At 42.9% G+C, this 72,089-nt stretch overlaps 1 protein-coding gene and 1 pseudogene across 2 annotated transcripts; one reads left to right on the top strand and one right to left on the bottom strand.

The window, feature by feature from the left end:
* The first annotated feature begins 11,683 nt into the window (after positions 1 to 11,683).
* On the top strand, positions 11,684 to 19,831 carry SPINK2 (serine peptidase inhibitor Kazal type 2). The gene is made up of 4 exons (XM_080797645.1): positions 11,684 to 11,799; positions 12,648 to 12,700; positions 17,043 to 17,152; positions 18,911 to 19,831. The coding sequence occupies exons 1-4, from the start codon at positions 11,745 to 11,747 to the stop codon at positions 18,954 to 18,956; spliced, it is 264 nt and encodes an 87-aa protein (XP_080653771.1). The 5' UTR covers positions 11,684 to 11,744; the 3' UTR covers positions 18,957 to 19,831.
* Positions 19,832 to 24,525: 4,694 nt separating this feature from the next.
* Positions 24,526 to 55,357, bottom strand: LOC308338365 (importin subunit alpha-1-like; annotated as a pseudogene). The gene is made up of 2 exons: positions 55,307 to 55,357; positions 24,526 to 26,104 (listed from the first exon to the last, which is right to left on the bottom strand). The product of its transcript is annotated as an importin subunit alpha-1-like (transcript).
* Positions 55,358 to 72,089: the final 16,732 nt, after the last annotated feature.

The following is a 72,089-nucleotide window of genomic DNA, read 5'->3' as shown; positions in this document are numbered from 1 at the left end:
CCTTAGCCTGTCCCCTTAAGGGAAGGGGACCCTCCTTGGGACAATCCTTTTTCCATTTTGTACAACTCCTCAGGACTTCCCTCTTCTTGCTAGATGGGATGCAGCCAGATGGTTAATTCACTTAAAAATTTGCCAATTATGGGGCGCCTGGGTGGCTCAGTGGGTTGGGCCTCTGCCTTCGGCTCGGGTCATGATCTCAGGGTCCTGGGATCGAGCCCCACATTGGGCTCTCTGCTTAGCAGGGAGCCTGCTTCCTCCTTTCTCTCTCTGCCTGCCTCTCTGCCTGCTTGTGATCTCTGTCTGTCGAATGGATAAATAAAATCTTTAAAAAAAAAAATTTGCCAATTACATCCTCAAATTTATTCCACTGTTGGTTTGTTGTTGTTGTTGTTTTGTTTTGTTTTGTTTTGTTTTGTTTTTAACAGGGAATAGGGGCTCCTGGGTGGCTCAGTCGCTTAAGCATCTGCCTTCAGCTCAGGTCATGATCCCAGGGTCCTGGGATGGAGTCCCGCAGAGGGCTCCCTGCTCAGCGGGGAGTCAGCTTCTTCCTCTGCCTCAGCCTCTCCCCCTGCATGTGCTTGTGGGCGAGCACTCTCTCCTCTCTAAAATAAACACAATCTTAAAAAAAAAAAAAAAAACATGGGAGAATAAATAAGATCACTCATGCATAGTGCTTGGCTTACAGTAAGATCAATATTAATTTAAAAAATTTAAACAAATTGGAATAACAATATCTACCTCATAGGTTATTGCGAGGATAAAGTAGGAGCGTTTTGAAAACGACTCTATGGGGCACTAGTTATGTCAACTCAAGGCCACCAGATGGCAGTAGACACCACCAAATACAGCTTAGCTCAGCTAAATCTATAGCTAAGGGAGGGCGGTTCAGAGGACAGTTTCCAGGAAATTACTTAGCAGGCTTAGTCTCGCTTCTGTGACTACGGTGGAGTTCAGTGAGTGCGTAGAGTTATTTCAAACGAGTGAACTACCTGCTTGGGCTTAGGAATTGTTTTGTTTGATGCAGATTGCAAGAAAAAAAATGATGATTTTTACTAGGGAGGCCTTGTACAGGGTCGTCTTGCCAAGTCAAAGCCACCTCCTTCCCCGTCTGCTGGGCAAACTGGCGCCTTATTTGTTCTTCCTACTAAACCCATTAGGGAAGGAACCAGCAGGACCGGACATCCGGCTCCGAGGAGAGTGGAAGACATGAGTAAGCTTACAGTCTGTGAGGAAAAGAACTTGGGGTAAGACTGCAACATCACAGGCAACCACACTGCTTTCTGTGGTCAGAGGAAGAGCGCGGTGGGCTTCGGAGTTACCTTTTCTGCCTGACAATATCATTTGCCACTGACCTCCCACAGGTTAGCATCTGACTTTACGGACTCTGGGCCCTGTCGACAGTACATTACAAGCCAAATAAGATGTCGAGTCAGATGAGCCCCCCTCGGGCTTCTGAGACAATACTCCGGGATGACTTTGAAAAGGTGCACAGCAATATTTTGCCTTATTTCCAGGTTTTCAGTAATTTTTCTTAAAAGTTTAAACTTGATGACAGAGGTGATAAGGAATATACATGTTGGGCTGTCAAACTTAATACAGTACAGTAGACTAAGTTCGTTTCATTTCAGAGGATGAAGTGAATATCTACATCACAGAGCTGAACAGAAAGAAAAACGAAATAGAATTTGGTTTCTCTCTTAAAGATTTTATTTATTTATTTGATAGAGATTACAAGTAGGCAGAGAGGCAGGCAGAGAGAGAGGAGGAAGCAGGCTTCCCGCTAAGCAGAGAGCCCGATGCGGGGCTTGATCCCAGGACGCTGGGATCATGACCTGAGCTGAAGGCAGAGGTTTAACCCACTGAGCCACCCAGGCGCCCCTGGTTTCTCTTTTAAAAGATTATCTTCCTGACCTTCCTTGGGCCCCACTACACTAACCATAAAATGGGCATAACATCTATTTCAGTTGATCTCAAATATTTTGGTCTTAGAGTTCCAGACCAAATTTTCTTTTCTTTTTCCTTTTTTTTTTTTTTTTAAGATTTTATTTATTTATTTTACAGAGAGAGGGCATGAGCACAAGCAGGGGGAGCCGCAGGCAGAGGGAGAGGGGGAAGCTGGCTCCCTGCTTCTCGATCCCAGGACCCAGGGATCATGACCTGAGCTGAAGGCAGACACTTAACCGACTGAACCACCTAGATCAAATTTTAATACTCTTAAAAATTATTGAAGATCTCAGAGTGTTTCCTGTTATGCCTATCAATATTCAATCATATTAGAAATTAGAGTGGAGAAATTTAGAAAATACTCTCATTTGAATAATAATAAGAATAAACTCATTACTTGTTAACATTAATAACAATTTTTAAGAAAAAAAATCCTGTGTTTTCAAAGCCCCACAAAGATTTGGCTTTGATTCAGAGGACCCAGTTAAAGTTTCCACAGTGCTTCAATAATTTCTTTTAAAAAAAACCTTATTTTTAGTAATCTTCAATAATTTCTTTTGGTACTTCAATAATTTCTTTTTAAAAAAACCTTATTTTTAGTAATCTCTATGCCCAACATGGGGCTTGAACTCATGACCCTGAGATCAGAGTCTCCACCAACTGAGCTGACCAGATTCTATTTAGATGAGATTTGATAATATGCTGGTCCAAGACAAGCCTAGGAGTGACAATATATTTTGGTATTTATATGGCTTGATTTACTACACTGACTAAATTTTTATAAAAACATTCTCTGATCCATAGGTCTTCTGTAATCACTTCTGTATAGTGGGCTATATATATACATTGATGGTGAACATTAATTGAACAGTTTGTAGTTTTTTGTTTTTTGTTTTTAAAGATTTTATTTATTTGTTTGACAGACAGAGACCAGAAGTGGGCAGAGAGGCAGGCGTGGGGGGTGGGTGGGAAGCATGCTCCCTGCTGAGCAGAGAGCCTGATGCCCGACTCGATCCCAGGACCCCGGGATCATGACTCGAGCCAAAGGCAGAGGCTTTAACCCACTGAGCCACCCAGGCGCCCCAGTTTGTAGTTTTTTCAAAAGGGCCTTTTATCATAGTAGTATTACTAGATACTAGAATTAATCCTGCTTCCTGAGGGCATGGATTTTTAGTAGACTTTGCTCACTGCTAATCTGGTTCCTGAGATAGTACATTTAATAGCATTTTGAAATATTTGTGGAATGGATGAATGAATAAAATGAGCGATGTTTCTAGAATCACATATCCTTCTGGATAGTAAGAATAGTTTCATTCAAAAATAATTATCTTAACAATTTTTTTTAACTTCCAAATTGTGACCCTGGGGGTTACCCACCTATATTTCAGAGGGCTCTGAAAACTTCTCTGTGGTAAGAGTCATACATACCTCTTGAGAATTCTTCTCAAATGAGTATAAATTTGCTGATTAGCTAAAATTCTGAGAGCCTTTGGTAGTGGCCTAGGTAATGAGCTAGCAAAAAATGCTTCCAGTACACTCTGTTCTGACCACTATTTTCTGTTTTTTAGCTTTTTGAGATTGGGTTTTTTTTCTTTAACTCAGCATAATGCCCTTGAGATGCACCCACATTGTTGCAGGAATTAGTTTTGGATTCACATTTACTGTTGAGTAGTATGCCAGTATGAATTACCACAGTTTAACTGCTCACTTGATAAAAGATACTTAGATTGTTTCCGGGTTTTGGTTATTATACATGAAGCTGCTATGAACATTCATGTTCAGGCTTTTGTGTAAACATAAGCTTTCATTTTTGTGGGAGAAATGCCCAAGAGTACAATTGCTGGGTTATGTGGGATTTGTATGCTTAGTATTTTTAAAGAAACCACCAAACTATATTCCAGTGTAGTTGTACTGTTTGACAATTCCTGCCAACAACGAATGATCCAGTTTCTCCACAACTTGGACAGCATATTTTTTATTTTAGCCATCCTGACAGATATGTAATGGTATCATTACATTGTGATTTGCATTTCCCTACTGGCTAATGATGTTGAACATCTTTTCATGTGTTTATTATTCACCTTCTGTATATCGTTTCTAGTGTAATGTCTGCTCATAAATTGACTACTTTCTAATCAGCTTTTTTTTTTTTCTTCTTTTTTACTCTGGATTTCTTTTTACTCTGGAGTATCTTCTAAATACAAGTCCTTTGTTGGATATGTGGTTTGCAAATATTTTCTCCCAGTCTATAGTCTCTTTTCATCCTCATTACAAGATCTATTTTTTTAAACTGATAGGAACAGATACTACACTTGATCTTAGCCAAAAGGCCGAGAAGCAATACAAGGTCTATTTTTTTATAACGATTTTATTTATTTGAGAGAGAGAGAGAATGAGCAGCGGGGGGAGGGGGCAGAGAGACAAGCAGACTCCCCGCTGAGCAGGGAGCCTGACCCACGGCTCAACCCCAGGACCCTGAAATCAAGACCTGAACGAAACAGAGACACTTAACCAACTGAGCCACCCAGGCACCCACAAGGTCTTTTACAGAGGAAAAGTTTTTAATTTTGAAGAGGACCAATTAACCAATTTTTCTTTTTATAAATCATGCTCTTTGTGTCAAGTCTAAGAACACTTTTCCTAGGTCCTCAAGGTTTTCTCCTGTGTTTTTCTCTAAAATCTCTTTTTGAAGATTTTTTTCTTTTTCAAAGAATGATTGACATACAATATTGTATTAGTTTCAGATTTACAAGGTCATTCGGTGAAACATGCAGCTCTCGATCTTAGGGTTGTGAGTTTGAGCCCAATATTGGGTGTAGAGATTATAAATAAATAAACTTAAAAAAATTTATAAAAAATGGTCACCACAGTAAGACTGGTTACCATCTGTCACCATGCGAAGTTGTTATATTATTATTGACTAAATTCCCTATATAATGTACACATTACATCTTCGTGTCTTATATATTTTATAATGGAAGATTGAACCTCTTAATCCATTTCACCTATTTCACCCATCTCCCCACCCCCCCTCCTTTGGCAACCACCATTTTTACCAGTCTGTTTCTGTTTTGTTTGTTCACTTGTTTTGTTTTTTAGATTTCACATATAAGTGAAATCATATGTATTTGTCTTTCTCTGTCTAGCTTATTTCATTTAGCATAATACCTTCTAGGTCCACCCATGTTATCAGAAATGGCAAGATTTTATTCATTTTTCTCTTCTTTCCTTTTTTAATTTTAATTTTTTTTTTTTGGAGGGGGGAAGAGCTTAAATTGGGGGAGGGGCAGAGGAAGAGGGAGAGAGAGAGAATTCTAAGCAGATTCCAGGCCCAGCAGGGAGCCTGATATGGCACTCCATCTCATGACTCTGGGATCACGACTGGAGCCGAAATCAAGAGTTGGGACACTAATCAACTGAGCCACCCAGGTGCCCCTAGATTTCATTCTTTATAGCTGAGTAATATTCTATCACATATATATATGATGGGTAATGAAGATGTAAAACATATATCTTTTTCATCCATTCGTCTATTTGTGGATATTTAGATGGCTTCCATACCTTGTCTTTTGTAAATAATGCTGGTATGAACATAGGGCTGCATATGTCCTTTCAGTTAGTGTTTTTGTTTTCTTTGGATAAATACCTAGTATGTAGATTGCTTTAGGTAGGATGGGTGTTTTAACAATATAAACTTCCAATCAGTGAGTACAGACTATTGTTAGGGCCGATTTAATGTTAAAACCTGTTTAACTATTAGGGCCTGCTTAGCCAGAGCAATTCCATATTACCTGTGTAGCCATACTGTTGTTTACATCTAAAGACTTCATTCCAGGAACAAACGCCCCAGTAGTTCCTGGTATCGGTTCCGGGAGCCGATTCTGGGAATAAACGCCTTAACAACAGAAGCCATGTAACTTGGGTCTGCGGTTATGCCCTTTAAACCAGCCTGTGAGATCGGGTCAGGGTCACCCTCTTCGGAGGCGGCCCTGGCCGGTCAGTCTGACTTCTGATGCCTGGCATAAAAATAAAGTTTTGCCTTACTTTCAATTTGTATCAGTCTCGCTCCTTTGATATTGGACCCCAACAACTATCTTTCCATTTCTTTGTATTATCTTCAATTTCTTTTATTGATGTGTTATAATTTTCAGAGTACTGGTCTTTTACCTCCTTGGTTAAATTTATTCCTACATATTTTATGCTTTGTGTGCTTTTTAAATTCTTTTTTTTTTTTTTTTTTAAAGATTTTTATTTATTTGCCAGAGAGAGAGAGAGTACACACAAGCAGGCAGAGAGGCAGGCAGAAGCAGTGAGAGAAGCAGGCTCCCTGCTGAGCAAGGAGCCCGATGCGGGACTCAATCCCAGGACCCTGGGATCATGACCTGAGCTGAAGGCAGCGGCTTAACCCACTGAGCCACCCAGGTGTCCCTTAAATTCTTTTTGATGCAATTTAAAATCTAGAAGTCTCACATTTTACATTTAAATTCCTATCTTACTGGAACACAGCCATGCCCTTTCTTTGAATTTTGGTCTATGTCTGCTTTCGTACTGTAACGGCAGCCCTGCCTAGTTGTGACGGAATGTATGATCCACAGAGTCTAAAGTCTTTATTCCCTGGCCCTTTACAAAAAGTGTTGACTCTTGTTCCTGGTGAACAAATGCTAAGACAACTATATGAAAAGCACCATGGCATAAAATATTTCTAAGTTGTAATATCAACTGTTTGGAACCAAATTACATGAAGGCAGCAGCATCCACACACATAAATTTATAACAAATCTATCTTGTGGGGGTAAATGGCTTTCTTTTTTTCTTTTTAATATTTTAAAATTTTTTTATTTATTTGTCAGAGAAAGAGAGGGAGCACAAGCAGGGGGAGCGGCAGGCAGAGAGAGAAGCGGGCTCCCTGCTGAGCAAGGAGCCTGATGAGGGACTCGATCCCAGGACCCTGGGATCATGACCTCAGTCAAAGGCGGCTGCTTAGCCCACTGAGCCACCCAGATGTCCCAGTGGCTTTCTTTTTGAAGCTGAAATTCCTACTAACACAACTCTAAGCATCATTCCTGAATCTATGCTCAGATCTCGGTTTGTATTCCTGAAGCATCCAAGATAAAGATGTTTATTAGCAGTGTTTGTTATTTGGTACTAGAAATCTAACAAAGTTGAGAGAGAGAGAGAGAGAGAGAGTGTGTGTGTGTGTGTGTGTGTGTGTGTATAACATATATACTCCTTGATGAACATCTTTGGCAGAATGAGCCATCTTAATTTTATGGCCTTTATTCCAAGAACGTACATGATGTGACTCAGAAATGTATTAACACTCATTCCAAATGTACCCTCTGGCCTCAAACTTGATGTGAGTCAGAACTCAGCCGGGCGTGGTGCCAGGTGGGAGTTTAAAACTGCATATTGTCTTCTCTTCCCAGTACTCGAGCTTGCTAAAATCAAAGGGTGGGACCCACGACTGCGCCAGTCTTTATTGTAGGTCAGCTCTGAAACCACCCTTCTGGATCCTGTGATCCCAGAATTCATTTCTGCTTTGCCAGCTGGCTTCCTGAGGTCTCCAGTAGGATGTGTTGGGAGGACCCGGCAAGGCAGGACCCAGGAGAGACTTGATCCTAGCATGCTGGCTATTTCTTTCAGCTGTGCCCTCCCTGCCCCCCACCCCTCAAATTTCCCCTCACTGGTGGTAGCAGCTGCTGCCAGCCTCTGGCTTTGTCACATGCCTCAGACTCAGCCGGCCTCACTATGCACCCTCAGACCCATCAGCACTGGGCTTGCAACGTCCCTGCTCAGAGGTCCTGGTCTCTGCTTTCCGGTGACTCTCCTCCAAATTTCTAGATAGTCTCAACCTCTTCTTTTTCCCCAGACCTAGGGGTGACACCTAAGGCTAGAAGTTACCATCTTTGTGTACTAGCTCATGGTTCCCTTTCTGCTTTTTTGAGTTTTCCGGTACTGGCCTGGTCAATCCCTTATGTTAAATTATCTTTGGGAGAGTTTCTAGTGAGGCTTTTGTTTTCTAGACTAGACCCTGACCGATACAGGGACTATTTCATAGGGTCAACACCTGACAATTAGGCATAGGAGGCAAAAAAGAAATGGATCTGCCAAGTCACTAACTTGCTGGGCCTCTTTGGCAAAATTACTTCTCTTTCTCCAAACTTCTCATTAAGATTTTCTGAATAGTTACCAAAATCTGTATTCAGAATTAGTAAATATCTCAAAGGGTGCTTGTCTAGGGAGGAAAAAAAAAATCAGTAAATCAGTATTATTCTCCAGTACTATATGAGTTATTGTTAAAGCACATTAATGCGTGTATTTCTTTCAGAATAACCATTCTTTCTAAAAATTTCTTAAAATGAAATCTTATAAGACAAAATGATATATTTGTTTGTTTGTTTATTTATTTAATCACATACATAGACTAGTTTGCTAGGGTTACCGTAACAAGGTACCACAGACTGAGTGGCTTAAATAACAGAAATGTATTTTCTTGCGGTTCTGGAAGCTGGAAGTCCAAGACCACGGTGTTGGCAGGTTTGCTTTCTTCTAGGCCATTCTCCTTGGACTGCAGACGGCCGTCTTCTGGATCCTCCCAAGGTTATCCCTCTGTTGTGTTTGTGTCCTAATCTCCTCTTCTTGTAAGGACACTAGTGGTACTAGATTAGGATCTACCATAACAACTCTCCCTCCTGGGTTTGAATTCTTGTGTCCTGGATCCTCTGTCTTCCTCTTTTTGGTCTGTTTTCTTGTTGTGATGCCAGTTTAACGTTTCAGGGATTCACTCATTCAGCAACCATAGACTGGGCTTGGGTCAGGCATAGCGTTGTGCACGAAGGATAGGCAAGTAAGAGAAACAGACAATGTCCCTGTGTCCAGGCTGCAAGGGCTCTGTGGCCTTACAGTGGCCAATGTGACCTGAAATAGGAGAAAATGCCCCGTTGCCTAGGCACAGAATAACTGCTCTCTTTACAGAGGTCACCGTGGAGAATGTAGAAAGGGACTCAGATGTACTGAGTTCTGCCCTGTCTCAGCACGTTTATGTAAGTTACCTCATTTCATACTCAGAAGATTCTATTATTACAACACCATTGTATGAGGAGAGGGCAGAAGTGGAAGCTCTGGGGTGTAGAGCTCCTTTAGTAATTTGTAGAGCCAGTCTTTTCGCGCCATGTTATGTGATGCTGCAAACATGCATACAAACCCAGGAATTAAGGTTTACCTCCTCCTTAACCCAAAGAGGCATTTTGCATATGCGCGTTGGTGATTTGTTTTATTCTGACCACCCTTTTAGGTCAGGTCCTGATTCCCTAGGAATCCCTCATTTATTTATTCAATACTTATTAAGCTTCTGGGATTCAGGTGAGGCACTCTTCTAGGTGCTGGAGATAAACTAGTAAACCAAAACAGAATTACTCCCCTCTTGGAGCTTCAAGAGGTGGAGAGTGTCACAAAGTTAAAAACAAAAAGTCAAGATAAATTCTGTGGTAAGGAGAAGAGGGAGAGGGGAGTACTAATTTTTTTTTTTAAAGATTTTATTTATTTGAGAGAGAGAGAGAGAGAGAGAGCATGAGCAGGGGAGGGCAGAGAGAGAGAGAGAGAAGCAGACTCCCCACTGAGCGGGACTCAGTCCCAGGACCCCGAGATCATGACCTGAGTTGAAGTTGGACACTTAACTGCCTGAGCCACCCAGGCGCCCCTACTAATTTTATTTATGGTCAGGGAAGGCATTTCTGGTGTGGGGCTGTTTGCTCAGAGACAGATGGAAGGGGAGGAGGAAGCTATGTTGGTGTTGAGGCAGAGGAGCAGCAAGTGTGAAGGCTCCAGGATGGGAGCAAGGAGGCCAGCGTGGCCGGGAAGAGTGAGTCACGGACGAACAGTAAGAGACCAGCAGAGGCTCTGGAGACCATAGTAAGGACTTTGGTTTTACTCCTAGCAAGGTGGGAAGACATTGGAGAGTTTCGACATGACCCTCATAAGACATTTTGGAAGTCTCATAGGCTACCTCCTGCCCATATCTGGCTTCCTTTTTATAGCAAAACTCACAAGAGTTATCTAAACTCTCTGTCTCCACTTTCTCACTTCATTCCTTTCAACCCTTGCCATGTGGGCCCTGGACCCCATCACTTCTCTGAACTAGTCTTTTTTTTTTTTTTTTAAGATTTTATTTATTTATTTGTCAGAGTGAGCGAGCACAGGCAGAGGCAGAGAGGGAACCTGCAGGCAGAGGCCGAGGGAGAACCAGGTTCCCTGCCGAGCAAGGAGCCCCAGGCAGGACTCGATCCCAGGACGCTGGGATCATGACCTGAGCCGAAGGCAGCGGCCTAACCAACTGAGCCACCCAGGCGTCCCGTGAACTAGTCCTTCTTAAGGCCATCAGTGACTGACTACATCTCGCTAAAGCCCATGACCACACTCACTCTGCCAAATTCTCAGCCTCATGGCAGCAGTGGACACGGTTTCAGCCCCTCCCCAGTGCTCTGTAACCCCAGACTCTGGCCTGGTTTTCTTCCTCCTTCACAGCTTTCCTCTCCACATGGTTCAAACCTCTGCATCCAGGGGTGCCCCCGCGCTCTGATCTGGACCCCTGCAATACTTTCTTGCTGGGCGTTGTACCCAAGGTACAACCAAAGGTACTCAAGTACCTTTGACATGCTGACGTTTTCTTCATTTGTATCTCCAGCTCCAAATCTGTAATTCCAACTGCCTTGTCCACATGTCCGCCGATCTCCCATAGGCACTGTCTTCAAATGGTCTCCATCACAGAGACCCCTCACCCTCACTCCCCGGGCTGCTCACAACAAAAGTCTAGCAGACATCCTTGGTTACTCTCTTCACTCCACTTGGCTCCACGTCCGGAGTAAATCCTCAGTCTGACTTCTCACCAGTGCATGCCACACATTAATTTAAGCCACCACCATCTCTTGCTTGGATTACCGCAAAAGCCACCTGATTTGTCTCCCAGCCTCCGCTCTTACCTATCTCTTGTCCATTCTTCATCCAATCTATCAAAGCATATGCCAGATCAGGGGCCTTCCCAAGCTTAAAATCCTCCATTAGTTTCCTGCTGCAACCAGAACAAGTCCAAATTCCTTATCGTGGCCGGCACCTCCACACCGGATGCTGGCCTTGGGGTCCATCTCCCTCCCCCCTCCCTCTAATTCACCGGCGGCGGCTCGGCTGAAACCCTGAGCTGTCTGTCTGCTCCTGCTTCTGGGTCTCCGCACGGGCTTTTCCTTGAGCCTTCCCTCTTCACCGGGCTTCCTTCTTCTCCCGTTTCAGCTTCTAGCTCAAAAGCCACCTCTGAAAGGCTTTCCCGGACCTCCCCGTGGAGTCTTCCCCTTCTCCCACCACTCTCTAGCACCTAATTCGAGAAATTTCTGCCCGGATTCACCTGGTGTTTCGTGCGTCTCCCCATCCCCAACACCTACACGAGAAAACCTCCCGAGAGCAGGGGCCTCCCCTGTTTAGCGCCACAACACTGCCTCGGACAGTGGATGCTGAAGAAATAGGGGCTGGCTGACGGAACCCCCGAAGTTGTTCCCCCAGGGGCTCTCACGAGGTTCTTGTTCGCGGCAGGGAGAGATCGTGCCCTCAAGCGCTCACTCCGATCGTGGGCCGGAGGGAAGGTCGGGGGTAACAACGGCCCCTCCCCTCGCGTCGCCCCTCCCCTCCCCCCGCCTCTCCCCCTCCCCCCAGCCTGCCCGTCGGCCGTCCCTCCCGGGCGCGCGGTGCTGGTCGGGCGTCGCGGGGGCCGGCGGCGATCAGACGGCGATCAGACGGCTGACCGCGGAGGGAGCATGGCGCTCTTGGCCCTGCGCTTGGTGCTGTTGCTCCTGGCCGCGGACTTGCCAGGTAGCGCTCACCGCTCACCCGACGGCTCGGCCAGGACGGGGTAGGGGGCGGTGCGGAGGAGTATCGGGGAGTGGGTCTGGCCCCCGGCTACCCACCCCGGGATCCCGGCCCCCCGGCGGCCCTCCGCGCACCCGTTACTGGCGGTTCCCGCGGCCTGCGGTCGTCTAGGAGCGCGAACGTGGGGGGCGTGCAGGGCTGGGGGGTGGCGGGGGAGGCAGCGGTGCTCTTTCGTTCCTGCCTGGCCTTGGCCCCCGGCTGCTTCGCAGTGACCCCCTGCCGTCTGCCCTTTCTCCCTTGAAGCCGATTTTCTGGAGCCCGAGATCAGAAGTTGGGTTTTTACGGACACAGTGACCCCACCGAAGCTCTGCGGGAGAGCAGGGATAGGGCTCTTGACCGCCGAGTGCGTCGGGCACGCCGAGGCTTAGGAGAAAGGGGCTTTAGGCCCGCCCCATTAGACGCCCGTTTGAAAACGGAGTTAAAACGGTAGCCCCTAACGTGAAGTGGTGCGTTTGTTGCCCTGAGCCCCAGAGGAGAAGAATATCGAGAATCAATAAAAGTTACTTCTCTTTTATTCCAAAGCTCCGAAGTTCTATCTCAGGCAAGCCTGTTAGGGTGGTGCGTTACAGAACTTGTGCCAAATGTTCCTTCGTTGTGCCTGCGGGAGCGCTGCCAGAAGACGGCTTAATACCCTTATTTGGGGGTGTGGGGGTGGGCGGTGGGGGCTCTTCAAAGAAGCTAGGCATCTGAGATAACGGGAGAGGGTGTGGCCACAAGCTGGATTTTAAAAGCCCCTTACGAGTAAGATTTGACCTTGACCGTATACTTTAAGGTCTGTCTTCTTCTTGCAGCCTTTTTGGGCTCTCTGAGCTCTGAGTTTGACCAGCCTTCGGAATACAGAACAGTAAGTAGGAAACCGCCTGTATTGTTTCCACTCATGTTGTGAAGACCAGACGGGTTGGGTTGGGGCTAGTTTTCAGGTCGGACCTGCCACTTTTTTTTTTTTTTTTTTTTGACCTTCCACTTCTGAAACTGTTGACTGCCTCTTCAGAATTCAGATTCTAAGGCAGACCTTTTGATGCAGATCAAAATTGTAAATTTTGGTTGAAAATAGCTCAGTCCTTGAAGGCCTCAGCACATTGTTTCCTTTAATAGTTTCTTTGATGATTCACAAGATCCTTGGTCTAATGGTTATGTCTTGTACTAGACATTTTATGAACATTATCTAAATAGTAATGTCCACAGAGTGTCCTGACTGCAGCCTGTCTTTCTTCCTGTAGTTTCCACTGCTTTCCCGTACCTTGTGCTCTTCTATCCTTATGCTATTGGCACACTGTTTTTTGTTTTATTATTATTATTATTTTAAAGATTTATTTATTAATTTTAAAGATTTTATTTACTTATTTGTCAGAGGGAGAGAATGAGAGTGAGCACACGAGCAGGGGAAGCAGAAGGCAGAGGGAGAAGTAGGTTCCCGGCTGAGCAAGGAGCTAGATGCAGGCCCAGGACCCTGGGATCATGACCTGAGTGGAAGGAAGACACTTAACTGACGGACCAAGCCACCCAGATGTGCCATTATTTATTCATTTTAGAGAGAAAGAGAGGGCATGGTGCAGGGAGGCACAGAGGAAAGAGAGAGGGGAAAGCAGACTCCCTGTGGAGTGGGGAGCCCAATTTGGGGCTCCATCTCCCCAACTCTGAGATCATGACCTGAGCCGTAACCAAGAATTGGATGCTTAATGACTGAGCCACCCAGGTGCCCCTATTTTGTTTTGTTTTTATTTTAATTCCAGAATAGTTAACATACACTGTTATATGAGTTTCAGATGTTAGTGCCACACCATTTTAATTACTGTAGCTTTGTAGGGAGTTTCAAAATGGTGGAAGTGTGAATCTTCCATTCAAGATTGTCTTGGCTTTTCATATGCCAATGAATTTTAAGATCATTTTGCCAATTTACAAAAAAGGCAGTTGGCATTTTTTTTTTTTTAAGATTTCATTTATTTGACAGGCAGAGTTCACAAGTAGGCAGAGAGGCAGTCAGAGAGAGAGGAGGAAGCAGGCTCCCCGCTAAGCAAAGAGCCCGATGCGGGGCTCAATCCCAGGACCCTGAGATCATGACCTGAGCCGAAAGCAGAGGCTTAACCCACTGATCCACCCAGGTGCCCCAGCAGTTGGCATTTTTGATAGGGATTGCGTTGAACCCGTAGAGCCATTTAGGGACTATTGCTATCTTAAGAAAGTTAAATCTTTTGATCTATGTATATGGCATGCCTTTTCACTTATTTAGGTCTTTAATTTCTTTCAACAATGTTTTGTAGTTTTTGGTGTTTAATTCTTACACTTCTTTTGTTAAGTATGTTCCTAAATATTTTATTCTTTTTTTTTTTAATTTTTATTTATTTATTTGACAGACAAAGATCACAAATAGGCAGAGAGGCAGGCAGAGAGAGAGGAAGGGAAGCAGGCTTCCCGCCGAGCAGGGAGCCCGATGCGGGGCTCGATCCCAGGACCCCGGGACCACGACCCGAGCTGAAGGCAGAGGCTTTAACCCACTGAGCCACCCAGGCGCCCCTATTTTATTCTTTTTAATGCTGTTATAAATGGGTCTTTTTTCTTAATTTCATTTTCAGATGCTTCACTGCAAGTGTGTAGAAATACAACTGATTTTTGTATATCGATCTTGTATCCTGCAGCATTGTTGGACTTGTTTTTTAGTTGTAATTGTTCCTTTTGTATTCCTCAGACCTGTCTATATAAAAAGATAAACTTTATATAAATCAGAAATAGTTTTATTTTTTCCTTCCCAATCTGATGCCTTTTATTTATTTTATTGCCTAATTGTCTTTGCTAGAATATTCTATACCATGTTGAATAGAAGAAATCAAAATGGACATCCTTGTCTTATTCCTAATCTGGGGGGAAAAGCATTCAGTCTTTCACCATTAAGTATAATGTTAGCTATGGGTGTTTTACAGATGTTCTGTATCAGGTTGAGGAAGATGTCTTTTCTGCTTAGATTGTCGAGTTTTTATTATGAGAGAGTGTTGGATGCTCCTTTAAATTAAACTGCTTTGCTCTCAGGTCAAACACTTCCCTCACCACTGTGCCTTTGGTTAGTCTGCTTTATTTCCTTGAGGTAGACATTCTCCCAAATCTCTCTGATCTAAATTCTATCTACCACCGTGTATACTTCTTTTTTTTTTAAATTATTTTATTTTATTTTCCATGCGTATTTTTGGTTTTCTTACTATACACTGAACTTCTTACAGGCAGGACTCAATTTGTCTTTTTCCTTGTCTATCATCTATCTTAAAATCTTTTTCATTTATTGAATACACAAACAAGGGAATATATCTGGTAAAGTATTTAAGAACTTTTCAGAAGAAAAGATTCAGAGTATAAAGCTCAGAGAATTATCTAGAAACATAGCATATCCTTCTACAAAAATTAAGTTGATTCTAAGGAAGAAGTAAAAATGTGATGTGGCCCTCTTCCAGAATGAGTGCTTTCGAAAGCTCTGAGGAGCAGACTACCATGGGTAAACTCTCCTCTATAGTTGGCATGTTGTGGGGTGTAATTTAGAGCCTCCCTAGATGGTGACCCTATTCTGAATTTTTATATATATACATATATATGCATATGTGCATATGCATATATATGTATATAATTTTTTTAAATTATAAAACTAAGGTTAATGGGGGCATAATATATTAATGAAATTATTTGATCTCATTGATAAGAGTGAAAAGTATTTGTTCATAAAGCCTCATGTCTCAGCTCAGAGAAAATCCAGGAAGTGAGTAACCTGAATTTAATAAAGTTAAATGGTAGATAGTCAAAGCTGGCTTTGAAATCATGAGAATTAGACTGAAAACAGCCTGGGATACCAACATTATCTTCCCGCTGGATAGATCCCTTGGGGATCTGAGAGACATCAAAGGTCTTCTGCTTAAAAAACAAAACAAAATAAACAGAACTTCCTTACCGGCCTGTTAGTCCTCCTCCAAATCCGTATATTAGTCATTCTTTGAGATGAAAGCATTTGAAAACTTCTGTTGAATATTACAAAACCCTAAGATCTGCAGGCTAAATAGATTGATTTTGATTAGTTGTTAATCTAGTCCATCAGAGAATGTCTTCACGTGATCGGTCCTCTGTTGGTGACTCTGTATTCAAATCCCCCCCCTTTTTTTTTGTTAAAAGATTTTATTTATTTATTTGACAGAGAGAGATTACAAGTAAGCAGAGAGGCAGGCAGAGAGAGGGGGAAGCAGGCTCCCTGCTGAGCAGAGAACCCGATGCCGGACTCGATCCCAGGACCCTGAGACCATGACCTGAGCTGAAGACAGAAGCTTAACCCACTGAGCCACCCAGGCGCCCTCAGATTTTCCCTTTTTAAAGGATACCAGTCATACTGGATTAGGGTCCATTCTGCTGACCTCATTTTAACTTGATTCCCTATACAAAGACCCTATGTCCAATAAGGTCACATTCTGAGGTACTGGTGGTTATGACTTTAACATCACTTTTTGAGTGGGTACAATTCAACCCATAGCAACCCCTAAGGAAGGTCCAGTTATGAACCTGCTGCTTTCTTTTGTGCTGTTACATGCTAGTACCTTAAAGGTCCAGACTAAAAGATTAGATTCTTGAGTTTGTCTTGATATTATGCCAAGGGATTAAGGTGGAACGTAACAACATTAATGTGGAGATAGTAGTAGGATGCAAATTACAAAGTTAAAGGATTGGAAAGTGAGTATGGTGTCCTGTCTTGGCCTTTCATTTAAAAATCAGCCAGACTGCGGCACCTGGGTGGCTCGGTTGGGCATCTAACTTTTGATTTTGGCTCAGGTTATGATCTCAGGGTTGTGGGATCGAGCCCCGCACTAGGATCTGTCCTGGGCATGGAATCTGCTTGAGATTTTCTCTATCTCCCTCTCCCTCTACCCTTCCTACCTCCCCTCCCTTTCTTAAAAAAAAAAAAATTTAATTTAAAAATAATAAATGAATAAAAATCAACCAGACTGAGGTCCTTTTCTTACATATTAGGTATTAAACCATTGCTTCAATGTTGCATCTGTTTTTTTTGCATTTGAAAAGTCATTTTGTGTGTGGCAAATAGAAATATTTTTGTAGGATGTTTCTAGGAAATCTGGGAGATTTGGGACTTTGTCTTCCCCTCAGCTATTTTGTGATGAGAATGTCTTAGTTCTGTAATTCCTGTCTTCTTTTCTCTTTTCTAGCCAAACTGCAATCAGTATAAATTACCAGGATGTCCCAGAGACTTTAGCCCTGTGTGTGGAAGTGACATGTCCACTTACCCCAATGAATGTACTCTGTGTATGAAAATCAGGTAACATAATTCTACAACACAGACTAGTCAAGTTTTCTTTAGTCCTTTTCTTGATTTTTGATTACTTGGGAAGTAGCAGCTCTTCTCTTGCGTGTCAAAATCAAATGTGACATAGTAGTTCTGTTTTCAGACTGACATTTAAAAAGACAGAATCTTTCAGTGCATTTTCCAGGTCAAAGTTAGAGAATGGCGTTTGTGATGAACCAACTATAGACTAGATATTCAGGTTATGTTACTGTCCATGGATGGGCAGTTTCCCCAAATTAGGAGTATATTTAATAGTTAAACTCATGAAATAGTAAGTAGTTTTTATTTATTTATTAAAAATTTTTTAAAAAAGATTTTATTTATTTGAGAGAGAGAGAGAGAGAGAGGAAGAAGGAACAGGAGCAGGGGCAGAGGGAGAGGGAGAAGCAGACTCCCCGCTGAGCAGGGAGCCTGATGCAGGCGTCCCTAAAAAAAATTTTTTAAGTAGGTTCCATACCCAATGTGGGGTTTAAACTCATGACCCTGAGATAAAGAGTTATATGTTCCACCAGTTGAGGCAGCCAGGTGCCCCTTGAATAGTCTTTTAAATTCGGAGGCATGTGCAGGTAACCTGTACCCCCTTCATTACAAGTTGGGACATAGGTCTCAACTCCCATAGGGGTAAAGCAGGGCGAATCACAGGATAAGGCACGTTTCAAATAACCACGTAGTGCCAATGTTAAATTCATGAGTTCCTCAATTTATTGCAAATTTTATCACACAACTTAGTCACACAAGAAAGTTAGTGGAGGGGAGTCGCCTGGGTGGCTCAGTCGGTTAAGCCTCTGCCTTCAGCTTCGGTCGTGATTCCAGGGTCTTGGGATGGAGTCCTGCCTCGGGCTCCCTGCTCAGCAGGAGGCCTGCTTCTCCCTCCCCCACTCCCCCTGTTTGTGTTCTCTCTCTCGCTGTGTCTCTCTCTGTCAAATAAATAAAAAATCTTTAAAAAAAATTTAGTGGAGGGAATTAACGAGCCACTCTGAAGAGGATCCAGGAGGGCGTCACAAGGCAAGCAGGGAGGCACCTGTCCTGCGACAAGCTTTGGCCTGGATTTCAGGCAGGTCGCCTTCTGTGCTGACAGAGCCTCCAGCAGCATCTGTCTTGACACAGCATCTTCACACCTACAGCCTGGGTGGTCCATCAGCTTTCAGATGTCTGCTGGACAGCTCCTCCGTGTGCCGGTCTCCTTCGTTGGGTGAACCAGTTGTACCCAAGAGTCTCTGCCACATCAGCTCGGCCCACTTGGTCTTACCACAGGTTTTTCAAGGAAGTTCTTACTTATCTGTTGGTCACAGAGCTAATGTATATGGGCGCGCTCTAGGTCCTACCTCAGACATTGACAAACAACTAATACAGTAGTTCACATCGGCCACTGAGACCCTACCTCGTCTTACTCCAGCTTAGCCTAATGTGTCCCGTGGGAAGGAATCACATCCAAAGTATCACGCCAGGACAGGGTGTGCTGCTTTGTAGTTTGGGCGTCTGTTCTCTGATGTCAGTCTTCAGTGAGTTACCTCGGTCTTCTCGGAGTGATTTTTCTGAGGTTAGTGCCCAGGGTTAGGAAAAAAAAATGATCGAGTTTAGGCTTTCACACTCACTGTATACCAGATTTAGCTTTAAAAATGATTAAGTCAACATCCCCTTAGAGGGAATCTCATGGGTCTTGGTACAAAGGGCGGGACAGTTTCAGTATGATGGGTAATAAGTGTGTCTTTATGGTTGTTCAATTTGCAGGGAAGATGGTCACGATATTAAAATAATCCGGAGTGGACCATGTTGATGGAGCAGTTTATAGAAGACAACTCGGAGAAACCACCTTCAACAGTATGCTAGATGAATTCCATTTCCCCTTTTCTCTTTCCTTTGTTCCTTTGCATGGGATTTCTTAGCCCATGGGAGGTGTGGAAGAGAGCTATGTGCAGTGACTGATAATTAAAACAAACACAAAAAAACCCCCTTGTTTCTTGGCTTTTGCCCCTTGAGTTAAGCTTATTGCCTGGTGCCTTGTGCATTGCTTTATTTAGCTGGAATAAAATCAGCCTTGTCTTCCAGTAGTGCTGTTCTCTGTTGAATACCTGTTCTTAGTCCACAGCCTCCTGGTGGCTCTTCTCCTCACAGGCAAAGGTGACTTTTCATGAGGGCGAAGTGGAGTCTTTGCTGAGAGGGCAAGATTTATTCTCTTTCCCCCTTCCTCCACATCTTTCACAGTTAAAGTATAGGTACCTGGACAGTGTTCTGCACTGGGCATTTGCCCGTGAAATACTTAGGGCTGATTGTAACCCGAGCTGGTGAAGTCCAATATCATGCAGGTAGAAATATTTTCCTAGATTCAGTGTCTTCTTCCAATAGTTTCCCACCAGGGCTAATGCAGATATTTGGCTATTCCCTCCTTTTAGAGCAGTGGTTCTCAGCTCTGGGGCAATTTCCCCCTCAGAGGACATCTCTCAATGCTGTCTGGAGGCATTTTTGGTGTCACTGTTGAAGGGTGGGCACCCACTGACATCTAGTGGGTAGATGCAGGGGATGTTGCCAACCATCCTACAGCACCCAGGACAGCTCCCAACAACGAAGAATTTTTCAGTCCAAAATATCAGTAGTACTGAGATTGGGACATCCTGTTTTCCAGTTTGATACAACATAAGAATAAACGTTAGCAATAATAAATGCGATGGGGGATTGCTTTATTTTTTTTTAAATTTTAAAAAAGATCTCATTTATTTATTTGACACAGAGAGAGAGAGCACACAAGCAGCGGTAGTGACAGGCAGAGGGAGAGTGACAAGGACAAGCAGGCTTCCCACTGAGCAGGGAACTTGATGTGGGGCTGGATCCCAGGACTCTGGGATCGTGACCTGAGCCAAAGGCAGACGCTTAACCGACTGAACCACCCAGGGCCCCGGTAATTTTTTTTTTTTTTAAGATTTATTTATTTATTTATTGGAGAGAACACAAGTGGGGTGGAGGGGCAGAGGGAGAGGGAGAAGCAGACTCCCCGCTGAGCAGGGAGCCTTTCGTGGGGCTTGATCCCAGAACCCTGAGATCATGACCTGATCCCAAGGTGACCTTCAACCGGCTAAGCCATCCAGGTGCTCCTTAGCTCTGTTTATTTTGGCATAAACAGTTTCATTCTTAGATTAGCTTCGCCTCCTGTGTAAGAGACAAAAATCTGAAGTTCCAGATTCTGTCCTAGCAACTTCCGGAACTAACAGGAAATAATTTCTTTTCTGTGAGCTCCAGGTAAAAAAAAAATCTGAAGTCACAACCCCTAAAATTGTACTACCTGAAAAGAAAATGACTCTTCTGGACAAAGACCCATGATTGGTTCATTACACATCCACGCTTCAGGCCGATTGTTGTGGTGAAGTGGAAGTAAGGTAGTGTAGGACCTGTTCAGCTGACATGGGACACTGGGTGCACTGTTCCCAGAGGGAGGAAAGACGAAAATCCAAGAGAAAAAAAAACCCAGCAAATGTTAACTATAGGTTGTTCACAACTTCTAACGATTATAAAACTGTTTCAGAGAACGTTCCTCTACACACATCCTTGTCACTTGAAAAAAACGTATTTACACGTAACAAGATGAAGATAGCTCTAAAAATTTTTTGAGAGAAATTTATGCTTGTGTAGTACACGTGAATCATTGGGTGTACCCAGCACCTCTCCCTTCTGCCCTAAAGAAGCATTGTTTCCTCCCTCCCCTCTCCTTTTCCACTCCACTCCCGACTTCTGGCTGAACGGAGCTGCCGCCTCCTTACCTGACCTCCTATCTCTGACTCTGGAGGTAAGCTGAAGGGTGAGCCCCTGGTCCAGACGTGACCAGTCACGATCAGTCGTGATTCCCGCTCCCCTGCTCACAGGGTTGGTCTGCAGTGGGTCTGTGACCATTCAGAGTCCATCCTTGGAGAAGAGCCCTTTTCCTTCTGGGTGGTGAGGTTGAGAGGTGGTGCTCTGGAAGCTGCCGGAAGTTGTGACCCCTCACCATGGAGAAAGACTGCAGTAGGAGGGCATGAGGCCAACACGCCGAGGAAGAAGAGACGGAAGACTCAGGGCATCTTGGTAAAAGTTGACATTCTGGGCTAGGGCTGAGGGATCCCTGTTTCCTGCCTTGCCAAGGTTTAGGCTTAGTTGGTCAACTTTTCCTTTGATTTTGTGAGCTGGCCCACTGTCCATTCAGTATTCCCCCCTACACACTTTTTTTTTTCTTATAGCAGTTTGAGTTGTGTTGTTATCACATAAACTCTTCTAATAAATTCAAGCAATTTGTAAGCATCTGAAGTAAAAGGGTCTCTCTCTTTTAGTCTCATTCTTCTGTCTGCTCCTACTACAATGACATGGAAGGCTTTTACAGTCAGAAAGAACTAATAATAATGATTTCAATGAATTATTTTAAAAAAGATTCACCAGTGTAAGAATGTGTTAAAAGAATTTTGCTGCGGTATTGGTTTTATGACATTTAACTGTTAATACTTCCATGCTTTTTTGTGTAAACTTTTGTCTATTATCTTAAAGCATATATATACTTATATATATCATCTATAAACTTGCTTTTCTTTCTTATGTTAGGTTTATTTTTATATTAATATATGTAGTTCCTTTTTATTTAATTTTATTATTTTTTAAGAGTTTATTTATTTTTTAAAAGATTCTATTTATTTCACAGAGAGAGAGAGATCACAAGTAGGCAGAGCAGCAGGCAGAGGAGGAGGGGGAAGCAGGCTCCCCACTGAGCAGAGAGCCCGATGTGGGGCTCGATTCCAGGACCCTGAGATCATTACCTGAGCCGAAGACAGAGGCTTAACACCCTGAGCTACTCAGGTGCCCCTAAGAGTTTATTCATTGAGAGAGTGAGAGAGAGAGAGAGCGTGCCTGCATGACAGGGACGGGGGAGAGGGAGAGGCAGACTCCCTGCTGAGCAGGGAGCCTGATGCAGGGCTCAATCCCAGGATCCTGAGACCCAATATCATGACCCTAGCTGAAGGCAGATGCTCAACCGACTGAGCCGCCCAGGCACCCCTGTAGTTTCTTTTTTTTAAAGCTACATAGTACATTATATTATTGTGCTATTATTTATTTAGTCTCAATTGAGCTGTATTTGGATTGTTTATTAGGATTTTCTTGGTTGAAAGTGGAAAAACCCAAACTTCAACGAGTCTAATTAAAGGGAGAAGTGGTTCCTGGATACAGCAGAATAACTAAGCACATGGGCTCAAAGTCACATACCTGCATTCATTGAGCAAGTTATGATTTAGCTCTCTTTCCTCCTCTGTAAAGTGAGGATGATAACAGTACCTATTTCACTGTGTTGTTGTGAGGAAAAAATAATACATGTAAGGTGCTTAGCACACCTGAAACGTTGGCTATTTTATAGAAAACCATACCTTTAAAAAAAATCAGCCTGCTTTTTTGACTTACCCTGGCCCTATAACAAGATATCATGTATATTTTCCCAAGTCATTACATAGAGATCTACTTCATTTGAAAAAGAACTGCATTATCTTCTATTGTATGGGCATACCAGAATTTACTTACAATTCCCTAGTGATGGACATTTAGGTTGTCATTTCCCACCATGACAAATAATGTTGCAGTGCCATTTTGGTACACGTATCCTTCTTTATTTGTGCAAGCAATCTTTAGGATAAACTTACAAGATTGGGATTACTTGGTTGGAAGACAGGCAAATTTAAAATGTTGAAAGAGGGGTGCCTGGCTGGCTTAGTTGGTAGAGCATGTGACTCTTGATCTTGGGGTTGTGAGTTCAAGCCCCATTTTGGGTGTGGAGACTACTTAAAAAAATGTTGAAAGAGACTGCAAAATTTCTTTCTGCAAAGGTTATACTTATTTATGTGCTTCTTTGTGGTAAAGGGAGTGCCTGGTCTTTTTTCACTGCCATGGTTGTGTAATCGAGGCAGTGCTGCCCCAAAGTCATATTACAAATTCAGATTTGTAACCCTTTATTAAGTAATTCCTTAAAAAACATTCTCTTAAAAATAATCTGATTATAAAAGTGATATGTCATCATTATAGTTACTCTAAGCGGTGAAAAGAATAGTAGTACAAGTCTATGGGGAGTTCTAGAATAGAAACTCCTAGAGGATAGAGAGCTTGCCAGTCTTACTCATCATGGTATCTTCTGTGCTTGAGACAGTGCCTGGCACAGGGTGTATCTGTTTTTTTTTTTTTTTTAAAGATTTTATTTATTTATTTGACAGACAGAGATCACAAGTAGGCAGAGAGGCAGGCAGAGAGAGAGGAGAAAGCAGGCTCTCCACGGAGCAGAGAGCCCAATGCGGGGCTCAATCCCAGGACCCCGGGATCATGACCTGAGCCGAAGGCAGAGGCTTCAACCCACTGAGCCACCCAGGCGCCCCATAGGGTGTATCTGTTGACTGAAGGAATGTTTGGGAGGCCTCATGAAATAATGACAACAAAACCACTAACCTCCCTGAATTTCCTTCCTTCACCCCAAAAGGCAAGATAATTCAAACACACAGCCCACGCCGCACAAGAGAAATAAGCTTTTTGACTCTTGCCCAACATTGAATTTCATCTGTGTTCCTATGTTACTCTGAAAAAAAGAATAGCATTAAATGCCCAGGTAATCTTGAACAATTCTAGGAGCATGTCTTAAACCTGGTTTAGGATTTTTCTTTTTTGTTGTTAAGTATCCACTTTATATCTGCTCATCCATTGCTGCATGCCATAAACATTTGTGGGTATCTATTACATGCTGGGCACTGGTTGTACAATGATGAATAAAACATGCCTCTGCCCATGCAGTCTACAGGATCGTTCTTGTAAGTTTCTCTGAGAAGAGAGCACAAAAATCAGGGCACCAATTGCAAGCATGTTAACAAATAAAAATGTGTAATATCCCTGATCAGAGACTTTGAGATGTTATAATTAACAGTTTAATATTCAGTAGACTTTTTTGATAAAGCTGTGTGGGTTTAGGCATTATTATTTTTCGTGTATGGCTATTTGCAATCGCCATTAACTGGATCATTTAAATGATCAAATTCCACAATTCCCACAGGTCATCTCTAGAGAAGGAAGTTTTATTTTTCTCTGTTGAAATGGTAAAAGGTCTACATGCATTTTTTGTTTTGGGGTGGAATTTAATCTTTATATACAGGACACTGCAAGACAGGAGATTCCACATAGAAATCAGAAACCCACTGAGAGGGCAGCTTCCTACAGTTGGTAGTTTGGAACTGGTCAAGTGGAGTCTTGTTGTAAAAAGTGCTACAATAACAAAACACATTTAAAAAGAGTTCTTAGGAGAGAAACAGTAAGACAAACTTCTATCAAACAGAGCACATAACAACTTTCTGCCTCAGCTGTACGATCTAGAAGTTAAAGTTCCCAGGAGTGCGACCCTGAACTTGGGACGGATAGCCTTCAGAGATAGTTTCTGGCACAGCGTTCTGATCTTCCTCTCCCACTACAGAGAAATCCTTCTCAATCAAGTTTAATGAAGCTTCGTACACAGACTCATTTTCATGGTTTTGTAGAGCCTCAGTTTTGTCCAAACCTCCACATTCTTCAATCATTACACTAGGTTTCTCAGTTTCACCTAGTTTCTCAGCAGCCTGAAAGATGTTGGAAATGGCATCCAGAATAACCAGAATAATTCTGGTATCCTTTGCAGTTAAGAGGTTCATCCGCGGTTCTATTACACCACAGTGAACGAGGTATACAATCTGTTCAACTGTCCCACCACTTGTATAGCTGGTCACAGCCCAGACAGCTTCCTTTTGTGTCTTAAAGTCTGCCTTAGAGAGAACACCAACAAGGAATGGGACCAATCCATGATTCACGACTTGCAGGATCTGGTTCTGGTGGCCGGCTGTGATGTTTGACATTGTCCACATGGCTTCCTTCTGAATATTAGTTTTCTAGCAGGGTTCGCTAGCAGGCTGGGCAAGACAGCAAATGCTTCTGCATCTAGTACAACCTGAGTCTGCTCCTCTGTCCCACTGACAATATTTCCTATGGCTCTTAGCGCAGGAGTCACAATGGGCAATTCAGTAGCTCCTAGAAGCTTCACAAGCTGGGGCACAACCCCTGTTTTCCCAACCGTTTCAGTCCGTTCATTTGGACCCATCAGGAAGGCAGGAGATGGCCCAGCAGGGATCTGCTAATACTTCTGGATCGTCATGATGCAGGAGACGAACTAAGGTAGGAAGAATCTACTGAACAGCATCTGACGGGGGTGCAGGATTCTTGTTGCGACAAAGGTTTGTGTCCGAGGAAGGTTACGTACGTAGCCACATGCTAAAGAAAGATGGCGTATCCGGAACTGCAAGGAGAGCCAATAGCGGGCCAACTGCACTGTCCTTGATAACCAAGTCTCAAAAACCTGCAATGTTTGCTAGAGCCCAGACAGCTTGTTCACCGATGTGGGCATGGGAAGATGCCAACAGGGAAAGGAATGCAGGGCTAGCGTCTCCATCTGCCGCAGCCTTGGTCTGTTCTGATGGCCCGGAAGCAATGTCAGTGGGAGCCCAAGCAGATTCAAACTGAACGGGACTACAATCAGTTCTGCCCAAGAAGGACACAAATTTTGGAATCAAACCAGCCCGGATTATGTTGTCTTTTTCCCTAGGAAGCAGTTTCTTAGCAGCTTGAGTAGCCCGGAGTTGGCTTTCCACGTTGTTGCTATGTATGCCCTTGACTGTCATCAACAGACCGTTCTACAGTGCCCTGGGTGTTGCGGGTTTCCTGCTGGAAGGTAGCATCATCAGAAATGAACTTACGTTTCTCTTTCTCTTACGTTTCTCCTTTTCAGCATCTGGTCATCCTTCTTAGCTGTCCTCAGTGCCACGTTAACTTCTATCGACGCCGCCTCATTTCTGTACTGTCTTTCCCCTTGTTCTTGAGCCCGCTAAGGAGGGCAGCTGGTGAATTACCATTCTCTTTGGTGGACTTGGTTATGAGACAAAAGGAGAAAGCTACACGGCCGGCTCAGTCGTCCACTGGAGGCGGTCCGGGGCACGCAGGCTGCGGGTCAGTTGCGGGTCAGTTGCCCTCAAAACGTCCACCACGGATCACCCCAAAGACGGTGTCTACATGCATTTTTTTTTTTTTAAGTAAGCTCTGCGCCCAGCACGGCGCGCAACACAGGGCTTGAACTCAGAACCTAAATTGAGATCAAGAGTTGGACGCTCAGCTGACTGAGCCACCTAGGTGACCCATCTACATTTTTTTTAAAGTGACATACAGGAAGTAGGTGGCCTGTGGGACTTTCTTCCCGTAGAATTAAAGGGATCTGCGGGTCAAAGAAATGGAGAACTACTGTTCCAGGGCTCTTTTGAAATAGCCTCTTAGTCACAAGGTCTCCAAAGAGAATAAAGGATCAGATAAAGCCACAGAGTGACCTTGAACTTCCTTTAAGCCCTTTCCAGTTCTTGGCCACGCCTCACTCTGACACCATATGTCCGTATTTATGTTGTATTGTACACACATCTAGATGATACAGACAAGAATTAAGATACAGAAGAAAAGGAACGTGGAGAAACGGAGAAACGAAGGACTCCTTCTCAGCTAGTTCTCGCTTGCCCAGATCTGTGCCTTTGTTTCTGTCTTCTCCAAAGTGGGGAGGAAGCAACATATCTACACAGCATTTAGAAATATGACACACCACACTGGATCATTTAGACTGCCAAATTTCCGAATTCTGGGGGCCCTGGGTGGCTCAGTTGTTAAGTGTCTGCCTTCGGCTCAGGTCATGGTCCTAGGGTACTGGGATCGAGCCCCGCATCGGGTTCCCTGCTCAGTGGGGAGCCTGCTTCTCCCTCTCCCACTACCCCTGCTTGTGCTCTCTCTCTTTCTCTCTCTCTGTCAAATAAATAAATAAAATCTTAAAAAATCTGAATTCCACAGGTCATCTTTGGAACAGAGAATTTTATTTTTTTGTCTTGAAAATGAGATAATATTCAATTTAATGTGTCTAACAGTTGAATTCACCACTGTGTAATTCACAGAATTGGAACTATAGGCAAATTTTATAAGGCTCTATGATCTAAAGTGCTATCCTTTGTGTCTTATATTTTTTTGAGAGAAAAAGACAATCTGTTTCTTGGCACTCTACTAAACTCAAAAGTTAATTTTCTTGTTGTGGAGAGAGATCATGTTTACATAACATTTATGATAAAATTAGATTTCATAGTTCTGTGGCTTTTTTTTCCCTATCCCCAAGTAAACTTATGTTTCCTTATATGGAAAGAAAAAACCATGGAAGAAATATATCCAAACGTTAACAAATTAAATCAATCTACATGCATTTTTCTTCAAGAAGTACATGCTACTTTGATAATTATAACAAAATATGCCTTTTAAAAATTCATGGGGAGGAAGAATAATTATAACCTAAGAAGCCATGAGATGAAAGGAAATCTTATTTGAATCAACAAATGTAAGAGCCAGGAATAGCCCACCAATAATCTTTTACAGACTTTTGCCGAATGTTCTTCCCCGTCCCAGGGTAATTCCTGGCCAGCGCTGAGACGCAAGGGGGCAGTGGCTTCCTGGGAACGGCCAGCGGCTTGGGAGCTCAGCCAGAAACCAGTTAAGTGACGCGTCTCTCATTTGGTGCCACTGGCCTGGGAGAGTCAAATTTCACTTGCCAACTGCTTATTAAAGCGTCTTTTGCTTTGATTTTCTGAAGGCACATTTCTTCAGAAAACAACAACAACAACAACAACAACAAAAAATCTAAGTGAATGGTCCATTTGGGATCCACATGGGGTCAAGGACCTAAGTGACAAGATGGGAAATAGAGACACATAGAAACAGTTTTCCCCTCTGGAGCAGGAGTTAGGGAAACATCCCCAGATTGTCTGGAGAAGCTGGAATTTGAAAAGATGTCCCAGGAGGAGGGTTGGCTGACTAAGCTTAGCTGACCTGAGCAAACAGCTCTGACACGGGAACTAGCCTAAGAGAATTTAGGAGACTCCTTCTCTGTGGTGGGCCAAGTATATGAGGAACTTTCCAACCTTTCTTCCCAAGTTTTCTTCTGCACCATTCCCCTTTGGTTGCCTTCATCCTAAGAAAACCTCTACCCTTGTGAGCTTTTGCATTACTTCTGATAAGGCACAATATCTATATCTATTATTTCCTTGGCTATTTTCAGTTTGCAAAGTCTTCTATATTTTAGGGGCACCTGGCTGGCTCAGTTGGAAGAGCATGTGACTCTTGTTCTCAGGGTCACGAGTTCAAATCCCATGTTGGGTGTAAAGATTACTTAAAAAAAATGAAATAAATATAAAAAATAAAATAAGACAGTCCTTTGTATTTTATTAAGCACTTTCATGTATGTTTTCACCCACAATTTGAAATGTTTTGACTTTTGACCCTCACTTTAGTGAATTTTATTACTGTAAATAAGAACTTCACCACAGTGACGAAACATAATATATATTAAAACAAACAAACAAACACAACAACGACAGTGAAAGTCTGGGGACCAAGTGCCAAGGACATTGCATTGGCCTGGCAACACGGACCAAGCTGAAGAACGGAGATGCTAGAATCTTGGTTATGGAGCTCCCCAACGAAGTCGTCTCTGCAAAGGAAGAGCCAGGCGGCACCAGAGAAGCATTTTCCACTCAAAGACTTTCAGAGGCATCCATGCTCATGAAATTGGCAATGCATGTCTGTGAGGCAGATGACCCTAACTTTCCATGTGGTACATTAGTCTTCGGAGGAGTGAAGAAATCCTTTGTTTGCCGTAGGGTGATTTCTTAGGAGAAGCTGTCCTCATAAACCAAATATTTTGATAAGCTGCAAAAAGTCTGAGCTATGCAGAAAACCTCTCCAAAGGAGCATTTGCTATTAAGTTTTTAGGACTCTGTGGTTTCACATATTTAATAAATGCCTGTAACCATATTCGAACTTTCTCCTTCGACTTTTTACGATTAGTTTCATCATGTTTGTGATAGGCATTGTGCTTGTAGGAAATCGGAGTTCAATTCATGATGGCTTCTCTTTTGTCAACCAGCAATGATTTGGCTATAAGTTGGGGGTTGTTGGGTCTCTGTTTTATGGTTTAGGAAAGAGTCTGAAACAGGTTAAATGACCTTGGCTCCTGGTCAACTAAAGGGCACAGCATGTCTTCTGACTCCAAATGTAGTGTCCTTATTTATTTTTTTTTTAATTTTTTTTTAAGATTTTATTTATTTATTTGACAGAGAAAGATCACAAGTAGGCAGAGAGGCAGGCAGAGAGAGAGGAGGAAGCAGGCTCCCTGCTGAGCAGAGAGCCCGATGCGGGGCTCGATCCCAGGACCCCGAGATCATGACCTGAGCCAAAGGCAGAGGCTTTAACCCACTGAGCCACCCAGGTGCCCAGTGTCCTTATTTTATTATTACTTTTTAAAAATCATTGTGCTCTCAAAATATCTAACTCAGTGGGGTACCTGGGTGGCTCAGTGGGTTAAAGCCTCTGCCTTCGGCTCAGGTCATGGTCCCGGGGTCCTGGGATCGAGCCCCGCATCAGGCTCTCTGCTCAGTGGGGAATCTGCTTCCCCTGCTCTCTCTTAAAACAAAACAAAACAAAACAAAACACACCTTTAAAAACAAAAAAATTCTAACTCAGTGAAAGGAGTCCTTTTGGCAGACCACCTTGGCATCCTCTCTCTGTGGTGGATTTGGTGGCTGCCATTTTCCATTCTGAACATAAAACCATGGCCCTGAAAGAATTTGGTCTTTGCAGTGCTGCTGAGTGAGGTGCTTCTTCCTTAGACCCGGCTGGGAAAGGAAGCTGGTGTCCAAACAAGCGGCAGCCCTTGGAGGGGAAGGTGGGTCACTATTTGTTGAACGCCGAGGATGTCTGACCACAACATAGGGTACATCTGTGCCTCTGTGAGCCCCCTTTCTCGGGCTCCTTGGTTCAAATCACAGAGAATAAAATAAGCAACAGACCGATGAGTGTAATGTGAAGCATGGGAAGCTGTCGCTGTTGTTCTACAGAAACCGTATTAGCATCAAAATAAATCACAGCATCTTGGGCACATTTTATACACTTAACTAAAATGTAGATTTAATGTTAGGTCTATGAAATGGTAGCTTTTAAAGCTAGGATGCAAACTTTTTCTGTGCTCTTTTGAACCGAGTCTCTCTCTTGCTTTTTTCTTTGGCTTTTTTTTTTTTTAAGCTTCATTTATTTGAGAGAGTGAGAGCATGAGCTGGGGGAGGGGCCGAGGGAGAGGGAGAAGCAGACTCCCTGCTGAGCATGGAGCCCCTCCTCCAGTGTTCAGTCTCTTGACCCTGAGAATTATAACCTGAGCTGAAACCAAGAGTCAGCTCTTTTTTAAAAAATTTATTTATTTATTATTATTATTTTTTATAAACACATAATGTATTTTTATCCCCAGGGGTACAGGTCTGTGAATCGCCAGGTTTACACACTTCACAGCATCAAGAGTCAGATCTTAACTGACTGAGCCACTCAGGTGCCCCTGAGTGTCTTGTCTGGAACAGATCTTCCTTTCACTTTCTTCTGCTCTCTCGCTATGGCTTTTCCCAAGTATATACCTCACCAGCCTTCTACCAATGTCTGAACTTCCATTCATCATCAGTGTTTTAATCAAGTGTTGTCTTTTTCACATTCTTCTTCTAATGTGCAAATATCCCACCGAAAGGTAATGTGTTAAATTCTTAACGCAGGGATGGCGAGTTCTAGGCAAGTTTGGTGGCACGCTCCCAGCCTTTGGGGGATGTTACTAATCTGTCAGAGCTTGCTTTCTCATGCAGTCTGGGGTTAGAACCCTCCACACAGCGCGGCTGGCAGCCTCTACGGCTAATCAGAGCTGGCACAGGGGCTGAAGCCTACTTGGCATCCCTATCTTAGCAGTGTGATCTCAACGCGTTGCTAATATAATATCCCCTTGGTCAGGGTTCTAGAAACCAGGAAACTGTGAATAATAAGGGCATGAGAGCAGCTATTAAGGTCAAGCTTGTCCTACATCACAATTTCACCCCAGGCTCCTTGCCTGGTACCGTTTAATAACAGAAATAAGAAATCAGGGTGGCAGATCTATAACATAATACTTTTAGCAACACACACTTTACAACAGTGGACTCTTTTCCGGCCTTCCTACATGGGTAACTAGCCATCTCCAGACAGCTCATTCATCAAGTCTTGTGCACAGAAATTCGCCTATCTCTAAGCCAAGGGAGGACCACACACGGTGGGCCTGAAATTGCTAAGTGGAAAAATGTTAAGCAGCTACCGCCAAGGGGAGCTTGATAGTGTCACCCAGAAAATAACAAATAAATGTCTCCCGAACACTTGGGGGAGATTTTTCAGGTCCTTCAGTGTCGCTTGAAGAACTGCTTTGAATTTCTTCTCCTCCTACGCAAAAGTCAGTCTGAACTATCCCCATAATAGAGGAGCACTGGGAAAAATCATACAGAAAGAGAAAGTCCTTTTAAGCGAGTGGCAGCTGCAGCTGGCCCATGACATAAAGCACCCTGAACATGAATAAAACTCCTAACTAATATTAACAGCAGGAGGTAAAGCTGTGAGGTCATTTAAAGATGGATAGTCATTTCTGGTCTTGGTCTGACATTTGACCTAATGAGAGAGAAAAATCTTTGGTGGTGAGCAGAAAAATCTTGACAATCATTCTTTCAAAAAAAAAAAAAAAGATTTTGATGTAGCTACTGAAAAGTATTAGCAAAAAATATAGACTGAGGGGACAGAAAATGGGAGTGGGGCCATACCAGTTGAGGCAGGAATATTTACATTACCTTCAGCTAACTAAAGTTTCATTTATTCCTTAGTGATGGGTAGTCATATTTTATGTGTATAAAGATCATGTTTTTGAGTCATATTTTATAGTACTTGGGTTTTTTTTTTTCATGCACCGACACATTTATACATACCAATATTTTAAAATCCTGGTATTTTCTGCCTCTTCCAGAAAGGACTAAAAGCATCTGGATATGTATGTGCCAATGCGTGTTTTTGGATGCAGGGACAGATGAATGGATGACTATATCTAACAGATCATTTAGGTCAGGTCAGGTAAGGCTGGCATGTGCCATTAGGCAACACCACTCTACTTGCCACTCTACAAGGCCCCTGGTCAGTTTCCTGACTGTTAGAAAATATTCTGAGAGCCTTCAAGCCATTTTGTCATGCTCAGGGACACTGACTAACACAGAGATCGAAACACACCCCCTGCTTCACACGGGGTCCAGAAATCCTATGGGACGGGAGCAGACCCCAGTCCAGAGCCATAGTTCAGACATGTAGAAATTGGACTTATGGACCGTGACCTTCAAAGAAAGGACTGAAAGGACGGGTAGTAGGACCTTCTCATAGAACCAGCTGGACGGAGCAGGGGGACTTGAGATTGTCCCAACAGAGCAGCGTTCTAGAGGGCTGGGCTTGGCCACCTTGGCCTCCAGCACCTTCCAAGACATCAAATGTGCCTGAGGGAAGGGAGCCATGGAAAGAAAAGAAAGAACTGTGTCACCAGGAGACACGAACTTTGTCTTGGGACCTCTTTTCCCCGTGGCAGGAGAGCAGAACGTAATAGGGCCATTGAAACAGATGGAAGGTTTTGCTGCAGCCTCTGGTTAAATGTGAGATTCACACCCTCTCAACCCTATGGGGACTTCTGGAAACTTGGGTCACAGTTGTCACGTGGAAGTGTATATCCATGTTTGTTTAGTTACTAATTCAACAATCCTGTATTTAGTTCATTTCACAGTATCAGTTCACTTATTCTTAAGTTATCTCTCTTTTTAAAAAATAATAAGTTAGGGGTGCCCGAGTGGCTCAAAGCATCTGCCTTCGGCTCAGGTCATAGTCCCGGGTCCTGGGATGGAGTCCTACATAGGCTTCCTGCTCAGCGGGAAATCTGCTTCTCCCTCTCCCTCTGTCTGCCAGTCCCTCTGCTTGTGCTCTCTCTGTCAAATAAATAAAATCTTAACAAAAAAATAAAAATAATAAGTTAAAAACAAACCAAACTTAGTTATAGTTTCATGATTCTTAAACTCCAGCCTGCAGCAAAGTCACCTGGAGGGCTTGTTAAAATGCACGGGCAACCATGCTCAGATTTCTTTTCTTTTCTTTTTTTAAGATTTTGTTTACTTATTTGACAGAGGGAGGGAGAGAGAGAGACAGAGAGAGAGACAGAGCATGCGTGAGCAGAAGCAGGGGGAGTGGCAGGCACAGGGAGAAGCAGGCTTCCTGCTAAGCAGGGAACTCAATGCAGGACTTGATCCCAGGACTCTGGGATCATGACCCGAGGTCCAACCGACTGAGCCACCAAGGCACTCCTAAGCTCAGAGTTTCTGATTCAGTAAGGCTAGGGCGGGTTCAAGAATTTATTTCTAATAACTTCTTCAAAAATGCTGGTGCTGCTGGTCGGAGAGCACACTTTGAGAATCACTGCTATATATGATTTTCTGGACCTGGCAGTCCTTAGCTGGAAATATTCAGGGAACCAGATTGTGACATGAGATAGTGACCCCTTTTATAAAATAGTCTCTTGTCTTAACAAGATGCATTCTTGGCGAGGCAACCCTTCTAAGACTTTCCAAGGGTTTTTACATCTAGTAAGAAGATAGATAAGAAGATTCCTTCTTATCCCATCCCCCAAATCCTTTGTGTGACTCAAATCTGTCAAAACCATATATAACGGATATTTTTAAGGAGTGTTCCAGCTTCAAACTTAATCACCTTATATACAAACCAAGAACACTTAATATTTTTGCAATGCCTAGTATTTGAAGCCTATTATCCAGGGGACCCCTTTCCTGGCATCAAGATTTATTGGACTAAGAATGATCAATTTGAACAAAAAATCAGAATCTTACAGATTCTGACCCCCAAATCATCAGGCATCATGTGATGCGTGGTTTAATACATAATCTCAAAAACATAACAGAATGTTTAAAATGAGAACTCTCCAAGAATATCCTGGACATATGATTGTCTTACATATGGGAGCTATTCACTTACTCATTATAAAAATTTTTTTTTAAGATTTTTATTTATTTATATGATAGACAGAGATCACAAGTAGGCAGAGAAGCAGGCAGAGAGAGAGGAGGAAGCAGGCTCTCCGCTGAGCAGAGAGTCTGATGCAGGGCTCGATCCCAGGACCCTGAGACCATGACCCAAGCCGAAGGCAGAGGCCTTAACCCACTGAGCCACCCAGGCATCCCTCACTTACTCATTTTAAAAATAAATATGTATTGAGTCTCATGCCAGGGATGGGGCTGGGTGCCATGGATATTCATTGTTATGAATAAGGACTAAGCCGGACTGTGTCATGGTTGGTGTGTATTCAGCCAGATTGCCTGGATTCAAATTTCAACTCCGGGGGCTCCTGGGTGCCTCAGCTGATTAAGCATCTGCCTTCGGCTCAGGTCATGATCCCATGGTCCTGGGATCAAGCTCCATGTAGGGCTCCCTGCTCAGTGGGGAGCCTGCCTCTCCCTCTCCTTCTGCCGCTCCCCCTGCTTGTGCTCTCTCTCTATCTCTCTTTCTCTCTCTCTGTCAAATAAATAAAAATCTTTAAAAAAAAATTCCAACTCTGTCACTTATCAGCTTGGCAAGTTACATAACTACTTTGTGCCTCAGTTTCCTCATCTATAAAATGGGACTAGACATTGGCTCTATCTAGTAGGAGAGATGTAAGGATGAAATGAGTTAACATTAGCAAAAAGCAGTGAACACAGTCTGGCACGTCATATATGTTGTCAAATAAACACATCAGCCTTTGAGTAGCTCACCGTAGTGGCAGATAAAGAGTGACATGTAAGGGAGCAAGTTACAGAATAGGTAATAAATGCTCTAATGACGTATAGTGAAGAGCTGGACTGCCTTTGCTGCACAACAGAACACGGTAAGCCCTCTGGGGTCTGGATGGCATGTGCTTGTTCCATACCGCTCCCTTCTGTACAACCACGCTGGAGAAATCCCAGCAAGTTTTCATCCCTCCTTTTTATAGCTGCTACCATGACAGCAACATCCATTATGCTAATGTATAATTACCACGAATGGTTTTCAAAACCCTTTCTATCAAATTTAAATGATACTGAAACTTGTTTAGGGGACCACCTGCTAGAACTTTATAGGGCACAGGTGCAATTTATGTGAAAACAGGATTGGGCAGCTGTTCCGCAGTTTCTGCAGCTGGAACCCTGGGTGGGGCACCGTGGGAATTAGCCGTGGCAATGACCTATAGCAGAAGGGTGGCCGACGTTTGCATTGAGACGCTCGCTGTGTAGGGGTTGAAGGCGGGCCGCCCAAGACGAGGCACTTTGGCAGGAAGATTATTTTGAGCTGAAGGCAATAGGGGCCCTACAGGCTCGAGAAAAAGTTTTGCCCCTCCCTTAACTACATAGAAGAATCTAAGCTGGGAGTCTTTCCCAGAATAAGGGTTGGTTATCAGCAGGGATAGAGTGACCCATCTCTATGGCAGGACAAACATCTAATTATCAAACATCTGCTCTTCCAATTGCCCTGTGAAATGCATTCCTGTCCTCTGCAGTCCCAGACCCCCACCCCCTTCTCCTTAGTTCAGAGTCACACATATACCTTTTTGTCTGTCTTTGGAACCTCCACGTCCGTGCGGATTCCCCAAATGTTTGCTATTAAATTTGATTTAATTCAATTCTTAGCCTAGCTAGAAGGAGTCTTGAATGGGATAGGAATTCTTTCTCCCTGACATCTGCTTTATTTATTTTTTATTTTTATTTTTTAAAGATTTTTATTTGTTTATTTGAGAGAGAGAGAGAGAGAGCGCGCACGAGTGGAGGGAGCAGCAGAGGGAGAGGGACAAGCTGACTCTGTGTTCAGCAGGTGCAGGGTTTGATCCCATGACCCTGACATCATGAGCCAAAATTGAGAGTCAGACGGTTGGCCCAACTGACTGATCCACCCAAGAGCCCCCCTGACATCAGTTTTAAAACAGAAGTTTCCACTTCCCAGGAACCCTTTCAGTCTTGGGCAAAATTTAAAATTATAACCCTTCTGATAGGAAAGGAAAGCTTTAAAGAAGAAACACAAAACTAACATAATGATATATGTCAATTGTATCACAAAAAAAATTTAAAAATGTACGTTGAAAAAGCATTATTTCAGACTTTATACAAGAAGAAAGAAAGAGGGGCGCCTGGGTGACTCTGTGGGTTAAGCCTCTGCCTTCGGCTCAGGTCATGATCTCAGGGTCCTGGGATCGAGCCCCACATCGGGCTCTCTGCTCAGCGGGGAGCCTGCTTCCCCCCTCTCTCTCTGCCTGCCTCTCTGCCTACTTGTGATCTCTCTCTCTCTCTGTCAAATAAATAAATAAAATCTTAAAAAAAGAAGAAGAAGAAAGAAAGAAAGAAAATGTAACTCTTGGGTCCTTTGGATTGGTGATAACTGGGAAGTATACGAGAAATCAACATTTACTGACTTTCTGCTGGGGGGACACCCACGTGTTCCTGTGCCTGATAAGCTACAATCTGATTTGGGGAGCAGGAAACAAACTGGTATAAAGTTAAATCAAAATACATTTACATACCAGTTCAAGATAACAAGAGAAATGATATTACAAGATGGTTAATGGCCAAATGAGTTTTCCATTCTAGAAATGCTTTGGGAATGGAGGTGAGAGGAAAGGACGAGTGTTCACTGGGAGCTGCAGCATTCATGGAAACTCCTAGAGTGGTTCTATTTCACGATGGTCCAGGACAACTGGTGGGACTTTGATACACAGAAATGAAGGGAGGAACCATCATACACAGATGGTACAGCCCAGGAAAACCCACAGACGCGGGACAAGCCTAAGGCGAATGCAGGGGATGGGAGGCAGTGCAGGGAGAGGAGAGGACAGAGGAGGAGACATGCCATGAGATGAAGTTAGGAGTCACACCAAATTCTGCACTAACACACAGAGCTCCTAAGCTTTGATTGGAAAACCATCTGTTAAAAGACCAGTCTCCCTGCGTGAAGAAATACTACCTTTCCCTCTAAATCTATTTCTAAATTTTTCTATTTTCAAACCCTAAATATAGCATGCGTAGAGCACCTCTTTGTTTTGGTAACCTCCTGTGGACTTCCTCACGGCATGGTGGTCTCAGGATGGCCAGTCTTCCTGCGTAGCCGCTGGCTTCTTGCAGAGTGTGAACTGTGAAAGCAGAAGCTTCCAGGCCTTCTTAAGTTCTAGGCCACAAATTGGCCCAACATCCCTTCTGCCTCATTCTGCTGTTTAAAGCAGGTCACAGAGCCATCAAGAATCAAGGAGTGGGTAGGTATTTACCCTAAAGATACAAATGTAGTGATCCAAAGGGACACCTTTGTCCCAATGTTTATAGCAGCAATGTCTGCAATAGCCAAACTATGGAAAGTGCCCAGATGTCCATTGACAGATGAATGGATAAAGAAGAGGTGAGATATCCATCTATCTATCTATAGAGATAATATATATAATAAAATATGTAGGTATAATATATTTAATATATAACAATTATATTATATATAATATATATAATATAGATATATATAGATATCTATCTATATATACAACTCAGCCATCAAAAAAAGAAATATGTCCATTTACAATGACGTGGGTGGAACTAGAGGATATTATGATAAGTGAAATAAGTCAATTAGAGAAAGACGACTATCATATGATCTTATATGTGGAATTTAAGAAACAAAACAGAGAAGCATGAGGGAAGGGAGGGAAAAATAAAACAAGACAAAACCAGAGAGGGAACAAACCATAAGAGACTCTTTTTTTTTTTTAAAGATTTTATTTATTTATTTGATAGTGATCTCAAGTAGGGGGAGAGGCAGGCAGAGAGAGAGAGAGAGAGAGAGAAAAGGAAGCAGGCCCCCCACCGAGCAGCAAGCCCGATGTGGGGCTCGATCCCAGGACTGTGGGATCATGACCTGAGCTGAAGGCAGAGGCCTTAACCCATTGGGCCACCCGGGTGCCCCAAGAGACTCTTAATCATAGGAAACAAACTGAGGGTTTCTGGAGGGGAGGTGGGTTCGCGGGTGGGGTAACTGGGTGATGGATATTGGGGAGGGCATGTGATGTAATTAGCGGTGGACACTCTATAAGACTGATGCATCACTGACCTCTACCTCTGAAACTAACAATACACTATATGTTAATTAATTGAATTTTAAAAAGTCAAGGAGAAGGGGCTCTACAAGGGTATGAATGCCAGGAGGCAGGGCTCATGGTGGATTACAAATACCACAGCCTACACACTCCTCTTTAGGCTTCTACTACTGCAAGGTTCTTTGGTCAAAAACCTCTTTTACAGCCCAGAGGTTTTACTTAACATTTAAGTTTATGCATCTCTGCTTGGAGGAAGAAGTCAGCCAGCAATTTCCCCCCAGGGAGGACAGAACCTAAACAGGAAGTTAAGTTTGTTGAGTCCTAAAAGGGACAGCTGTGTAAAGACCGTGATCAAGGCCCTGAAGCTGGGTGGGTGCCCAAAGCCAGGACAGAGTATCCGGAGAGGGAATCCAGTGTTTGGATTTGAACCACAGGGTTCCTGTTCACATCTGCTTGGAAAGGTACTACAAGCAGAGAATTCCCCTAGTGATGCACAGAGCCCTGGCCCCCGGACATTTGAGCGCTCCCAGGTGTGAAGCCAGACTTCACAAGACTTAAGATGGGAGGCCAGACGAGTTGGCAAGTCAGTTGATGCCAGGTGAGTGTTTTCCATATGTCATTCTGCAGAATTTCATAAGATCGTTGACAACTTTCTGCCCTGGCTCCTTTTTTGTTTTGGTCTTCCTCCTCCACTGCCCCCCTCCCTGTTTTATTCAACATACCAGGTGCAGACTTGAGTTAAACAAACACCACTCTCAGAATAACACTCTCATCAGCCGTCTATATAGGGCTCTTCTCTTCTTACAGTTTACTTTTCCCCACCAACACCCGCCATGAGCCATGCCTAACTGCAGCCCTCCCACTCTGATGATTGAGATGTGCTCCTGAATACACGTATATCGTCGAAACACATGTGTTTGTGCTGCATATACACAAGCAGGAAAGGGGAAGGGGAAATGTATTAAGGGGTCTGCCAGGTGAGCCCTTTCCCCCTTCTGATGAGCTTTGTAGATGTCCTGCTCAACTTCCGCTTCCAGCTCGCCAGCCAGAATGTTGCCCCCCACCTGTTCCTATGCGTGCACCTGAGAGGCTGGGAAAAGTAACTGACCACATTTACTGACCTGAACACATTGACATTTGCAGTAAAAGCAAAGCTTATTAGTGAGGAAGAAGGGGTAAAAATGGCTGTGGGTAGACACGTAGCTCCTTTCGTAGGAACGAAGAAGGGACTGGCAGAGGTTTCTGTCCGGGGAGAGGGGTGGTGCCTATGCAGGGACAGAAGCAAGGGAACAGGAAGGCTGGGGAAAGGAGGCTGGTTCGGCTTCATTCCATCCGCATTCACTTCCTTAGGAGCAGAGATGATAAAAAGTGACCACAAAAGACATTCACTATAAATGTGTTTTCACCCTAGGGGGAACATGGCCGGATGATCTTGAGATAACTTTAGAAACAAGGAAAGAACAGGGAGGTGGTAGGATGGACAGCTTATGAACACGAACTGTAAGGGGGAAGGGCGACTTCCCTTCACATTTTTCTTGATTTCTACCTTCCTTACAAGAGCAGCTTGCCTACAATAAAAAATATCCCTGGTGTGTTGTTTAAATGAAAATGTTTCTAAATTAAATCCCAACTTTAAGATAGTAAAGAAATCTTTGATGAATACTTTGTAAAAGCCACTGTGTAAACCCATGTGAAGGAGAAGACCGCTAAATATTTCAAGATGCCTGGGGCACCTGGGTGGCTCAGTGGGTTAAGCCTCTGCCTTCGGCTAGGGTCATGATCTTAAGGTCCTGGGATCGAGCCCCGCATGGGGCTCTCTGCTCAGTGGGGAGCCTGCTTTCCTCTCTCTCTCTGCCTGCCTGTCTGCCTACTTGTGATCCCTCTCTGTCAAATAAATAAATAAAATCTTAAAAAAAAACAAGAAATTAAAAAAATATTTCAAGATGCTAACTAAAAGAGAAAACTACATGGGAAAAACTCTCATGCATTAAATACACACATGTGTATGACATGTTTAAAGACTTGGATTGTGATGGTTCATTGTATGTGTCCATTTGACGGGTCACGGGTGCCCGAGATTAAATCTATTTCTGGGTGTGTCTGGGTGTTTCTGGATGAGATTAACATTTCGATTCTTTGACTCAATAAACTGATGGCTCTCTCCAATGTAGGTGAACATCAACCAGTCTGGTGAGGCCCTGAATAAGAGGAAGGAGGAATTTACCTTTTATTTTTTCTGCCTCACTGATTAAGCTGGACATCTCACTCACCTTCTCCTGTAATGGACTGCGCTTTACATCACTGGCTCCCCTGGTTCCAGGCCTTGGGACTCCAGCTAAAAATGACACCACTGGCTTTCGGTCTCCAGCTTGCTGACAGTAGATGGGACTTCTCAGCTTCCATAATCATGTGAGCCAATTCCTCATGAGAAATTTCCACAAATATATATCAATATCTGTCTTACTGGTTTTGTTTCTCGGAAGAAGTCTAATACAGTGACCTTTGGGAGAAACTGCTGATATTTCCATTACCCTGATTTTGAGATACCAATTCCAGCATTGCGAATGACTCTTGATTTCTTTTCAGTATTTTTTCAGTCTTGACATTAGTGTGGATTTATTCTTACACATTTATTTATTTTCACAGCTGACGTTGTCTCTCAGGCACAGGGAAGGGATGTCGCACCCCCGTGCAGTTTCTCCCCCTGTGAAAATTGCCAGGAGGAATCCTTGGGGGCATGCTTACCCACTGGATTTCAAGCTCTAGCATTAAAGTCCTGCCCACTTTATTTTGAAATAACCTGGTGACGAAGACTCTAGAAGGATTTCCTTGTCTCCTGGCAAGAGCTACTTTATCATGCTAACCAAGAGGCTGATCTGTCAGCAGAGCCATTGGCAGAAAGGGCGAAGATCAAAGAGGAAGTAGAAAGTTCCATCTCTTAAATTTTCTCCCTGACTCCATGTCATTCTAAGGCGCTACGTTTCCAAAGACACTTAAATTACAATCCATGATAGCACACCTGTTTCTGAGCTACCCCAAGCAGGTACATAACGTGTTCAATAACTGGACAGAAACCCAGCTGAGATAAACTTGGAAAGAGACAGATCCTCTTCACCCCATTCGACAGGACACAAGTAAATGAAGAGAACAATGGGCTGCTCTAGTAGTCAAACCTTTCAGGGAATTCTGGGACACAGATTCAGATCCTGCCTGTCAACAGCCCAGCCACAGCCATCACTATCTTTGCTTTGGTGAGAGCAACTTCTTAAAATAATCGGATTGGGTTCAGCAATATCTTCTCATCAGAAAACCCAGGCCTCTAAGTTGTTGACCTCCATAAAATCCATTTGATTCCAACAAATCTATCTTTTCTCCTTGCTCTTGGCCACTGGGTGTATGTATCTAATTTCTTTGAGCCAATTCTGTGTATCACAGTCTCATAATTACATAGTTCTCCGCATCCCAAGCCCAGGAAACAATTTGGCGAGTTGGCCCGTGTCCCAGGGTTTACTTCTACTATAGTCTAACTCTGTTCTCTTCTTCCTTAGAAAAGCACCAGGTAGGGGCACCTGGCTGACTTACTCAGAGGAGCATGTCACACTTGATCTTGGGGTCTCAAGTTTGAGTCCCCTATTGGGTATAGAGATTACTTAAATAAACTTAAAAAGAAAAGAAAAGGAAAAAAAAAAAGCACCAACTAATCTAAGACAGAAAACCACTGGCAAGCCAGCCAGGGCAATTACTATAGTGCCAATGAGACTGTGAGGAGGGCCAGGGGGAGGGGCAGTCATCTTTGTTCTCTTTGTCCAGTCTTCCCAGATCCAGAGCCAAATTCCATTCTTGCAGAGGTACAGTCGGTCAAAGGCAGAACTGCAAAGTCCACACAATCTGCATTCCAGGTTTTTCCATTCTGTCTCTTCTCTGTATGCTTGGAACACCTTTCTCGATCTCTAGATACCTGTTAATTACTCTCTTCTTCTCCACCTTACTACCTCTTATATAAAAAATTCCTCAACTCTTTGGTCGCTTCAAGCATTGATAGCAATTTCAAAATATTATATCTCCCAAATGTGCCTCCATTTTAGCAAGGATCCAAATCTCAAGTTTAAGGAACAGAGTACTGACAATAAAATAGCAGGCATCACCCAGCAGGAGCAGATGGGAAGGAGGGGGCTGCTTGAGTCCCTAGAAATCACACCATGGAGGCAAAGGTATAATCCACCCGCACTAAAACCGGTCCTGTCTTTAGGCTTTGGGGCAACAATGTCTGACTTTGTCTTGGGTTAGATCCTGAGCTGATTGCTCAGCCCCTAAAGGATTTCTCTGTGATCTTGTAACCTTATAATTTCCAGTGACTAAGAACACAGGTGTCAACGGGCTATCTCCCTCTTACCCTCATCATCTCTTTATCTCTGTCCCAAATACAAATGAAGTCTTGGCTAAACAGACTGGACCCAATGGATTAGTTTACCCCAGAGTGTTTGTCATCATTGACTATGAAGTTCCGCTAGACATCAAATGGATGAATCCATTGAACAGACACTGAGGCACTCTGTACTTCAAGCCCTGTGATAAGTGCTGGGGAGCCAGAGATGAAAAGACACGGTCCTTGCCACAAGGAGTAGATAGTCTACTGGGTAGAGAGGCACATGAACAGTTTAAAAACTGTCATAACCTGTGATGGTTCGTATTGTGTTTCAACTTGACTGGGCCATGGGGTGCCCAGATATTTGGTTAAAATAAACATTATTTTGGGGTCTGTGAGGGTATTTCTATAAATAGCATTTGAATCAGTAGATGGCATAAAGCATACTCTCTCCCCAGTGGGAGTGGACCTCATCCAATCACTGATGGCTTAGTAGAACAAAAAGCTGAGAGGAAGGGAGATTTTGCTCTCTCTGCCTGTCTTTGACCTGGAACATTGCTCTTCTTCTGCCTTTGGACTTGGACTGGAACTTACGCCATCAGCTCTTCCAGTTCTGAGGTCTTTAGACTCAGACTGGAGCTATACCATTACCATCGGCTCCTGGGTCTCCAGCTTGTGGACTGCAGATCTTAGATTTCTCAGCCTCCTTAATCACATAAGGTACCTCCTTATAGTAAATCTCTTTATATATATCTTATTGGTTCTGTTTCTCTGGAGAACCCAGACTAATATATAGTCCAAACAAATTTTAGTACACATTCTAGAGTGGGCAAGCAACAAAACTTTCCTAGTTTTTGCTGTAACTAAACTTAACTTTTAACTTTAAGCCTCCATTCTGGCAGGTGGCAGAAAGGTAATCTGAATTAATCAAGCTTTCTCAGCCAATCAGATTCGTCTCTCTCTTCTTCATGCTAGGGTTGCATCTCTATTCTGAGGGCTAGGTCAGGGCATTCTGATGAGGAGGGGGAAGAGTAGTTGGTGTCTGGGAATCAGTGGCCATATTCTACCTGGTTTTTGGTTGTTCTTCATCTTTCTCACTGGAATCTCCTGAGGTGACTTTATTTTCTTATCAGATCATGGATAAGAAGATCCAGGCAATTATCTGCTGCTATGTTTTTTCCTTGTAATCATAAGATTTCCTCAGGCTCATCTGCTCTCTCAGTTACCTTTACATCTCTTTCAGGGCATGGGAAATGTTTGGCTCTTGTTCAACTGACTCTCTGGCTCTGGGAATGCCAGCGAAACAGTCTCAGGTGTTCTTGGTTTCAATGCACCTTCAAGCCATTTGTACTCTGTGTCCATTCCATGCTGGGTGCAGGCAGGTCCTATGATACTGGTGTTTAGGAACAACTTCCCTCTCCTCTGGGAGACCTTAACCAACATGGAGCTTCTTCTTCTTCTTCTTCTTCTTCTTCTTCTTCTTTTTTTTTTTAAGATTTTATTTACTTATTTGACAGAGATCACAAGTAGGCAGAGAGGCAGGCAGAGAGAGAGAGAGAGAGAGAGAGAGAGAGAAGAGGAGGAAGCAGGCTCCCTGATGAGTAGAGAGCCCCATGTGGGGCTTGTTCCCAGGACCTTGGGATCATGACCTGAACTGAAGGCAGAGGCTTACTCCACTGAGCCACCCAGGCGCCCCCAATATGGAGGTTCTATCATTTCTCCTCGCTCCACCCTCAGACTTGGTCTGGAGCAGGGCACTCATCGGAATTGTTCTTGATCCTCACCTCTGTTCCAAGGATCTTTACCAACTGTAGAGTGGTCTTATACTAAAGTCTTATACAAGCCTGCATTCTCTCAAATTTATTGATGAAAAAATACTTACTGCCCTGAATTCTTTGAGATTTTAGCTTCTGGTACTCAAAATCCAGATACTGGTGTTCCCAAGAAACTCTAAAGCTATTGCTTCTAAGAATGAGTTTCATAGTCTATTTTTAAACTGAAAAACTAGGAGTTGATTCTCTCTTCTCTTGTCTGCATTTCTACTCTACAAAGCTGCACTAAGGGCAGTGAATAGAGAATATTATCACTACTGCCCAAATGGGAGATGGGTGGAGGTGGCAGGAGATCCTAGAAACAGAAAATGCCAGATTACCATAGTGAGATTCACTGACACCTCCACTAGAAAAGCTAAAATTAAAAAGACTGACAATACTGAGTGGTGAGGATGTGGAATCACAGCCATCAGATAAATAGATCGATAGATGATTATCCATATGTCATACTGCTTTGGGGAGTATAAATTGGAAGACTACTTATTTTCTACTAAATCTAAGCATAGGCATGTTTCATGAACCAGCAACTACACTTGGGTCTAAATCAACTGAATCTTTAGATTCACCAAAAGATAGCCCTAGAATTTTCATAGTAGTATTATTCATAAGAGTTAATACAACAACAACAACAACAGCAGCAGCAACAATAAAAAAAACATCCTGGAAAAATTCTGATGCCCATCAACAGTAGAATTGATAAGTTATGGTAATCCCACAGTGAAATACTCCTCAGCAAATAAAAAAATTACATCCACATATAATAACACAGATAAAATTTAAAGAGATAATGTTGAAAAAAAGGAGTTAGACATAAAAAGATGTGATTTTATATGACTCCATTTATATGAAGTTCAAAAGTTGGCAAAACTAATCCGTGGTATTAAAAGATTAGTGGTTGCCTTTAGGGGTCACTATCTGGGTTGGGGGGGCACAAGAAAGCTTGCATTCATACTGGATAGTTGTGCTCAGGACTCTCACATAAAAAATCCACTGAGCTGCACACTTTAAGATTTGTGCACTTTCCTATCTGAAAGTTCTATCTTGTTATCATAGGAAAAAATAATTTAATATATGTGAGGTAGTAAAAAAAATATCTACTGGTGTCTTCTCTGGCTACAGGCACAGCCCTCCTAAAACTCTTACAATTTTTCTAAGTGACAAGAGTATCTTTTGTTCTAATGAGACAATTCTCAATGGGCTCCAGGATGGCTCCTGGATGGGGACTCAAAAAACCAAATCACAGTAAGAAACTTGAAATTTTTGGCCCCAACCCCTATTCTTTTGAGAAGGGTGAAGGACTGAAAATGGAATTAATAATTAATCATGCCTGCACAATGAAGCCACCATAAAAATCCCAACAGCACAGAATTTGATGAACTTCCAGGTTGGTGAACCTATCTATGCACAGGGAGGATGATGCACTCCAAGTCCACAGGGACAGAAGCTCCTGGATTTGAGACCCTCCCAAACCTCCCCCTATGTATCTCTTCATCTGGCCATTCATCTGTATCCTTTATCATATCCTTTAATAAGTTGATGAGCCTAAGTAAATGTATCCCTCAGTTCTGTGAGCTGTGCTAGCAAATTAATTGAACCTGAGGAGGGGTTGTGGAACCTTTGATTTGTAGCCAAATCAGGCAGACATTGTAGGTAAACTACTACTTGGTTGTAGGGGACCTACGACTTGTGATTGGCATCTGAAGCAGGGAGGGGGCAGTCTTAGAGGACTGAGCCCCTAACCTGTGGGATCTGACACTATCTCCAGGTAGATAGTGTTGGAATTGAGTTAGATTGTTGTGGGGCGAGGTGCCTGGCTGGCGCAGTCGGTAGAGCCTGTGACTTTTTATCTAGGGGGAGGGGGAAACAGGGAGGAGGTTGTGAGTTTGAGTTCCATATTGGGTGTAGAGATTACTTTAAAAAAATCTTAAAAAAATGAATTGTAGGGAACTCCACTGGTATTACAGAGAATTGCTTGGTGTGGGGACTAACCACACATTTGGTGACCGGAAGTGAAGTATTTTATGAATTGTAAAAAAGACACATAGGAGGGAAGGATTGAGGTTTTCCAATTCATTAAAAAATGATCCTGGGCATCTGGGTGGCTCAGTTGGTTGAGTGACTGCCTTAGGCTCAGGTCATGATCCCGGAGTCTCAGGATCGAGTCCCGCATCTGGCTCACTGCTCCGCAGGGAGTCTGCTTCTCCTGCTGACCTCTCTCCTCTCATGCTCTCTCTCTCTCTCTCTCTCTCTCTCTCTCTCAAATAAATAAATAAATAAATAAAAATGATCCTGCCTCACAATCTGTGTTGCCAATGCTCGAAGAGTTGTGTATGGGTGGTGCAATGGAGGAGGCAGGTCAAAACCTGCCTTGGGGAGTCAGGGAAGGCTTTCATAGTGGGGGGACTGCCTGAAGCGGGACTTGAAGGGCTTGTAGACATTGCCAGCTAGACATCAGGGTAGAGCAGAGAGAACAGAACATGGAAAGGCAGGGAGGCCTAGCATATTTGGAGGTTGCAGGGTTTGGTATTTTTAGAGCATAAAATGCAATAAGGAGGGATTTACAGAAGTATGAAACTGATATAGAAGAAGACTATTTACATACAGTGGGTGGATCCACTGAAGGTGAACAAAATTGATGTATAGAGCTGCTTTGGAGACATTGTTGTCGATGGGTGGCCAGGAACTGTGTCTGAAGTCAGATAGACCAGTAAAAGGGGCTGGTGTCTTGTCCATCAAAGACATGATGAAAACTTGAAAAAAAGAAGGCAACAACAGTAGGAATGGAGAAGCAAATGTAGATCTGAGAAAGATGTCAGGGGCTGATGGCCAGGACTTGAAAAAGGGCCAAGGAAGGACCAAAACCTGCAAGACTGGTTGGAGGGAAGCCTACAGAAGACTGAGAAGTGACCAGAGAGAGGAAGAGAATTGAAGGGGGCGGAGACGTGAAGGGGGACAGGGGAGACGTGAAGGGGGACAGGGGAGACATGAAGGAGATATATTCCCACTATGGAGGAGCTGACAATCCACTGAGCCAGTCAGATCAGGAGGAAAATGCATCTCAAATTACAAGGAAGGTGTAGTCTGAGCCAAAGAGATGATCTGGGGGTTTCTCTCTGGTTTTTCAACTTTTGCACAATTCTCCCAGGGCTTGACTTCTCTTTCTATAAAACAGGCAACTATGAGATTATCTTATTATATATAATAATATAATTATATATAATATAATTAGCAGGGTTGTTTTCTTAGATGAATGAAGTTATGTCTGTAGGATTCTTTGAAGTCATAGGGAAACAGGGCATTCTCATTTTCCTTCTCACCATTTTTCCATCATCTATAAAATTAGTAGCTTTCAACATTTGTTAACTTCACTCTGGTCTGAAAAAGAAAACTAGATCTTAAATTTCTTGACCTCGAGAAATAGCCTCCGAGAAACAAGTTTCAAATGACCACTATCATTCAGCCACCCATATCAAATGTGTTTAAATTATTTTTCACATATTGAAAGAGACAGATTTTAGCAAATATGAATCTCATGCCCACATTTTAAATATTAGAAATCCACACTACTCTTCAAATAATTTTGTTTTTTAGCCTTGAAGCTTCTAGAACATACTTATCTTTAGAAAATAATGCCATGTGTTCAAAATGCTTCTCTTAGTACTGATAAAATATTTAGTAATATCATTTGCCTGAGCTTATTCAATAATTTAGCAGGCCCATCTAAAGAAATCTGGACATTGTCCTAAGGCCTATAGTATAAAACTGTCTGACCACCTTTAAGAGGAAAATTCTGAGAAGTACTCAGGAACCAGAGAGGGACACATGTGAATATAGTTTCTCCCTCCCTAATTTTTCACCTAGGTTTACGATGATGTAAGTAGGTATTTATAAAACACTTATTGTCATAGCACACTGTCCATTTATTTCTTTATGTCAGCTTGCATCATTTCTGTCATTCAGAGGTGCATTTAGTTTTTCAGTGCATTGTATTATTTATAAGTGGTGATCCTGCAGTGGCATCATCGCCTACCTTTATGACCACTCATCGATAAGAAATTGTTATGAGGTCTCTCTCTGCCGAGATGTCGTCGTCATTGTTGTTGTTTTTTTTTTTTAAGATTTATTTATTTATTTGACAGACAGAAATTACAAGTAGGCAGAGAGGCAGGCAGAGAGAGAGAGGAGGAAGCAGGCTCCCCGCTGAGCAGAGAGCCTGATGCGGGGCTCGATCCCAGGACCCTGGGATCACGATCCGAGCTGAAGGCAGAGGCTTTAACCCACAGAGCCACCCAGGCGCCCCGTCGTCATTGTTTATGTTTGGAATAATGCAGGGCCACAATCGCCCTTATTAAATGGTGCCGAAGTTGTGAAAACAAATCCTACCAATCTAGAGATGTGTGGGTGGAATTAACCCCATCTTCTCGGAGAGGTTTGTTTGGTGACCGATTTACTGCAGCAGAGGAGATAATGTGTTTGAATACACTTGAACCTACAAAATGTTCTGTAATTGTTGTGGCAGTTAGAAGGCTGCTAGAATTGAGTTTTTATCCTGCTTTCAATGTTTTGAAGAATATCTATCCTACAGCGAATATTTGTGGAACAAATGGATGATTGAATGAATAGATAAAAATGGTCTTCCTAAGACCTTGTGAATTGCGGGTAAGAGTAGAAGGCCATTATGAAAGCCAAGATAGTCAACTGAGGGATGATGAGAGGTTGCTAACTGGCAGAAGACAACTTGTCAGCAACCTGTGGTATGCACTTGCTATTGTTTTGGGGGAACTGGGAATTGGTTGTTTGGGTAAGCAGTGATAAAATACTATCCTCTTGTTCTATGTTGCAAGAACATATTTTGTGTAAGACAGCACATGATATAACCATTGCCTCAGCAATGATTCCCTTAATCAGTGGTCAAGATGGCCTTGCCTTATACCAAATGCTGTGTTGCAAGGTCAGATTAGAGCAAAATTTTAATTTGCATCGAGCTGTATAATACATTCTGTTCTCGTATATTAACATCTCATTTCATGCCTACATTTCTAGTTTAATATTTTCAAATTTCATATATGTGTACTTTTCTCTCTTTTTTTTATATTTGTAACTCCTTTAATGTAATTCATGCTCTTTCATAAGTGGGTTTGTTTAATTTGATTCATTTGCTGTGGTAGAGAAAGGCCCTGACCCTTGGAGTTAAGCATGGAAAGAGGAGAGAGATCTCCCTGTACCCTAGTTTCAGGCCTAAACTGCCCTGGGAAGGCTATGAGCTACACTGAGATGTCTAGGGGAATGAGGGGATGGTGGTACTTCAGGCTTGAGCCTTAAATATAAACTGACCCTGACATGTCTGAAATGTCAAAAGGACAACAAACATTATAATATAAAATATTTTATATATTATAAAATAATTATAAATTATTTTATATCTTCAAGCAGAAAAAAGATGAGGGGTAGTAAGTTCTCCTTTGGGGTAAACTATTCTTCTTTTTCCCCGTGAATTTCATGTAGGACAACAAGCTGTATTTCCATTCATATAGTTGGGTAACAATGTACATTAAAACTTAGTGGTTTGGGGCCCCTAAGCAGCTGTAGTCAGATAGTGACCTGGCTGGAACCATCAAGATGGCATCATTCTGGAGCCGTGGGAGATTTGACTGCAAGTCTGGCACCTCTATCGACATGACCTCTCCTTCTATGTGGTCTCTTCAAGAGTGCAGCCTGACTTTTTATGTGGTGGCTCAGAGCTCCCAAAGGTTCAAGTGGAAGCTGCTAGGTCTTCTTAGGCCTAGGCCTAGATCTGGCACAATGTCACTTCTGGCACGTTCCATTGTATACGTGAGTCCCAAGGCTAGCTCAGACTTCATGGCAGAGAGGACTACACAAGTATTTAGTACCAGGAGGTATGGTTCCTTGGGGGCTATCTTCAAAGATAGGCTACCACATCTTCTTCCGGAATGCATGGATTTGATACATGTGTCTCCAAGGAGCTAAACTGCCCTGAATGATAATGTGTAAGGGAAGGACAGTATATTATTTTTAATTTTTGATAAAGGGATACAGGTGTATTGCTGTACAAATAGATAGGAGATCAGGACACAAGACTCTGAAAATAGCTGGAGGGTTGTTCTCTTAAATGAAAGGAGATTGTGAAAAACAAACTGGATTGGGTTTCCTATGCCCAAGCTGGGGCTACCCTATGATCTAAATAAGACTGAATTGCCTCGACCTCCTGAGAAACTTTACCCAGTGGGGGCAAGTTTAGCCCTATTGGTTGGGAATGTGACATTTCTGCTGCCAATCATTCTGGGAAAAGTTAGGTCCTGGAACTTAACACAGGCCTGCTGGAAGGGAGTTTTAGTAGGGGTCTGAGTAGGGGCAAATTTTTCCTCTACTTGGGTCTGAATTCTTGGCAAATAAGATGTGACCAAAGACTCATTCATGAAGTCAGGAAAGAAGTAAAATCTAGTGGCCTCACCAGGTGATTGCAGGCTGGGGTTTAAACTAAGCTGTGCTCCACAAGGGAGTTGTGTGGAAAGTTTAAGCCGTGTGAAGATTCTAAGCCCATGTCATAATTCCTTCGAGTTAACTACCAGCTTCCAGAAAATCTCCATTGACTATCACAGCCTGTAAGCGAAGTAAGTCAATCAGAGAAAGATACCTATCATATTATATCACTGATACGTGGAATTCAAGAAACGAAACAGAGGATCAAAGGGGAAGAGGAAAATATAAAACAAGATAAAATCAGAGAAGGAGACAAACCATAAGAGACTCTCAAACATAGGAAACAAACTGAGGGTTTCTGGAGGGCAGGGAGGTAGGGGGATGGGGTAAATGGGCATGTGATGTAATGAGTACTGGATATTATACAAGACCAATGAATCACAGACCTGTACCTCTGAAACCAATAATACATTATATGTTAATTAATTGGATTAAAATAAAAACATTAAAATTTAAAAAAGAAGTTAAAAGTAAAAAAAATAAAATAAACATCACAGCCTGGTTTCAGCTAGTACTCTGTAGAAATAAGGGAGAGGGGGCACCTGGGTGACTCAGTGGGTTAAAGCCTCTGCCTTCAGCTTGGGTCGTGATCCCAGGATCCCGGGATCGAGCCCCACGTTGGGCTGTCTGCTCAGCAGCGAGCCTGCTTCCTCCTCCCTCTCTCTCTGCTTGCCTCTCTGCCTACTTGTGATCTCTATCTGTCCAATAAATAAATAAAATCTTAAAAAAAAAAAAAGAAAGAAGGGAGAGGCTATGCTGGGTTGGGATGAAGCAGCACAAGGGAAAGCAGAAATAATCAGAGGGAGGGCATTTTAGGAATCTCTAGGGGAAGGATCTGGCATAGCAAATGGTGGCCCAAGATAGCTCAGAGTTGGCCTGATCATTGCTGAGGAGGCAGGGGACAACTTGGATGGACTTTGGAAGCAAGTAAAATTTTCTAGAAATTTCCGTGGTGCTTTGGTATGTATCAAAATTATATTTCCTAAAAACAAACTAAATGAGAGCTTAAGTTAATATAATTAGGCAATGAGAAGGAAAAGCAGCATTATGTGTAGTCTCTGGTGGGAAAGGCCTAGCCTACGCATTTAGTTTACAGGATACATAGGACCTATGTCTGTCTGTCTGTCTGTCTGTCTATCAATCACACACGTATATATAAAGGGATTTTTAAAATTCCTATACTATTTACCTATAATAATAATTCTTTGGCATGATTTGTTTTTCAAATAATCTATGCCCAGTGTGGGCCTTGACCTCATGACCTCAAGATCAAGACTGGCATGCTCTATTGACTGAGTCAGCAGGCACCCCAGGCATGATTCCTTCCCCCCACCCCAGGCATGATTCCTTTAAATTAAACTCCCCATGCAACAGTCTGACAGCCAAGAGAGACTTTGGCACAATCTACTCTTCTGAACTTTGAGCTCCATGAATACATGATATTTGCTGAGAGTTGTAGTTCGAATTCACCCTTAAGCTGACCAAAAACTGTAGCAGGCCACCTTGGATTTCTGGAGATAAGCTCACCTAGCCCCAAATATCCCCTCCAATCATGCTCTGGTCACAAGAAAACCTACGCTGTTTGCGTTTTCCATCACCACCCTTTTTGGCCTCTACTAGGAGATGAATACATGAGCTTGGTCTCCAGGCTGGCACTGATATCTAAGCTCTGCCACTTCATGTCATCCTATCACCTCCTTGTATCCTTCCTGAGCCTTAGCATTGGTTGCTCTATGCTCTGGTTTCACAGTGGCTATTGCTTTCATTACATTTTAAAGAGTCATGATGGAGGGGCACCTGGGTGGCTCAGTGGGTTAAGGCCTCTGCCTTTGGCTCAGGTCATGATCCCAGGGTCCTGGGATTGAGCCCCGCATTGGAATCTCTGCTCGGCGGAGAGCCTGCTTCCCACCTCCCCCCCACCACCACCACCCCGGCCCCTCTGCCTGCCTCTCTGCCTACTTGTGATCTGTCAAATAAATAAAATAGAATCTTTAAAAAAAAAAGAGTCATGATGGATTTTTTTTTTTTTTAAAGATTTTATTTATTTATTTGACAGACAGAGATCACAAGCAGGCAGAGAGGCAGGCAGGGAGAGAGGAGGAAGCAGGCTCCCTGCTGAGCAGAGAGCCCGATGCGGGACTTGATCCCAGGACCCTGGGATCATGACCTGAGCCGAAAGCAGATGCTTTAACCCACTGAGCCACCCAGGTTCCCAAGAGTCATGATGGATTTTGATCCCAATTATTAACTGCTTCATAGAAACATTATTCTGGTGAATATTCTTTGTCTACCAGTTGGTTTCTTGCTCTTTTTCACTCTTTTTTTTTTTTTTTTTTTTTTGGTCCTTAGAGGATCTTTGTGTAGTTCCTTGCACTGGTTTCTTTTCTATTTTTCATCATTGCAGGAGATGAGTTTTTGTCTTGGTGAGCTCTTTACAGAAAGTTTATAAGAGGAAGTGTCAGGCTACCTGAAATTTTTCTTGATTTGGGTCAAAACAGAGGAGCGTAGAGGAAGGGAGGGAAAAATAAAACAAGATGAAACCAGAGAGGGAGACAAACCATAAGAGACCCTCAAACATAGGAAACAAACTGAGGGTTGCTGGAGGGGAGAGGGATGGGGGGATGAGGTAACAGGATAATGGACATTAAGGAGGGCATGTGATGTGATGAGCCCTGGGTGTCATATACAATTGATGAATCACTGAACTCTACCTCTGAAACTAATAATATACTATATGTTAACTAATTGAATTTAAATTAAAAAAATAAAAGAATTTATTTATTTATTTATTTTAGGGGAGGGGCATAGGGAGAGGGAGAGAGAGTCTTTTTTTTTTTTTTTTAAGATTTTATTTATTTATTTGACAGACAGAGATCACCAGTAGGCAGAGAGGCAGGCAGAGAGAGAGGAGAAAGTAGGCTCTCCACTGAGCAGAAAGCCCGATGCGGGGCTCGATCCCAGGACCCTGGGATCATAACCTGAGCCGAAGGCAGAGGCCTTAACCCACTGAGCCACCCAGGCACCCCAGGGAGAGAGAGTCTTAAGCAGACTCCTTGCTGAGTGCTGACCCCAGTCTCATGACCCTGAGATCAGGACCTGATCTAAAACCAAGAGTCAGATGTTTAACTGACTACGTCACCCAGGGGTCCCTGATTTGGGGTTTTAAGTGAGTATGTTGAGTTTTGCTTCTCCCTAAGCAATGAAGGTAAGCAGCCATGAAGTTCTTACAGCCCAAAGACTCTTACGCTATTGCAGACACAGAGTTTCTTGAAAACATGGCTAGTTTCTGGTTCCTCAGAAGATTCCTTTCTGTCTTTTAATACCAAACAGGGTCCAGGGACACTCTTGGTACCAGTGAGTGCACTCTTGCCCCAGTACTGTGAATAAGGGGAGTTAGGTTTTGCCCCTTGATTTCAAGAGTTGCACCCAGCTCTCTCTGAGATACACAGCCACAGTGTTCCCTTGCTGTAGGTTTTTCTCTCTGCTTGCTCCCACATGCCGCCTTTCTTAATCTTTACTGTTTTGGGCAGTCCTTCCAACAAAGTGAGACCTGGGGCTTTAGCTATCTCCTACTTTCTAGGAAAAAAGAATTTGTGTCTTTGTGTTTCCATCTTTTTGTTGCTTTTGGCTGATTTTAAGGAAGAGAAGAGAAATGCTACTATGTTCAAACCAGAAATAGAAACTCATGGGGTTTCAAGTCAGACGGACTTGGATTTGAATCCACTACTTGTTGTGTGATCTCTGCAAGCTATTTAACCTTTTTGTTCTTCAATTTCCTTATCTATAAATTGGCCATCTTGGGTTGGCTGGTGGCTCAGTCAGTTAAGCGTCCGCCTTCGGCTCAGGTCATGGTCCCAGGGTCCTGGGATCAAGTCCTGCATTGGGCTCCATGCTCAGTGGAGACTCTGCTCCTCCTCCTGCCTGCGGCTCCCCCTGCTTGTGCTCTCTCTCTCTGGCAAATAAATGAATGTCTTTAAAAAAATAAAATAAAATGGCCATCTCTATAAGGACTGTTAGGAGAGTTAAAATGAAGTGATGCTTGTATATCTCTCAGGACAATACTTAGCACCTAGTGGGTGCTCAATAAAGAGTAGTCATGACCAATAGTGTCATGGCCACAAACTGGCTCTGTTTAACTTCTAGCCTGCTATTATTTGGGAAAAAATATTCTCCTAAATTAAAATAGTCACCTTAAAGAGATCAGAGTTTCCAAAAAATGTGGTCAGTAGATAAGAAATAGTTCCCAGGTTATGACTCAACATCAAAGGGAGAGGGCGGATTTCATGGACAAATAAGCCTAAGAGACACCATGTACTGTAAACCACCCCTTTCAGGAATCACAAGACACATACCTCTGTGATGGTGTTGCAACAGGTCCCATCATGGAGGAACGCAGTACGCATTATCATAGAGCACAGAGAGTGTTCTGACACATTTATGGGAGAGAGCCTCTCCCACGCATGCAGGTGAGTATCTCAAAGGACGATGAAAGAACTGGCAACTCTCCTCCCCCAGAGGAAACGGGCAGAACTTTACCATTAGGTCTGGGAGTCCTTCTGGGATAACAAAGGAAGCTGCTATTCAGAAACACTCTGATTTCTTATTTTGGTAAGCATAGTTCCTACCACAGGCTGGGCCCTGCTCTAAGTGTCATCACATATACTAACTCATTGAGGTTACAACTGCTTGAAGAGTTTATTTATTGCCCTTTACAGAGGAGGAAAGAGTTATCTTCTAAAGAATAAAGAAAGTGTTCCCTTCCCTGATAATAAGGTTCTACATGGAAAGAGCTGTTTAAAGAGGAATGTTGCCTTTCTGGTGTGGGTATAAATGTTCTTGGTTTCATTTATGTATTCCCCGGTAAAGGAGAGTGTGTATGCAGCTCACACTGGTGGAATACTGAAAGAGAAAATCCTATAAGGACAAGCTTGGTCCCACTGACTCTGGGATCTAGAGGCCTCAGCTACCTACCCCTTGATGTCCTTGATATTTTGTAGTTGGTCCCAGCACCTGGCAAAGGGAAGGAAAGGCAGCAGGATTGAATAAAGGGAGAAGCTGAGTTGTGATGCAGACCCAGCAAAAGCCTTCAAACCAATCCCTCAGGGAGATCTGGATCGGAAATGACTCTGCAGAGTTGACCCAAGTTGTAGTGAAGGGTTGGGCCTTTGCACTCCTGCATTGATGAGTCATTGAAGAATGTGGACTATCCTTAAAAGAGGTTGACTTTGGGCAAGGCAATTTTATGATCAAAGGCAGTCCGCAGAGAGGGGTGATGGTTGAGCAGTCTTCTCACCACATTTCTAGCAGCCGGGAGACTAAGTCTTTCATTCCAGTAGAGGACCCAGGTAGTACATTTCCAGATAGGAAGTTGGTTTGTTTTTGTTTTTGTTTTTGTTTTTTGACCCCCTCCCCAGAGAGGAAGTTTTAATGTACTGAGTGTGGCAGGGTGAACCCCAGGGCTCTGCACGCAGACTGGCTTGATGGCAAGGAAGGCGTGTTCCATGTCAGCGATAGCAAAGCTTGCAGGAATGGAACCGGCTCAACAGGAGGCAAAGTTTTTAATTTTGATGAAGTCCAATGTATTTATTTTTCTTTCTTGTCATTTGTGTTTTTGGTGTATATATAAGAAACCATTGCCAAATCCAAGGTCATGAAGATACACACCGGTTTTCTTCTAAAAGTTTTAAAATTTTAGCTCTTACATTCAGGTCTTTGACCAGTCGTGGATTAATATTTTATATGGTATGGTGTTGGGGCTCAACTTAATTCTTTAGCATGTGGATATCAATTTGTCCCAGCCTGATCTGGTGAATTTTATTACCATTGAATTATCTCAGGACCGTTGTTGAAAATCAATTGACCATAAATGTAAGTGTTTTTTGCTGGATTCTCAATTCAATTTCATCAACCTATATATCAATCCTTATGCTAGTATTGCACTGTCTAGATTACTGAAGCTTTGTAGTAGGTTTTTTTTTTTTTTTTTTTTTTTTTTTTTAAGATTTTATTTATTTATTTGTCAGAGAGAGAGAGAGAGAGTGAGCACAGGCAGACAGAGCGGCAGAGGGAGAAGCAGGCTCCCTGCGGAGCAAGGAGCCCGATGTGGGACTCGATCCCAGGACGCTGGGATCATGACCTGAGCCGAAGGCAGCCGCTTAACCAACTGAGCCACCCAGGCGTCCCTGTAGTAGGTTTTTTTAAAAAAAAGTTTTAAATTTAAATTCCAGTTAGTTAACATACAGTGTAATATTATTTTCAGGTGTAAAATATACTGATTCAACACTTCCATACAACACCCAGTGCTCATCACAACAAGTGCACTCTTTAATCCCCATCACTTATTTCACCATCCCCAACCCACCTACCTCCCTTCTGCTAACCATCAGTTTGTTCTCTGTAGTTAAGATTGTCTGTTTCTTGGTTTGCCTCTCTTTTTTTTCTCCCTTTGCTCATTTGTTTTGTTTCCTAAATTCCACATATGAGTGAAATCATATGGTATTTGTCTTTCTCTGACTAACTTATTTTGCTTAGCATAATGGTCTCTAGCTCCATCTACATTGTTGCAAATGGCAAGATTTCATTCTTTTTTATAGCTGAGTAATATTCCATTGTGTGCGTGCGCGCGCGCACGTGTGCGCATGTGAGCTTGTGTGTGTCTGTATACCACATCTTCCTTATCTGTTCTTCAGTCAGTGGACACTTGGACTGTTTCCATAATTTGGCTATCGTAGATAAGCTTGCTATAAACATCAGGATGCATGTATTTCTTTGAATTAATATTTTTGTATTCTTTGGGTAAATGCCTAGTGGTGCAATTGCTGGATCTTAGGATAGTTTTATTTTTAACTTTCTGAGGAAACAGCATACTGTTTTCCACAGTGGTTGCACCAGTTTGTATTCTCACCAACAGTGCAAGAGGGTTCCCCTTTCTCTACATCCTTGCCAGCAGCTGTTGTTTCTTAAGTTGTTGATTTTAGTTATTCGGACAGGTGTGAGATGATATCTCGTTGTAGTTTTGATTTGTATTTCCCTGATTATCAGTGATTTTGACCATCTTTTTATGTGTTTATTGGCCATCTGTATGTCCTTGGAAAAATGTCTATTCATGCCTTCTGCCCATTTTTAAACTGGATTGTTCATTTTTTGGGTTTTGAGTTTAATAAGTTCCTTATAATTACAGATTTTAATCCTTTATCAGGCATGTCATTTGCAAATATCTTCTCCCATTCCATAGGTTGCCTTTTGGTTTTGTTGTTGTTTCCTTTGCTGTGCAGGAATTTTTTATTTTGATGAAGTCCCAATAATTTATTTTGTTTTTGTTTCCCTTGCCTCAGAAGACATATCTAGAAATGGTAGCAAGTTTTTAAAATCAGCAAGTCTTCTAACTTGTTCTTTTCAAGGTTGTTTAGCTACTTTGAGTCCCTTGAATTTCCATACGCATTTTTAGGATCAACTTACTGATTTCTGCAAGAAGAGAGCCAGGATTCTGATAGGGAATGTGTGGAATCTGTAGATCAATTTGGGGGAATATTGCCATCTTAACAATATTAAGTGTCCTGATCCATACCCATAGATGTCTTCCCATTTATTTAAATCTTTAATTTCTTTCAACAACATTTGTAGTTTCAGTATACAGAACATCCTCACTTAAACTGACTAAAACAGTAAGAGATCCCACTGTGTCCCTGGAGGGTAAGTTTAGAGTTAGGATGGGCTCCAGTAATGGTGTGGATCAGTTTCTCAATAATGTCCTCAAGCACTTAGCCTCTTTCCACTCCTCCACTCTGCTGTCCTCAGCTTCACCCTAATGCTGATTTTCCATAGGGTTGTAAGTTACCTGCCAGGATCATCAGAACTACACTGCAGTGCTTCTTCTTTGGGGCTCACCTGGCTTACCTTACAGACGGGTGTGAGGGAGACACAGGGAGAAAAGAAGAGAAAATGTCTCTCCCAACCATGGACTCAACTCTTCATCCTCTGCTCCACTTAGTTGGGCCAAATACCCAGGTAGGTTGCACACCCACCCCTGATCAATAACAGTCATCAGGGGAAACAAGATGTCTCTGATTTCCCTAGTCATCACTCCTCTCAGTATATTACAGAACAGGAAACAAGCTAGGGGACCATTCTCATTTGAGGGAAATGGAAAAGCACTATAAATATTATTTTTTCTCCTATTAAATCCTATCATGTGTTGTGGTAGAACAGTTCTGTATCTTGATCGTGATGGTGGTTACATGTAATAAAACTGCACAGAACCACACATACACACGCACACATACACACAAACACACACACACACACAAAACACAAGAATGCATGTATAACTGATAAAATCTAAATGAGCTTTGTGGCTTGTACCAATATAAATTTCATTGTTTTGATATTATCTTACAGTTATGCAAGATGCTAACATTGGGGAACGTAGGGGAAAGGGTACACGGGACTTCCCTATACAATTTTTTTTTGTGATTTCCTATGAATCCATAACCATATTTTTAAAAAATTATATCAAGTGGATTACATATTGGAGTTTTAGGCAAAGGTCAGCAGTATGGAAGGGAGATCCACAGCAGATTTAGGTATAGAAGGGAAGATTTGTGTATATAGAGTATCAGAATCAGGTAGCTTAATCTCATATGACCCTTTTGAAAAAAAAATAATTAAGGTATATTCTACATACAGTAAAGTGCAAAAATCTAGTGTATCTTGAATTTACACACGCAAATGCTGCAACCTAAGAAGTGACCCTCTCCCTCCAAGGAGCTTGGAATCTCCTTGCTTCCTTCTCTGGAAGACCTGCCTTCCCCCAGGTTGAGCTAACGCAGATGAAACTGTGCTGACGGCCCAGAGCCCACACACCCGGCTTGCACCTGCCGCCCTGACTCCACTGCTCTCCAGAGCTGGCCGGTGCCCGCAGTCCCTGTGCCATGTCAAACTTGCCGCTCACATTTTTTTTTTTTAAATGCACCCAATATAAAAAGTTGGTGGTAGAGATTCCTCAACCAGCAGGAGAGGGAGTCCATAATAAGAGTGTTGAGCACATTCCAAGAGACACTAGGTATGAGAGACCAAGTTCAAGAGGTGGGTGGAGGAAGACAGTCCCTCTAGTCTTTTGTCATCTCCTGTCATCTTCTCAACTGCAGAGGTAGAGAATGCCCTTGTCTGGGGCCTGAAATCTCTGTTCTTTTCAGTGTTTTAAAACATGGCCGAAAGCTTAATGATAACAAAATCGCTTGAGCTGGGTTTGCTTCCGCTGACTAGGCGCTTTCCTCTCTGTGTGATTGGATATCTTAGGGCGAGAGGCCAAATTTCTCATTCTTTTTATTTTTTTTTAAGATTATTTATTTATTTATTTGACAGACAGAGATCACAAGTAGGCAGAGAGGCAGGCAGAGAGAGAGGAAGGGAAGCAGGCTCCCTGCTTGAGCAGAGAGCCCGATGCGGGCCTCGATCCCAGGACCCCGGGACCAGGACCTGAGCCGAAGGCAGAGGCTTTAACCCACTAAGCCACTCAGGTGCCCTGAATTTCTCATTCTTGAACAAATATTTTAAAGATTTGATTTACTTGATTGAGAGAGAGACTGGGAGAGAGAGAGAGCATTAGCAGGGCAGAGGGAGAGGGAGCAGACTCCCGGCTGAGCAGGGAACCTGATGCGGAGCGCGATCCCAGGACTCGAGGATCACGACCTGAGCCGAAGGCAGATGCTTAACAACTGAGCCACCCAGGAGCCTCTTGAACAAATATTTTAAGTCCAAAGAGGCAGAGAAGCTAATGGGGATTGCCCATTTGTAAAACTTCCTGCAGCTCACTCATTAACAGGTGCACTTAACTGAGCACAGGACCTAAGGTCAGGAAAAACCAGGCAGGGCTGCTCTATTTTCCAAATGGAAAGGCAACTGCCAGAGCCAAGGACTGGACCACGCATCACCTCTGCTGAGGGAGAGGCTCCTGTCACTTAAATCAGTCCGGGTCCTGCAACAGGCAGACGCCACACCAGTGAAGAACAACGGAAGTGGATTTAATAAAAGGCTATTTATAAAGGCGTGGGTAGGGTTAAGGGAAACCAGTAAGTGATGCTGAGGACCATGACGCGTGCGCCTAGCACTGTACCCGTAGGTCTAAAGAGACTGGGGAAGGAAGTGGTTACAAAGGTCGGACAGAGCAGCAAAGAGGAGGAACGGACTGACCGGCCGGCCTGGGCCTTTAGTAGAGGAACAGAGTCAGTCTGAAACCCCGCAGGAGGGACCCAGGGGACTTCGTGCCTCAACTGCTCTCTTCTCCCACTTCTAATCTTCTGCTGTTGCCTCCCGGTTTCCTAACCCAACTCAAGTCATGGCACCAGAGATCCTTGTTGACACAGTTCCTAAAGATCATGTCCCCAAAGCCCAGAGTGGGACCGAAAGCAGATCTGGTGGGATAGAGTGGAAAACACGCAGCGAGCACTCCTCCGTGCATCATGGCCAGCCGCTACCCCAGGGAGCACTGTCTGCCCGGGGAGAGGCACTTCCTACCCACTGGGGAAAAAGAACCAAGGAAGGAAGGAACTTTGTCAGTGGTTCTCCTTGAGAATATTAATCCAGGCTCACACATAGGGTCCAAATGGATTGAATCTCCCATTTTCTTTCTGCTGCTGTATTCCTCGGTCCCCACATGGGTCGACAGTGTCCCACATGTAGGTTTGATGAAAACAACTTTACTCTATTTCCGGTGGCTCCGAGGATGTTAGGGTCACCAGCATCCGGCCCATAGGTCTATTTGTGACAGACCATAAACATCATTTGAAAGTCCATCTCAGGGAGGCTTTCAAATTAACCCAGACAACACTGATAGGGATATTAAGAACATGTAATAAAAACTTCTAGGCAGTCACTGGATATACCTGAGCACTCATTAAGGTGGTTCTATGCAAACCAAGGTGTGGGGTAATTTTGAGCAAAGTGGGGAGTGATGAGGACACCATGGGGGGTTACCTGCAAATTTCTCTCCATCTCCCATCCAGAGACGTGGACTTACCTCCACTTGATGCAGCTGCAGATATAAGTGCTTGAAACCTCAGAGAAGATCAAGGCAGGGACCGATCCTTTCTTTCTGTAAAAAATGAGAATTTGTTCATCATGGATTTTTTTTTACATTAATTGATTTGGTAAAATACCACATTATTCTTCATCTTGATTCTGAGGGTTTGGCATCCTTTTACTTGCCTCACCTTAGTCCGAACCCTGCAGGGACCGCCTTTTGTAAAACTTCCTGGGAGAGATCTTTCAGTGACCTTGCCTGTTGCATTGTGAGTGGGAATCAGTTTGGAAATTTTTCACGTAATTTTTCAGGAACATAGCTAGTATACAACAAAAGGTCAACTCCTGTATTTTCTCTCTCGGTGGTGCAAAGCTCCTTGATGCAATCTAATGCCTCCAATAATACCTCAGGGTCCAGTCTCCAACTCCCAGCTTCCTCCCCAGCTCCGAAACTCCCTCTCAGCGCATGGGCAGTCTTTATCCTGAAGAGAATTTTGTTTAGCCCTGAGACGGCATTAAATTCAAGTTATTAAAAAAAAACAAAACATTTTTTTAAGTCTCCCTATTTTAGTTTCAGCCTGGCCTCTGGTATTTACTCAAAGTGCTTTTTTAACAAACTGGTCTGACAGAAACTGATACTGCAGGAAGCTGGAGCCCAAAACAAACAACCATATATATATATTTTTTTTAAAGGAAGCACTTAGGTTCAGCCCATGAATTGCTGAACAGGCTCCCAGCAAGTAAAACCCAGTTCTTCGGAGCCTGTGCACTCCCTCTCTATCTTATCACGGAACATCTAGCTCTGGCAGTGCGTCCCCTGACCCTCCGCCCCTGGCCTTCCACCGTCATGCTCCCCTCCCCCCAACTTCGGGCCAAACCAAGGCTCCAGCGAGGCCAGCCTGCCTTCTGCCCTGCCTTGGATGGCCTGAGCAGGGGCCTCACCCTGACACTCTGAAGGAGAAGTTCGGTCAGGGAGGCAGGACATTCCTCGACTACTTGAGTGTTTGAAGTGGCGTATTGGCTTCTGTAAGTAGCAGATGGGGTGAGGGGTGCCTGAGTGGCTCAGTGGGTTAAAGCCTCTGCCTTTGGCTCAGGTCATGATCTCAAGGTCCTGGGATCGAGCCCCACATCGGGCTCTCTGCTCAGTGGGGAGCCTGCTTCCCTTCCTCTCTCTCTACCTGCCTCTCTGCCTACTTGTGATCTCTGTCTGTAAATAAATAAATAAAATCTTAAAAAAAAAAAGTAGCAGATTGGTAAGGCAGGTCAGCAGGGAAAAAGACAGTAACATCATTTGTACTTGTACTTTCTTAAAGAGAAAACAAAATGAAATGAAATAAAACAAAGCCCAGGTTCTGCTTAGAGATCTCAGGCCTTGCCCAAAGATACTCAGCTAGGCATTTGACAACATTGAAGCTCTGTCCAGCCCTACCTGCATGCCTTTCCCTGCACGTACCTCTTAGAGAGCTTGATATGCTGGTGCTGCCTGGAAGGCCTTGGTCCAAGGGAACTGCTGGCCCACGTCTTAGTCTGTACCTGGGGTATAAGCCCCCAAACTGACAGGATTCTGCCTCTGACTTAGTATACCTTCTGGGTCTTTGGTCATCCACCTCCTATGGAGTCGAAGCTTGTTTGGGACACACCAGGCATGACCTTTGGAAACTGGCCCCAGGCTGGGCCCAGAGCATATCATGGAGACCCAGAACAACCTGAGGGACAGAGCTGCCTGGGATTGAGTGGTGAGAACTTGACAAGCACTAAGCTGGCTATTCGTCAAGGGGCAGGAGTTGTGTCCGCTGGAATGGGCTGACCTGTCTGATTCACAGCTACAACTAGAGGTGGCAAGAGTCTCTTCCTTACTTCCTCCAAGTCAGCTGTGGACCCTGTGTTCTGGTCTTGGATACAAAGTTGTTCACTTAATGCAGTCACTGGATGTTCCTGCCCCCTCCTGGGAATGCAGGATCCCAGCTCCCTGCAAAGTCCGCCATGCCTGTGATCTTAAAACATTCTGGCCAGCCCCGGGGGTTGGGGGGGTAGTTTCTCTTGGGCCCTTATGATTGAGTCAGTTCAATCACAGTGTTATATCCCTGACCTCTGCCGCCTGGGTCCTGCACGGTTACTGTGTGCTGCTGAAGTAAAGGTACAGCAGGGGAGAGCACTTGTCCCCCACACCCTCTTTAGATTTTGCTTCATTATTAGCATGTGACAGTCCTGTGGTAGGCCAAAAAAAAAAAAAAAAAGGCTGTGGAAGGAATGGTATCAGTGAATGTTACCTTATTGAGAAAAAAAAAAGATATTTATTTATTTTTATTTAATTTTATTTTTTATTTTTTAAAGTTTTTATTTTACTGACAGAGAGAGGTACAGTGAGAGAAGGAACACAGGTGGGGGAGCGGGAGAGGAAGATGCAGCTTCCCCATGAGCAGGGAGCCCAACACAGGGCTCGATCCTGGGACCCCGGGGTCATAACATGAACCAAAGGCAGAGGATTAATGACTGAGCCATCCAGGTGCCGCTATTTTATTATTTTTTAAAAGATTTTTTTTAAAAAAAATTTTAAATATTTTATTTCATTCATTTGACAGAGAGAGATCACAAATAGGCAGAGCAGCAGGCAGAGATAGAGGGGGAGGCAGGCTCCTTGCCAAGCAGAGAGCCTGATGCGGGGCTCGATCCCAAGACCCTGAGATCATGACCCGAGCCAAAGGCAGAGGCTTTAAACCACTGAGCCACCCAGGTGCCCCTTATTTTTTAAAAGATTTTATTTTTTTTAAAGTAATCTCTACACCACACATAGTGCTTGAACTCACAGCCTTGAGATCAATAGTCACATGCTCTCCCAACTGAGCCATCCAGGCACCCCAAGAATAAAAGTTTCTATAGATATGATTAAGTTAAAAATTTTGAGAGGAAATGCTCATCTTCCACTATCCTAGTGAGCCCCAAATATAATTATTTGGGGGGGGTTGGGTTTTTAGATTATTTGCTTTAAATATTTTATTTATTTCTTTGAGGGAGAGAGAGAGCTTGCACAAGCAGGGGAGGGACAGAGGGCAAGGGAGTAGCAGACTCCCTACTGAGCAGCGAGCCCCACACAGGGCTTGATCTCAGGACCCCAAGATCATGATCTGAGCCAAAGGCAGATGTTTAACTGACTGAGCCATCCAGGCGCCCCTAAATACAATCATTTTTACCCTTAAAACATAGACACACAGAGAAGTCCCAGACATACAGATAAGAAACATGAAGACAGAGATTTTGGATGATGTGGCCACAAGCCCAGAAATGTCAGGGCAGCCATCAGAAGCTGGAAGAGGCAAGGGATAGATGGTCTCCCAGGGCCTCTGGCGGGAGTGCAGTCCTGATGAGAACTTGATTTCAGACTTCTGGCCTCCGGAACTGTGAGACAATAACTTTCTGTTATGTTAAGCCACCCAGTTTGAGGTAATTTTTTGTAGCAGTCTCAGGAAACAAATACAAACAGTGTCACTTATAGTCTCCTGCCATCCCACAGTGGTTTTTTGTTTTGTTTTTTAAATTAGGTGGGTGTTCTTTCACTGAAAGCTCTTTTGGTTATTTCCCATCATAAGACTAAGGCACGAATGAATGGGGATCCTGAGCCCAGAAACTAAGCCAAGAGGTAGCCACCAAACTTGAGAGCACATCTCTCCTCTGCACAAGCTTGTTCCATTGGGTTCTTCTTCCTTAAGGAAGAGTTCTCTCCAAAGGGTTTCTCAGCCCTGCATGGAAGTCATAGAGACTTCAGATGGCTCACCCCCACCACCTCATATGACATGTGAAGATCTCGCTGATGGAAGGATCTCAGACTCAAATTGGGAATAACACAGATACACAGGCGTGTGTACACACAGTGCACAGAACTTATCTACCAGAGTTTCTAATGGATTCAAACACATATGGAGAGCAGGACAAGCTTTTCTTTTTAGAGGGTATAAGGTAAAATTCCATTACAAATGGAATCCCAATTGCCTTTCAGTTTTTTGAAACGGTTGGTACTTTCTGTACCTTTCCTCCCTCAATTTCAAGAGGCTCAAGACTCTGATGTGAAAATCTCTTTTATGTTGACAGTTTATATTGTTGTATATTCTTCACCAGGAGAACAAGTTACCTCAGAGTGCAGTGATTTTTAAATAAAACCACAGCTTACAGTGATGCACTTTCGAGTGCTCTAGATAATTCCCAAATAAAACATTGTCTTTATAAAAACATAATTGCACTGGGCTGCAGGCCCAGTGTAAACTTACTCTTAAAAATAATTTTAAAAAAACTATCAGAAAAGGTTTTTTTGAATAAATTAAAATGACTCAAATGCATGAAGGGGTGTCATGTGAAAATTTCCTTCCATTTCTATCCTCCAGCCACCCAGTCTATTTCCCTACTATACTTGTTTACTTGTTCACAGGAAATAGAGAGGCAATTTGTTTCTTACTATGCTTCCAGAGATGTTTTGTACATAAATGGTAGCATGCTACATATACTTTAAAAACTTTTTAAATTGACATATAATATGCATGAAAAAAAGTACCTGACATTGAATCAGTGATCAAAGAACTCCCAAGAAACACAAGTCCAGGGCCAGGTGGCCTCACTGGTGAACTCTACCAGACATTCAAAGAAGAGTTAATACCATCTTCTCAAACTATCCCCAAAAATAGAAGAGAAGGAAAACTTCCAAATTCAATCATGAGGCCAGCTTTACACTGATATCAAAACCAGATAAAGACACTACAAAAAAGGAGAACTACAAGCTAATATCTCCAATGACATAGATGCAAAAGCCCTCAACAAAATATTAGCACATCAAATCCAAAAACACATAAAAAAATCATTCACCATGGTTAAGTGGAATTTATTCACAAATCAATCAATGTGATACATCACATCAATAAAAGAAAGGATAAAAAACCATATGATCATTTCAGTACATACAGGAAAAGCATTTGACAAGGTACATCCATTCTTGATAAAAACCCTCAACAAAGTAGGTTTAGAGGGAACATACCTCAACATAATAAAGGCCTTATTTGAAAAACCCACAGCTAACATCACAGTCAATGGGGAAAAACTGAGAGCTTTACCCCTGAGATGAGGAACAAGGCTAGGATGTCCACTCTCACCACTTTTATTTAACATAGTACTGGAAGTCCTAACTAGAGCAATCAGGTCACAAAAAGAAATAAAAGGCATCCAGATTGGTAAGGAAGAAGTAAAACTTTAACTATTTGCAGATGACATGATACTACATATAGAAGACCCTAAAGACTTCACCAGAAAAAACCCTAGAAATGATAAATGAATTCAGTAAGATTACAGGATGCAAAATCAATGTGCAGAAGTCTGTTGCATTTCTATACATTAATAACAAAACAGCAGAAAGAGAAATGAAGAAAATAGTCCTACTTACAACTGCACCAAAAAATAATAAAATACCTAGGAATAAACTTAACCAGGGAGATGAAAGACCTGTATTCTGAAAATTAAAACATTGGTGAAAGAAACTGAAGACAACACAAAGAAATGGAAAGATATTCCATGCTCATGGATTGGAAGAAAAAAATAATGCTAAGATGTCTATGCTTCCCAAAGAAGTCTACACATTTAAAGGAATTCCTATCAAAATACCACCAGCATTTTTCACAGAACTAGAACAAATAATCTTGAAATTTGTATTGAATCACAAAAGACCCCAAAGAACCAAAGCAGTCTTGAAAAAGAACAAAACTGGAGGTAGCACAGTATGGTACTAGCATGAAAATAGACACATAGATCAACAGAATAGAATAGAGTTGAGAAATAAGCTGACAATTATATGGTCAATTAATTTTCAACAAAGGAGTCAAGAATATGCAAAGAGAAAAAGGCTCCTGAACAAATGGTGTTGGGAAACCTGGATGGCTACATTCAAAAGAATGAAACTGGACCTTTCTCACACAATACACAAAAGTAAACTAAAAATAGATTAAAGACCTAAATGTGAGCCCTGAAACCATAAAAATCCTAGAAGAGAGCACAGGCTGTAATTTGTTAGACACCAACTGTAGCAACACTTTTCTAGTTATATCTCCTGAGGTGAAGCAAGTGAAACAAAAGCAAAAATAAACTATTAAGACTACACTAAAAGAAAAAGCTCCCACACAGCAAAGGAAATAATCAACAAAATTAAATGACAAGCTAAATAGGAGAAGATATTTGCAAATGACATATTTGATAAAGGGTTAGTATCCAAAATATATAGAGAACATATATAACTCAACATAAAACCCCCAAATATCCAATTAAAAATGAATAAAAACATGAACAGGTATTTATCCAAAGAAGCCACACATATGGCCAACAGGCACATGAAAAGATGCTCAACATCACTCACTAACAAGGAAATGCAAATCAAAGCCACAATGAAACACCACCTCATACCTGTCAGAATGGTTCAAATCAAAGACAAGGAACAAGAGGACGTGGAGAAAAAGGATTCCTCATGCACTGTTGGTGGGGATGGTGGGAATGCAAACTGGTGTAGCCTCTGTGGAAAATAGTATGGACGTTCCTCAAAAATTTAAAAACAGAACTACCAAATGGTCCAGTAATCACACTACCATTCATATGGTCAAGGCCAGAGCCAGTTTAGGGCAAAACCATGAAGTTCATAAGTTGAGGGAGCTCCTGACCCTTGTTGAAGCAGGGGTCAATGGGCGCCTGGGTGGCTCAGTGGGTTAAAGCCTCTGCTTTTGGCTCAGGTCATGGTCCCAGGGTCCTGGGATCGAGCCCCGCATCAGGCTCTCTGCTCCGCGGGGAGCCTACTTCCCCTCCCCCCACCCCGCTTGCCTCTCTGCCTACTTGTGATCTCTGTCTGTCAAATAAACAAATAAAATCTTTAAAAAAAAAAAAAAGGAAAAAAGAAAAAAAAAAGAAGCAGGGGTCAAGAAGAATGACACTGTGATGAGGTGGATAAAACTGACCTTGGAGATAGAAAACCTGTGTTCAAGTCCCGTGTCTGGCACTTACTAGCTGTGTGACTTTGGGAAAATCAGTTAACCTTTCTGAGCCCCAGTTACTTTTCTACAAAATGAAGTTAATAGCAATCAACTTTCAGTGTTGTTGAAAGTATTAAATTACATACAGTAGGAACTATATCACATACACAAGTAACTTATGTAAATTCAACACTTGCTCTTTTTATACATTTTACACTTTCTCTCTCTCTCTTATTTATTTGACAGAGAGTATGAGTTGGGGAAGGGGCAGAGGGACAAGCAGACTCCCAGCTGAGTGAGGATCCTGACATCCCAGGACCCTGAGATCATGACCTGAGGTGAGGTCAGATGCTCAACCTGCTGAGCCACCCAGGCACCCTTCTGTTTCTTTCTTTTACATAATAAAATATCCTGAAATATTTTTATATGTAATGCTTATCTATATATGCAAGATGTATGTTTCACACTGATGAAATATATACATGACTCTCTGTATACAGTATTTTCTGAGCAACTTAAGGAGTTTTCCAGATTTATTTTGATCATATGCAACTTCTGCTTGACATGCTTGCTTTGGAATCTCATCCACACAAGAGATGGTTCATTGTCCTCAGGAGATGCTCAATAATCTTCAGCTCCTTTCCTTCCTTCTGCTTGTATTTGTTTCTATGTTTTAGACTCTTACTGAAGTACTTAATGTTCTCATGCTACCACATTCAACCCTTGTGAAAGGAAAGCATCTAATACCTTTATCATAAGGAGATAAAGATAGCATGTTATAGCTTCCCAGGGTATCACTGCAGCAGAAGCACAGGAGGCAAGGATCAACCTAAAGGGATGTGTGGGAGAGTATCAGGTATGAGTGGGAAAGGTATTTTGGAGCGAAAGTGGGCAGGGAGTTTCTCTGTGTCTCAAATGTCATTAAGAGGCAAGCACCAACTTTACCTCCATAAAAGGCAAGCCCTATAACTAGAAGGGCATTATCCTGGTTTCATAATGGACCCAAATGACTTTCATGTCAGAGAGTTTAGGTAGCCATGATCCTGTTTGTTGGCTGCACCATATAGAAGTAGTATAATTTATTTAAGTAATACCTTCTTGATAGACATTTAGGTATCTTCCAGTGTTTCATTGTTATAGACACTGCAATGGTGAATATTCTAATAGACACTCTTCTACATTTCTGAACTCTGAGATCATTAGGATAAATTCTTAGAAGTTGAGTTGCTGTCAAAAGGAAGGTATGTTTGAAATGTGGATGCACATTAAATTATTTTCTAGAAAGTATGTAGCAACTTATATATTTAGGAAGAGTGCATGGGTTTTTCTCACATCCTTGCCAAACACTGCTCATTGACAGCTTCTTCCTCTACCTTACCCCCTTCTTGTATAGTGTATAAAGTATGGTAATTCAGAGTACAGACTATGACATCAGGATACCTAAATTAAAATCACAGCCTGCCACTTTCTACCTGTGTGTGACCTTCAGCAAATTACTTAACTTTTCTGTGCTTCAGTTCCAACATCTTTAAAATGGGGTCACAATAATATTTACCTGATAGGTTGTTGTGTAGAGTCAGGGAGTTAATAGTTGTACAGTGCCTAGCAAAATATCTAAATATCTTAGGTTAAACCAAATGAAAGCAACAGTTTTAAGTTTCAAAAATAGTTAAAAAAAATAGCAATTGCATAGTTTTCAATGCAAGCACCAACAAATGTAAGTTATTATAATTTTTGCAGATCTGGTAGGGGTACATAATAGGGTACTTTCAATTTAATATAGCTGTTATCTAGTTGAAATAGGTTAGTACTGGACCATGAACAGAGTGTCAAATCAATGACTTGGAAAAGAAAACTTGGAAATCATCCTAAAAACTGAAAACGTAGGATATAGATGCCATTTCAAATAAGAGGAGGATGAGAGTTTGTTAATAAATAGTGCTTGGAAAATTGGGTTACAAAAAGACCAGGGGTGTTTGAGAGTGGCAGAGCTCCCAGGTATCAGAATGGGGAAGCCAGCTACAGAGACAGAGCCGAGGGGGGGGGGTCCTCAGCTCAGGGTTACCTTAAACTGTGATCCAAGGCACAGTCAGGCCACTGCTTTTCAGATAGGGACCCAACAAGCAGCAGATCTGGGGAGACTCACCTTCCTCCTCCTGGAGGAGCAGTGCAGGAGTACACTACAGGAATCTGCTACATTTGGAGACTCCAAACGGGGCAGTGCACCAGAGATAGAAATCCTTGGTCACAGGCTGGGTGAGCGTGGAGCATGGCCGAGACCAGGGAGATAGGAGGCATTGACTGCTTTTCTCTGAGGGAGCACTGAGGAGTGGGGCCCTGAGTGCTTGGCTCCTCAGGGTGGAGATTGAGAGCCCGCCATTTTCATTCTCCTCCAAATCTGTATGGAAAGCATTCAGGGAACAAAAGGTCAAAGAGCAAAACTGAGCAGATTACTTAGCCTGGGCCCTGGCAAGGGCAGTGCAATTCTGCCTTGAGCAAAGATATTTGCTGCAACAGGCCCCTCCCCTAGAAGATTAGCAAGAACATCCAGCCAAGACCAAGTTCATCAGTCAGTGAGAACTCTGGAAGTCCAGAGCTAGTGGAAAGCAACACATAGAATTCATGGCTTTTTATCCATGATTCTTTAGTCTTTCATATATTTAGTCATTCATATATATATGAATATACATTCATATTCATATTCACATATATTCATATTAATATATATTCATATATTTAGTCATTCATATATATATATGTGAATTCTTTTTTTTCCTCTCTCCCTCTTTTTCCTTCTTTCTTCTTCCCCCAGTTTTGGGTCGCTTCTGATTTGGTTAGTGTATATCTTTCTGGGGTTATTTCTGCCCTTTTAGTATTTTGTTCTCTCATTCATCTATTCTTATCTAGATAAAATGTCAAGGCAGAAAAACTCACCACAAAAAAAAGAACAAGAGGCAGTACTGAGGGCCAGGGACCTAATTAATACAGACATTAGTAATATGTCAGAGCTAGAGTTCAGAATGACAATTATCAAGGTGCAAGCTGGGCTTGAAAAAAGCATGGAATATACTAGAGAGTCCCTTTCTGGAGAAATAAAATCCCTTTCTGGAGAATAAAAGAACTGAAA

The sequence above is a fragment of the Martes martes genome (genome assembly GCF_963455335.1).
Source record: "Martes martes genome assembly, chromosome: 2".
NCBI classification, from domain to species: Eukaryota; Metazoa; Chordata; class Mammalia; order Carnivora; family Mustelidae; genus Martes; species Martes martes.
The sequence above is the reverse complement of the archived record's forward strand: the minus strand, read 5'-3'. Positions and strand labels throughout refer to the sequence as shown.

What these genes read in the sequence shown, in the direction of transcription:
- SPINK2 (XM_080797645.1), top strand. Translation starts at nt 11,745, where the DNA reads ATGGCGCTCTTGGCCCTGCGCTTGGTGCTGTTGCTCCTGGCCGCGGAC. An exon ending in CCTGGCCGCGGACTTGCCAG is followed by an intron (nt 11,800 to 12,647) that starts GTAGCGCTCACC and finishes TTCTTCTTGCAG; the next exon opens with CCTTTTTGGGCTCTCTGAGC. An exon ending in AGCCTTCGGAATACAGAACA is followed by an intron (nt 12,701 to 17,042) that starts GTAAGTAGGAAA and finishes TCTCTTTTCTAG; the next exon opens with CCAAACTGCAATCAGTATAA.